This window comes from Phymastichus coffea, unplaced genomic scaffold (genome assembly GCF_024137745.1).
Source record: "Phymastichus coffea isolate CEN01 unplaced genomic scaffold, Cenicafe_Pcof_1.1 PCOF00076, whole genome shotgun sequence".
NCBI lineage: Eukaryota > Metazoa > Arthropoda > Insecta > Hymenoptera > Eulophidae > Phymastichus > Phymastichus coffea.
In genome coordinates, this window is record NW_026706887.1 from 435,785 (window position 1) to 496,099 (window position 60,315).

The 60,315-nt window shown below is 38.3% G+C and overlaps 6 protein-coding genes across 14 annotated transcripts; 4 read left to right on the forward strand and 2 right to left on the reverse strand.

Moving 5' to 3' along the window:
* Positions 1-7,675: 7,675 nt before the first annotated feature.
* Positions 7,676-10,534, forward strand: LOC131668332 (lipoamide acyltransferase component of branched-chain alpha-keto acid dehydrogenase complex, mitochondrial). The gene is made up of 5 exons (XM_058942409.1): positions 7,676-8,004; positions 8,843-9,033; positions 9,225-9,756; positions 9,830-10,225; positions 10,298-10,534. Exons 1-5 carry the CDS (start codon positions 7,963-7,965, stop codon positions 10,532-10,534), a joined length of 1,398 nt encoding a protein of 465 aa, XP_058798392.1. The 5' UTR covers positions 7,676-7,962.
* A 35-nt stretch (positions 10,535-10,569) lies between these two features.
* LOC131668331 (NADH dehydrogenase [ubiquinone] flavoprotein 1, mitochondrial) lies at positions 10,570-16,151 on the reverse strand. Its single transcript, XM_058942407.1, has 6 exons — positions 15,991-16,151; positions 15,762-15,829; positions 14,877-15,542; positions 14,577-14,809; positions 14,302-14,505; positions 10,570-11,138 (listed from the first exon to the last, which is right to left on the reverse strand). Exons 1-6 carry the CDS (start codon positions 16,037-16,039, stop codon positions 10,943-10,945), a joined length of 1,416 nt encoding a protein of 471 aa, XP_058798390.1. The 5' UTR covers positions 16,040-16,151; the 3' UTR covers positions 10,570-10,942.
* Positions 16,152-16,424: 273 nt separating this feature from the next.
* On the forward strand, positions 16,425-21,012 carry LOC131668330 (zinc finger CCCH domain-containing protein 14). Of its 3 annotated transcripts, none has more exons than XM_058942404.1 (7): positions 16,425-16,644; positions 16,843-18,411; positions 18,486-18,636; positions 18,709-18,866; positions 18,936-19,251; positions 19,337-19,469; positions 19,860-21,012. In XM_058942404.1, exons 1-7 carry the CDS (start codon positions 16,606-16,608, stop codon positions 20,116-20,118), a joined length of 2,625 nt encoding a protein of 874 aa, XP_058798387.1. In that variant the 5' UTR covers positions 16,425-16,605; the 3' UTR covers positions 20,119-21,012. The 3 variants fall into 3 exon arrangements, with proteins under 3 accessions (XP_058798387.1, XP_058798389.1, XP_058798388.1); XM_058942406.1 differs by having other exon boundaries at positions 18,724-18,866; XM_058942405.1 differs by having other exon boundaries at positions 18,492-18,636.
* Positions 21,013-21,972: 960 nt separating this feature from the next.
* Positions 21,973-25,942, forward strand: LOC131668333 (ras-related protein Rab-7a). Of its 7 annotated transcripts, XM_058942416.1 has the most exons (7): positions 22,230-22,452; positions 23,465-23,590; positions 23,668-23,855; positions 24,040-24,258; positions 24,369-24,506; positions 24,580-24,666; positions 25,404-25,942. In XM_058942416.1, exons 3-6 carry the CDS (start codon positions 23,676-23,678, stop codon positions 24,664-24,666), a joined length of 624 nt encoding a protein of 207 aa, XP_058798399.1. In that variant the 5' UTR covers positions 22,230-22,452; positions 23,465-23,590; positions 23,668-23,675; the 3' UTR covers positions 25,404-25,942. The 7 variants fall into 7 exon arrangements, with proteins under 7 accessions (XP_058798395.1, XP_058798399.1, XP_058798394.1 ...); XM_058942412.1 differs by lacking the exon at positions 22,230-22,452 and adding an exon at positions 21,973-22,213 and having other exon boundaries at positions 24,580-25,942; XM_058942411.1 differs by lacking the exon at positions 22,230-22,452 and adding an exon at positions 22,766-22,903 and having other exon boundaries at positions 24,580-25,942.
* A 125-nt stretch (positions 25,943-26,067) lies between these two features.
* Positions 26,068-35,540, reverse strand: LOC131668328 (general transcription factor 3C polypeptide 1). The gene is made up of 15 exons (XM_058942403.1): positions 35,206-35,540; positions 34,849-35,036; positions 32,757-34,784; positions 32,450-32,684; positions 31,042-31,808; positions 30,513-30,980; positions 30,065-30,436; positions 29,514-29,993; positions 28,434-29,438; positions 28,008-28,361; positions 27,814-27,918; positions 27,629-27,747; positions 27,363-27,555; positions 27,189-27,276; positions 26,068-27,115 (listed from the first exon to the last, which is right to left on the reverse strand). Exons 1-15 carry the CDS (start codon positions 35,288-35,290, stop codon positions 26,988-26,990), a joined length of 6,615 nt encoding a protein of 2,204 aa, XP_058798386.1. The 5' UTR covers positions 35,291-35,540; the 3' UTR covers positions 26,068-26,987.
* A 132-nt stretch (positions 35,541-35,672) lies between these two features.
* LOC131668272 (very long-chain specific acyl-CoA dehydrogenase, mitochondrial-like) lies at positions 35,673-40,245 on the forward strand. Its single transcript, XM_058942304.1, has 8 exons — positions 35,673-35,918; positions 36,426-36,633; positions 36,695-36,913; positions 37,028-37,456; positions 37,532-37,795; positions 37,870-38,223; positions 38,294-38,506; positions 38,591-40,245. The coding sequence occupies exons 1-8, from the start codon at positions 35,848-35,850 to the stop codon at positions 38,726-38,728; spliced, it is 1,896 nt and encodes a 631-aa protein (XP_058798287.1). The 5' UTR covers positions 35,673-35,847; the 3' UTR covers positions 38,729-40,245.
* The last annotated feature ends 20,070 nt before the right edge of the window (positions 40,246-60,315 follow it).

The window sequence follows — 60,315 nt, forward strand, 5'->3', positions numbered from 1 at the left end:
CAGTCCTTTTGCTGTTGGGCGCGCGCCAAGAGAGAATCACGCAGGTGGCCAAAGTACGTTACAGAGGCGTGCAGCCCCTTGACGGGGCGAGAGGGCCGCGCGGATCGATGACAGCAGCCGCGCCGATAGCTCTTTCCGGTTCCCCTTCCGTTGCCGTCCGCGGAGGCAGAAATAGGAGTCACAGCAGCACGCCGCGGACACTCTGGCAACGCCTCGTCCAAAGGTGGGCAGCAGTGGGGCGCCAATTTGCCAGTAACGAAAAACGGGCTGAAACGCGAGAGGCCGCCCGAGCGAGGAATTCGATAGATGCACTGTACACGGGCTATCAACAGGTGCGCCTACGCGAGCTCGGGAGCCGAGAGTGCGCCAGACAGAGATGAACGCCGAACGTCATTAACTCGCGGTGACTGCTGCTGCTGCTGCCGCTGTTGCTGCTGCTGCTGCCGCTGTTGTTGCTGCTGCTGTTGCTGCGGCTACGCTAGTCGCGAGGCAGAGATGACAAGCTAGGACGCACGGAGGGATGCCGATGGAGGCGAGCGGGCTACGTGTCTTTCGGAGCTGCTGCTCGTCGGTCGCTGGCCAACCTAGTTGCGAATACTTGCTTCTGAGCCGCTGCCTCGGCGAAGCGTCGGCGGCGTCGTCGTTGTCGTCGTCCTCGTCGTCCTCGTCGTCGTCCTCGTCCTCGTCGTCCTCGTCGTCCTCGTCGGCGCCGTGGCAGTCGTCGCTCGTGGTCGTCTGTTGAGCATCCTCCTCGTCGACGGCGACTTCGCTACTGACGTCAGTTCTCGCACGCACTTTCTCTCTCTCGCTCTCTCTCTCTCTCTCGCTCTCCCGTTCACTCTCGCTCTCTCTCGCTGGCAAGCTGGGCCTCCCGCTCTCCCTCTTCCTCCTTGATCCCGCGACTCAGCCTAGCACTCGGCCGCGGCGCTCCGCTTCAGGGCGCGAGCCTCGAGCAGTTGGCCAGCCGCACTGGCACTCTCGTTATCGTGCCCGTGACGTGGCCGTTGCGCGCTCGGCTCTCGCTGGCGTGGCCGCCCTCGCGGCTACTGCTGTTGCTGCTGCTGTGCTGCTGTCGCAGAGCCGACACCACCGCGAGGCACTTGCGTCGTTTCAATGCCGTCCGTGTACGTGGGCGCCACGGAACACGGGCCGAGCGACGAAGCTCGCTCACAGCCAACGACGAACTGTGCGCCGGTCGCGAGCGAGCGAACGGATGGCAGCTGCTGGCACGCGACGACGTCGACGTCGACGGCGGCTGTGCCGTTAGCCAGCAGCGCCAGCGCTAATAGTGCTGCTGCTGCTGCTGCTGCTGCTGCTGCTGCTGCTGAAAGTGGAGGTGGAGGCGGAGGTGGCGGCGCTGCTGCTGGCGGCGGCGGCGCGCCGCCGCGACAAGGAGAGGGTAGGTCGGCCGCTCACGGACGGCACGCACGGCTGTGGGTGGAGAGCGAGGAGCGGCGGCAGGAGGGAGGCGGCGGACGGCGGCGGCGGCGGCGGCAGCAGCTTGCAGCCACGTCGCGCTCTGACGTCGGCTCGTCGCGGCCACGCAGCAGTCGGGCGCCGCCGCCGGGCTCGTCCTCCCTGCCGCGACGACGCCCGGCTGCCCGCCGCGCGGCCACCATTCATCCGGCGCTGCGGGCCGCAGCCGGACTGGCGCAGGAAGCCGCCTTGCCCGCGTCCTCGCCAGAAGCTCGCTCCCACGCGCGTCGCCCTCCCCTCCCCGCCGCGGCCGCACTCGCTCGCGCGCGCTCTCTCTCTCCGCGACCCTGTCCGCTGCCGCTCGCCTCCCTCTCTCCACCGACTATCAACAACAAATACGCGCGCGCGTTTACTCGCGAAACCGCCTCCCCACTTGCACCTCGCGCTGCCTATCGACGCAACTCACTCCGCTGTTTTGTCAGCCGCGAGCACTCCTGAGCGTTGCTTCCTTCCCGGCTCTCGTCGAGTCACTCGTACTCGCTATCGACGTCATCCGTCGCACGTATGAGCGGACAGGCTTCGAACTAGCGGGCCCATCGGTCGATTTTCAAGTGGAATCCCATTACGTAACATGGCCACATGCGATTGCGATTGCACAGCGTCGTGTCGGAGCTGCGAGAGAACAAATCCCTCTTGATACTATTAGCGCTGCAGGCAGTGCAGGCAGCTCAGGAAAGCGCTCAAATCAATATCTAATTTATAGTAGAGTGCGATATTGTGGCGATGTTGTGGCGATACTATGGGAAAAAAAAATAGAACAGACGCGCATAAGGTGCCAACCGGAACACCGTAGCAACGTTTATAAACGCTATAAAAACAACCTATCGATATTTTTTTATTCGGGTATTTCGAGTATGCGGGTATTTCATCATCGATCTACTCACGGTTAGAGATGAAGCAAACAACAACAGAAGATTCCTGATTGGATATGCTCAGCGTTCGATAAAACTACGCAAGTTGCGTGTATAATTGGATTTGCTCGTATTTTAAGTGCCAGTGAAGATTTTATTAATAGGCCGATAGCATATAACTTGCCAATCATTTACTTACAATCATAGGAATGAACAAGTGTCGTCAACAGCAGACTAGAGATTGAATTGATTCGAGCCGAGCACTTCGTAACAAACAACAACAACGACAATGGGTACTGTTATCGACGCGATATATAAGTTAGCATTATCAGCAAGTGTATAGCGGTGCAACGAGCTACTAAGAACTTATGTAGAAGAGTGTTGACATCTCGGATATGATGGATTCGATTATACCCGGCGAACGTTCGCGCGCTTCCTTTTATAATTAAGTTGATTTTCTGAAAAAATGTCTACGAGATGAACCGTCGACATTCGCATACGTAAGCTTACGGAAAAGAGTATCTTTCTGCGTCAACGCGTAACGAGCTGCTTTTTCTAACTACAGCTATACCACGTATACGAGTAATAGAGAGACCTCAATTCCACAAAGAGAGCAAGAGTGTCGAGTTGAATCAATTGAATTAATTTTCGTAAAAATGTTACCTTTTACTTACCTCGAACGGCCGCTCGTTTATAACTGATCCCTCACTTTACTGTGAGCTGCCCCGCAACAATTCACACCACGAGACTCTCTACTTGCCAACTTTGCTATTTGGGCTAGCTGCGTCGGCAACTCTATATCCAGAGGCTGCAATTATCCCTCTTTCAACTTTTGGGACCCTTGCGCGGGACAGCTAGTCACTCATTGGCACGGTTTTGTCGGTTTTATTGTCGATTAGTTTTTCACCAGCAAGTGACAACAAGTCAGCATGTTTTCCGAAACCAGTAATGGCCAATCTTACGTTTGCTTAAAATTAATTAATCCTATGCAACAATATTTTTTTAAATGAGCAACATTGCATTAATTATTAATTTTGATTTTAAATATTTCACAAGATCTAATGGTCAACGATGGATAAACTAAAAAGTGCAACATCGCACATTTCTAACAATCAACGAAGACAGATCCACAAATCCACAACACCGGCAGCTTTCTCTTTGTTCTCGTACAGGGTTGCGCTAGCACTTCCCGCTCGTGTGCGGACAGTGTCCCGAGCGATGGGTGCTGTCTCGGGCTATACAGAAAAACCGAAAGAAAAGGCAAACAATGGTGCTTCGATTTTCTACTCTCCGGGGACAATATTTTGCGAACGGACCAGCCATAACTAAGTTTGTTCAACAACCGACAAGGAAATCCTGTAGCTGTACGACCAAAATATTTTCCAAGACAATAACCTCTCGAGCTCGCGCTTAATTGATTCGTCGATCCGAAAAATCTAGCCGCCCTCGCAAGGCTACATAGAAAGACAATTGCTACGACGGAATATTCAGGTGGTTTTCTTTTGGCCGAGTAGGAGTATGAAAAAGCGTCGGAGGCTCCACGAGACATAGATGTAGGTGGTGCGTGGCTCATACATGAATTGTGCGTGAAAGCGTCTGCACGCACGTGCAAACAAGTTGATCAATAATGAAGCAGTAAAAAGCAAAAGTCTATAAGCTGTGCCGGTATGCGCGTAACATTCGGTCAAGTAGACACGAATTAAATTAAGACGGAGGTGGGATGTTTTATGCACGAGGCTGAAAGTTGGCTTATTAATAAATAACAGTAGCCTTCGCAACGTCGCGGCTGCCGGTGAATCGTGCAAATGACCGTACGAGCGGCGACGCGCTATTGAATAGTCAGAGTGCGGAGAGCGTTGAAAATAGTCGGGGGCCTAATTTCGGAGGGCTTTTCAGCCGCCTAGCCGTGGGTGGGTGCGCGCGCGAGGACGGTGGACGCGTGCGTCGAGCGTGACGCAGAAGCCAGAGGGGCCGAGAGGGGCTTGCGGCGCGCCCGCGGGCCAACCGCGATGCAACGACCTGCGCACCCCGATAACGCGGCCGAGAAAGCAGCGGGCGCACAAAGCGCGCTTTGCGGACCAGATGAAAGTCGAAGCCCGCATGGCTAATGGACGCGCCGGGGCTGGCGCGGGGAGAAAGACGCGGCTGACAGGTGGAGCTGCTGGTGCGCGGCGAGTGTGCGCCGGCGCCGGTCGCGCCAGGATGAATGGAGGCGGCACGACGAGTCGGGCCGGGGCTCGCGCGCCGCCGCTGCCGCCGCCGCCGCCGCCGCCGCCGCTGAATGAACCGGGCAGCGCGAGCGAGCGAGGAGCAGGCCCCCAGGGATGGCCGGGGACTCGCTGCCGATCGATCCCGAGTCGAAAGCACTTCTCCTTGGACTGACGTAGACCGAGCCTACGCAGCTCGCCGCCGACTCGATCGATCGATCCCGCCCGTTCATCCGACGCGCGCCGCCGCCGCCGCCGCCGCCCCTTCCCCTTCCTGCCTGCCTTCCTGCCTGCCTTCCTTCCTTCGGCGCATCTCGCTGGCCGTAGCCCCCGCTGCAGGCACACAGCGGCAACCCGCGACCGTGAGCGCGCGGACGTGTTTGGCTCCTTGCTTTGTTGCGCACTCGCCGGCAGATTCGAGCGGATGCCAGCTCCTTCGACGTTTGCCCGGAATGCTCGCACTCGAACGTTCCGATCTCGCTCTCGGAAGACCAAAGGTTCTTGGCGTGCAAGTGCCGTCGCGTCAGGAGTTGCGGCTGGGCGATCGTCCGGAAAGCAAAATGCCGCGCGAGGGTAGCTTTGCAGGAGTCCAACAAGTTGCTCGTACGTGGCAGCTCGGCGGGGCCAACCGAGGCGGGCAGCCGTAGCGAACGACGGCATCTAGGGATCGCTGATAAAGCAACGCCTCATTAGGACTGCTACTCGTCGACGAGGGTGAGCACCAGCGCGCGAAGAACGAGCGCACAGCTAAGTAGCTCGAAACCGGAACTAGGCGACGACGTAATATATAATGTGGCTATCGATTGGCTATGAGCCATAACGGCGACGAAAGATTTCCCTCGTGAACAAGTAAATACGTGTAGGTCGGCCGGGCAGGCCGGGGCGTGGACTGCGCCACGCTTTGCTTTTAGCATCGATAGCGGCGCCCACGAACGAAGGCCATTTACGCTGCACCCGTTCGCGCGATTTGCGCTGGCAATGCACCAGCCGAGAGCTCACCGTCGTCGAATGTTCGAACGAGACGAACGCTGTGCTTTCATTGCCATCATACGGCAAATCATACGGCCGACTGGTCGATCTCGCTTCTTTCGGTTTGTGTCGGTTACACCCCCCGAGAACTGCCGCTCGATCGGTCGATCGTTGGATCGTGTACCGATGGAACGTCGGAGGATGTTGATCCGATTGTAGAGGCACCGAGCAGCAGGCAGCGAATAAGCGGTCGAGCAATCGAGCGTGACTGGAAAATAAGGAATGGTCGAAGAGCCGAGTCAGGCCAAGCGAAACAAGCTTAGGCGGTGGGGCAGAGGCACAGCGCTCGAAAGAAACGTGGCCAGACTGGAGGCTCGCGTTGCTTAAATTAGCGAAAGTGCAGCGAGAACCGGTTTAAATATAGAGCAAGTTTGCCGCAAGGGCATACATCGATTGTAATATAAAATTAAGCGTGCAATTATATGCGAAAATAGAACCATGGTCAGCAAACACAGCTGGGTACAATGAATGTAGGCACGGGTATGTCGAGTGTCCGGCGGACGGGTGCAAAGCGGCAACACTCGGACTCGAGCCGCGGGGCACTTCACAGTCTCGCGGGAGAAGGCGCGCTAGGGCGCGAGACCGTTTGCGGTCGGCGATGGGTTCGCCCGGGCCAGATCGGCACTGCGGAGTAAGGCTACAGACCCATCCTACGGGTCCTTGGCGAAGCCGCGGGTGCAGCTGTCCAGCCGCTTCGCGTATCGCCTCCGGCCCCTTGCGCCCCACCTTCTCGCCATCGCTCGATTATTCGCGCCCGCGGCTTCCTCTCCAACCCCGACCGACGTTCCCATCCCTGATCCCATCCAGCGCGCTCGTGCAAAGCGCGCTCTGCCTGCCTCGACTGCGAGCCGTCGATCGCTCGACGATTGTGCTTCTGTCGAGACGGCAATTGAGCTCTCGCGTCCGAAGCGCTTATCGGGTCATCGCGTCCAATCGTTCCGCCGATGTATTTTCGTTCCGCTGAGTCGCTCGCCCGTTCGCGGTGGAACTTGGGCGAATCCTGATTTCTCGGACAATGCGTCTCGGCTCGGCGCGGCGACGGGCTGACGATGGAAATAGCAGCAGAGCTTGCGGGGCGCTAACAGCTGTCTTTCTTTCTCTGGTGTTCGAGACAGCGATGCGTCGTCGTCTTTTCGCTCTCCCTCGTAAAGCACTTGTCCGTCGCGATCGATACAACTATTTTCGAACGGCAAAGCCAGCGCGAGTGCGCCCGAGGCACGAGAGGACGCGCAGACGGCGAGGATGGGGATCATCGACTCCGCGCGCGGCGCCAACCGACGCGGCTGTTGTCGCTTGACGTTCGCGCTACTCTGTTGCCAAAACGGAGATATGCGTCGGACTGCTTGGATGAAATGTGGACGCGCGTCTCGAATGCGCATTATTTTTAGTAATCGAGTTTGTAGGAGGTCGCTAGCTGGATCGATAGTAAAATAATGACGTCAGGCTCGACTAATGCCGTCAGTACGTGATATTGCCCTTCTTCTCTACATATACATGACGTCGATGCGCGAGCTAGATAACGCCGTCGAGCGATTGCCGAAGCTCATACAGCTGGTTATAGTTTATCCGCGTGCTGTCAAATTAAAACATTAAGACGGCGTGCGCACGGCCGGTCAATTGCCAACGGGATCGAGGCAGCTCGCTCTTTCTCTCTCTCTCTCTCTCTCTCTCTCTCTCTCTCTCTCTCTCTCTCTCTCTCTCTCTCTCTCTCTCTCTCTCTCTCTCTCTCTCTCTCTCTCTCTCTCTCTCTCTCTCTCTGCCGGCCAGCTTTGAAAGAGCTCCGCGAACCAAGGAGTAATGCGTGGCCACGTTGTGCAGGTCGATCGATAAAGTCTCCATCTCATCGTCGCACGTGAATTGCGCAAGCGAAACGAGATTATAGTTGGTTAGTGGGGCTTAAAAAGGGGAGCTGCGCATATTGGATTTGACGAGCCGGCCGCCGCCAGCGCATCGAGCTACAGCTCCTGTTGTCTTCGTCCCCTCGTTAGACGATTAATCGGCTCCCGGCAAAGCGACGCGCGCCCCGTGTGCATAGCTGCTCGCGGTCGGGCGGCAAAGCTCTTTTGCCGTCCGCGAGGCGCTTGGCTCGGTCCTCGCTCGAGCGGCGCAAGACAAGTTACAGTCGATCGGTCGGTCGATCGGTCGGTCGATCGCTCGCGCGGTTCCCTCTCTCACGCGACGCACATTATCAGCCGGAGCCCGGATCCGTTGACTCGCGTTACGCAATAGGCGCGCGACTCGCGACTCGCTACGAGCATACGTGTCCCGATAAGCCGTGCGCGCGCTCGCGAATAAACAAGCCAGGCGTTATTTGGACGAGCAACCGGCGCCTCTCGATCCCACAGCAGTTTGACATTGGATCAGCAAGCGGAATCCCGCTCGCGCCTCTCCTCGCTCCGATGGCACTTGCACGACGCTTAGCGGCCTCGCTCGCACGCTTGGTATGCTCTCGCTACACTTTATCTCTCGCGACTTGCCGACCACTGCCGTTCGGCTTGCTACCGCTGCTAACCGCGTTTTTTCCTCTCGATTTGCCTGCCACAGCTCGTTTTCCTGCTTCCTCCGCTGCTTTGCTCTCGGCTTTACTTTCGGTCAGCGGTCACAGCTGCGCGTCGTCCGCGCTCTGCCAATCGACGCTTGTCCACTTGTCCTTCGAAACTCGCCAGATTGAGCAAAGTCATGCGTGGCAACGCGCGCCTCCGCGCCTTTCACTCCAATCCCCACGCGCGACTCTGCAAGTCAAATTTTCGGATAACCATTTGTACGAGGCTCGTTCGACGATGACTCTTCCTTTCGTAACATCATCTTATCGACCTTACTCGATACCGCTTTCCCTACGTGCACCATTGCACTGGCACTCGTACAGGTCAAATCTGCAAACGGCCAACGTCTTAAAAAACAAGTTGTCAGCTCGACGTGGACGTCGGTCTGTTGCGTCGATCGAACAATATATATAGCGAAGAATTTTATCGTCCGCGGACTTGGTTCGTTAGTCCACGACCGCCTGTCAAACTTGGACGCGAGACGACTATCAGGTGAGCGCAAAAACGCCCTTGGCACGCACTTCTGCCCTTTGTACGTAGGTTTGTTCTCGCCGCTAGTTCGGCGCAGCTAACTGGCTCTCTCGGCAGCGCCAAGCTATCGGCATCGGGACCCGCGGATGGGCTCGAAAAACAGAACGCCAGCCGTGCGCCAGAGCCCTTGCAGGATATGCGCGAGGCCTATAAGCTGTCGTATAGCAACCGTTGGATGATGTGCGCGCGTGTGCTTGTGTGTCAGGCCGGCAGTTGCGGCGTTGGCGGCGTTGACGGCGTTGGCGGCGTTGGCGGCGTTGGAGGCGTTGGCGGCGGCGTCGTTTCCGTAAGCAGAGGCCGTTTCATCTCGCTGACGTCATTCCGGCAAGGGAGGCTCGTGGCATACAAACTTGCGGATATCGGCGAGGGGATACGCGAAGTCACCGTCAAGGAATGGTGAGGCTCCCCCTCTGGCTCAACCCTCTCTCCAAACCGACTTGTTCAAAAATAGCCGCAAGCTCACGGCTGCCCGGCTGCCTCGTTCTCCGTGGCGCCTGCTCGCGATCGATTAATTAAGCCCTCCCAGCAGGCATCGCTGCACTGGCGATTAGCGCCGATCGATCAATCATCCTATCGAATGGGCGCAGGTTTGTGAAGCCCGGTGACCGAGTGTCGCAGTTCGACAACATCTGCGAAGTACAGAGCGATAAGGCTTCTGTGACGATAACCAGCCGCTACGACGGCATCGTCAAGGCCCTCCACTACAAACTCGACGAGTCTTGCCTCGTGGGGGATGCTCTGGTCGACATCGAGCTCGAAGGTTCGTCCGAGGAGCCGTCCGAGGAGCCGTCCGAGGAGCCGTCCGAGGAGCCAGTTGCCGCGCCGACGACGCCCAAGCTCGAGTCGCCGGCTACGTCGACCGACAGCAAGGTGCTTACCACTCCCGCAGTCCGCAAGATCGCCAAAGAGAACGACGTCGATCTCGGACAAGTACCGGCCACGGGCAGGGACGGGCGCGTCCTCAAGGAGGACATCCTCGCCTATCTGGCCAACAGCCCTGCCTCGCGACATCAGCAGCAGCAGCAGCAGCAGTCACCGCCGCCGCCACTTCCAAATCTCCAGCCGACCTCTCAGAAGAAATACGCCAAGCACATGTGGAAGTCCATGACCCAGTCTCTGGTCAGTCGATTAATTCAGCGGCTTCGCGCAGCTTACTACAAGTTTCAGCAGATTCGCCGCGCTTTCTTTACAGACGATCCCGCACTTTGTGTACAGCGACGAATGCGATGTCTCCAAACTAGTCGCACTACGGACCGAAGTCAAGGAAGCCTTCCAACGCCAATCGCTCGGTTTATCTTACATGCCATTCTTCATCAAAGCCATATCTCGAGCTCTACTCGAATATCCCGAGCTAAACGCCTGGGTCAACGAGGAAACCGAGTCGCTGGACGTCAGGAAAGAGCACAATATTTCCCTTGCCATGGATACTCCAGGGGGATTGGTTGTGCCAAACATCAAGAACGTCCAACAGCTCAGTGTTGTCGATATTGCCAGAGAGCTCAATAGATTGCAAGCTCTTGGCCGCAATGCCTCCATTCCTCTCGCTGATCTCACAGCCGGTACCTTTTCGATATCCAACATTGGAATTGTGAGTCTCGATGTTTCTGGATTTCACTTGCGCGCTATTTCGCCAATCAAACTATTCGTCGTTTCATTTCAGGTCGGCGGTACCTACACAAAACCAGTCATATTATCGCCCCAAATCGTAATAGGAGCCGTCGGCAAAATTCAGAAGTTGCCAAGATTCGACGAGCACGATAACGTTATTGCCACAAATATATTGTCAGTTAGTTGGGCAGCAGATCACAGAGTTGTCGACGGTGTGACTATGGCTAAATTCTCCAATTTTTGGAAGCGTTATATCGAAAATCCATCTCTCTTACTTACAGGAATTTAACATGATCTAGTTATTTCTGAACATTTCTTAAGAAATAAGATTTATAGATTTTTTTATTTTATCTGCTGATGAACTTCAATTTTGTACAAAGCAATACATAAATTGATATTTTTCAATTTTTTAATACGTCGGTAGCTTTTGAAAAGAAAAAATATAATATAATATTTTTGTGAAACAAACGTTTACTAGTTGAGAACTATGTATGTAAAATGATTCTAAAGAAATCTCGTAAACAATCGTACAGATTTTAACAAATGATTCGAAAACAATATCCTTGAAAATAAGATCGAGAATTGAAAAGTGGTACAGGATCAATATACTCTAAAACAATTTTAACAGAACTATATATACAAGTGAAAATAAATAAACAACTTCATTCTTTGAAGAAATAATATTTATGTTTCCTAATTACTGAGAAACTGCTGCTCGTCCACCTTTGAAATTTTTAATCCTGGCTTCAATTTCTGGTCTAAAATGTCTGATGAGCCCTTGGACTGGCCATGCCGCACCATCAGCAAGGGCACAGATTGTGTGTAATTCTATTTGTTTAGTTAGTTCCCACAGCATGTCAATTTCCTGCACTTCTGCGTTACCTTGAACAAATCTAAAATTCAAAATATTAAAAAAAAGTTTGTCGAAAATTCATTTAAATTAGTTAAACTAATACGATATAGTAATACGATAAGCTATTGAAGGTACATTCAATTGTAAATAATTTATAAAATTATTAGATAAAAAATTCAACGGAAATTCATATTCTACATTGGAAGTCCATCGGGATACACATTTTCCAGACAAAATGGTTAGATATGAGCAAATCCTCAAAACACTTAAAATTCTAGTTACTCCATGATAATCGTGCTATATATAATAATAATAAGGGCGAATCAAAATTGGAACATTTGTTTTTGTAAGAAAAATAATGAACAATAATCTCCGCTAGTTTATTTGGGATCATCTATTATAGTTATGAAACTATAAATTGAAAATATCTAATTTTTTCAAAAATTTAAGTTGTAATTCGCTATAGACATTTATTTCTTATCATTGCAAAAAAAAGGCTTAGATAAATTACTTCAAAATTTGTTAAAGGGTACCTTTTAACACATATTATTAAAATAAATAAGTTTCAAGAATGTCTTTTGATCACAAAAAAAATACTAATAGAAGTATTACTCACTTTATAGAAAATCAAAAACTTCATAAATTTAATTTTTTTACAAAAAAAAGTTATATAAGAATTTATATATAAATGAATAGAACGTATTCTACTCTAGAAGATCAATCTAATGCAATTTTTTCATTTCTGTACCTTGCAAATACTCTGAGTAACAGACTTTTATAATCAGTATAGTCAATGAGTCCCTCATATTAAAAAAAGACGCTTTTTATTGGCACAACAAAAATACCTTTCCGATTGATTTAGAACTCAAAGCCTATTTATATTTATTCTTTTTATTTACGTTTTGAACGGTGCTTAAGTTGCATATTCATGGCGTCGACTAGTTGAACACAATTAGAAAAATTATAATAATCTAATATCAATATAATAATTTCCATATGTTTGCACTGATGCGTATACCTCACATTTTTATTTCAAAACAGATAGATTAAATTGTACGTGTATTGAAATATGTAAATAAACACTAAAAACATCGCGCGGAAAATTCAATGTCGTGGAAATTTTATTTTTTACAATTTAGTTTTACAATGGATAACGTCGGTGAAGAAGAGAAAAAGAAAATATTCATCAAGCTTTCATGTAATCATTTTCCACTCAAACCAATTAAATGGAATCGAGTCTATGCAAAATTGAAAAAGGTAACAAAAACAGAGAAAAGAGCTACCAAAAAAAGTACTTAGTTAAAAATATTCACATTTTGTATTAGAGTATTTGTAAATACTGTATTTTTAATAATAATTTGTTATATTATTTATAAAATTTGAAAAATAAATAAAGTTCAATAGTTGTTAAAAATGATTCATACATTTTCATTTCAATATCCTACAATCTTAACCTACTAGAAATGACTATTTTAAATTCAGATTTTTTATACTGTTTTACAAGAAGGTTTTTAAAAAAACATAAGCTCATATTTGTTACTGCTATTCAAATCACAGCTTTAAAAAATAAATAAAATAAAAATCTTTCTTTTCTTTTTTAATATTCTTTTTTAACAACAAATTTCATAAGTTTTGAGAATTTGTTCATATATGTGCATATGAAAATTGTGAAATATCACAATAGATTTCACTCAAAATTAATATGTAAAACAATATTAAGAAAAAACAAGAATCTTACCACAAAAATGTTAAAGAGAAAAAATTGTAAAAAAAAAACAAATTTTGTAGATTCTGATTTAGAACAAAACTTTTATAAATTTGAACACATATTTTTGTATTTTTTTCTATTTCTATTCTTGTTTTTTCCTATTTTTTCCTATTTTTCCTATTTAAAAAATTTAAATTTTCATATACATGAACACATTTGTATTAGATATCTAGGAGTGTGAAATTTATATTGCAACAATAAATGTAATTTATGAATAATTAATATAGATAATATATTGCAAAAATGGACATATATCGTTAATAAATTGTTTTAAGTATATAAGAAATCGTCATTTCAAATTAAGCAGGAATAATTTGATTACCGTTTGTGAAATTAATAGCGTCATTTTAAAATGTAATTCGAAAAGAGAAAAATTTAATAGAATAAAATGTAGATAAATACATTTTTATTTATTTTTTTTTTTTTCATTTGTAAAGTAAGAGCTTTGCGAGAAACGGAAACTAATTATTAGAATATTAAATTTGAAGAATGTTCACGGATATTCAAGGAAACAAGATAACATTCGACGTTGTAATATATTACTAATAGTATTAGATATAACACTGAGGTCTTGGAAAACTACTACTATTGACTAAAGTTATGATTGTACGATAACAGAATATTACCATACCACTAACAGATAATAGACAACGGAAAAAAAGCAATATAGAGCTCAAGGCGCGCTAAATAACGTTCGTAATATCAAAAAGTCTATCGAAACTGTTTGCAACACAATAGACAAAATAACTAAAAAAAACAATACCAAAATAAAAGTGACTAAAAGAGTCTGCTATTGAGAAACCTAAACAGCATCCAAACTGCATTGGGATGACCTACGAGAACATAATCTATTTAGGAAATAACAAAGCATTACTCTATTTTGATAGAGGCACAAAGGGAATACAAATTTTGAAAAACTTGGTATACCCACTAAAATTACCAACAAAATACAAAGACCTAATGATGTCATAGTTTTGACATCTTCTTACAAATGTAACTCAATTTTACAACACCAAACAATTTTCCCACACTAAAGAATAGCATGTGCAGTTGAACTTAGTTATTTAGCAAGACTTAACGACATAGAAAAGATCATTTATTCAAGCAATAAGAAAGCGACCACAGAGATTATACTATAGCTAGACAAATACTAATCAGATTCTGGTGAAAAAGATTATAACAGCATAATAACTAGTTGCTTGCTTGATATAGTAGTGCAAACTACTACTGTACAGGTAACACTGAACAAGGTTTAATTATTACGATTTTTGTTTTAGTTTTAAGTTTAAAATAATCCAGATCACCGGACAAGTAACTATTTTCTTTGCTGAATCACACATTTTTTGTAATGTATATGTATATTTATTACAATTATTTAATTTTTGAATATTACTCTGATAAATAAATAAAAATAAAATAAGGCCAAATCTTTTACCTCTGCATTATTTTGTACATCCAAGAAATACCCTCTCGGCAAGGAGTGCATTGACCACAGGATTCATGCTTGTAAAAACTAATGAGACGTGTAATAGCTTTAATGATGTCGGTTTGTTTGTTCATAACAATGACAGCTGCTGTTCCAAAAGAACTTTGAACTCGAACCAAGTCGTCGTAATCCATAAGAACAGTATCGCAAATACTAAAAAAAATAAAAGAAAGCTCTTGTAAATATTATGTTTTAATTTTTATTATTTAAATTCAACGCCTTACTGTTTTGGAATGACGGGTGTAGATGAACCACCAGGAATGATTCCCAATAGATTATCCCAGCCTCCTATCACACCACCAGCATGCCTTTCTATCAACTCTTTTAAAGGTATTGACATCTCCTCTTCCACTGTGCATGGATTGTTAACATGGCCTGAAATGTTGTAGAGCTTGGTTCCGCTATTTCGAGGTCTGCCAAGGGATGCAAACCAACTACCTCCTCTACGACAAATTGTCTAAAATACAAATATTTTTTTAATTTACATAAAATAATATTTTTCAAACACTCAAAATCAAGCTTACTGGAGCTACAGCAACAGTTTCGACATTAGTTACAGTTGTGGGACAACCAAAAAGACCAACATCCGCTGGGAAAGGTGGTTTTAGTCTTGGCTTTCCCTGTTTGCCTTCAATTGATTCAATTAAAGCAGTTTCTTCACCACAGATATAAGCACCAGCTCCTCTTTGTACAAATATGTCAAAGTCATAGCCTGAACCACAAGCATTCTTTCCAAGTAAGCCAGCTTGATAAGCCTCTGCAATGGCAACTTGAGTATTAGATGCTTCATTATAAAACTCTCCACGAATGTAGATGTATGCTGCACAAGCTCCCATAGCTTTTCCAGCAATAAGACAGCCCTCGATTAGTTTGTGTGGGTCATGGCGCAGAATTTCACGATCTTTACATGTTCCTGGCTCTCCCTCATCTCCATTAATAACAAGATACTTTGGTCTACCATCAGAAGGTTTATTCATGAAAGACCATTTCATTCCAGATGGGAAACCAGCTCCTCCTCTGCCACGAAGACCAGATACTTTAATTTCATTAATGATCCAGTCTGCACCTTTTTCCACTATTTCCTTTGTCTTATACCAATCTCCTCGTTTCATAGCCCCTTTCAACCTCCAATCATGACGCCCATACAAATTTGTGAAAATACGATCTTCATCTTTGAGTGGACCACATTTCTGAGACAAACATTTTTAAATATTTATAAATTATTGAAGAATTATAAACATGTAAATAATTTAAATATAATACTCAATAAATATAGCATATAATAATTGTGATAGAATAACTTAGCAATTTGAACTTGAATTATTTTGTTTTGTACATACGAATAGGTATCAATATAGCAGAACAGCTGACATACACTTAATACAAGTATAATGTATAAAAGTACTCACTTTTGCTTCGGGTGGAGCATCTGCATAGTTCCTTGATTGTTGATTATTTACAGCCTGCCCGAGGAGACCTGCAATAATTGGCAAAAGGTTATGTAACTTGCAACAATTTAGGTTTGTCTTCACGCACGGTGGAGGATTTGACAGAAATAATTCTCAATAGATCAAATATAATAAATAAATAGACTTTAAATAATTTACATTTCGGAATACAAATAAAAGCTTTGAGTACCTAATTGTCTCTTCGGGATGTGAAAATTGCGCACTATGACGCCCGCCATGTCAAACAGAACTGCACGAACTGCTGCGATTGCGCGACTATTGCACGACCAGATGTAACAAATAATTACGAGTGGATATAGTTATAAACTCGTAAAAACTGTAACAATTAATCAATGATATTCTAAGTCCAAACAATATATACTTTCAGTGAATAGAGGTATAATTTGTAACTTTTTGACCCACCGTTGATAAAATTTCTTTTTTACAAAAATTGAATAAATGATATATTTAATATTAATGTAAATGACAAAAAACACAAAAATCAAGACATTCATATTTCATCAATATTGATACAATAAGTTTTTTCACGTCAAAGTATTTCTTTTTGAATTTTAGGCTTTGGTTTGGTTTTCATAACAACGACATAGGTACCGTTTATCGTTTAGTGGATACAAACCATTATAAACATGGCGAAGCAGCCGAAAGAAGAACGATAACTTCTTGTTTTGAGAAATTTCCAAAAGATTTTTAAACAATGTGTTGGTGTGAAAGCTTCCAACGAAACAATAAAGATTAAAATAAAATTCATTTTTTTTTATAATTTGAAGAATACCAAGCTATCACAATGGATATCCGTGGTGTGGAAATCACAAATCAATTGAGGGTAAATAAAAATATAACTTTTCCTACTTTTCATCTGTTTGTTTTTTTGTTTACTCAATAAAATTCGTAATATCTATTTTCTCAAATAGATTTCTACATGCATCATGTGCATATCAATGAAGTGATTTCTGTTTTTTTTATTTATATGTAATAAAAAATAATCCTGAACAGAAATATTTTATTATTACTTTATTTCTAGAGTGCTATCAGGGCAAAATTACTTGAACTTGGAGTGCGTTATGATGAAGAACTACCTGATTATATTTTAGTTATGGTTGTGAACAAAAAATCTAGACAGCAAATGAATGAAGATTTGAATTTATTTTTAGAAGATAGTACAGAACCCTTTGTTGACTGGTTGCATGATCAAGTACTAAAAAAACTACAAAAAGTTACAGTTGCCAAGAAAAAAATTAATAAAGAAATTCCATCTGTAAATATTAAAAAAGAAGAAGAAAATAAAGTGAAGTTAGAAAATGACAAAAGCGATGTTGCAAATAAGACAGGACTCATAGCAAAGCAAGATAGAGATAGAGAATTTGAGGAACTTGTTGGAGACTTGGCATTTTTAAATGAAGAAGATCATTCAATAGAATCAGATATAAATAAAGATAAATCAAATAAGAAATCAAGTTCTATACATTCAAATGATTCAGAGAATAGTAAAACTCATTCTCAGAAACCAGAATTAGTAGCCTCTGATGAAATTCCAGTAAAATCTTTTAACATGGAAAACTCATCGACACCACCCAGAGAAGTGGAAAAAAGTAACATTTCACTTGAAAAAACAAATGATTATTTGCCGAATAAAAGAACATTAGATGTTTTAGGAAAAGATTCTCATGACGAAAATTTGCAAAGTTCTAAGCGTAAAAGATGTTCTAACCACTTTGACACTGAAGATGACAGAGGTAAATCCAGTGTAAACAAACCAAAAATAACTTCAATTGTATCACTTAAATCAAGACTTGGCGTCACTTCTCCATCAAAAAAACAAGATTTGCACAGCAAAAATGGCACAGGATCTAGAAATTCACCAAACAGACATACAGAAAGTAAAAGAAATGAAAATAACAATATGAATTATTCTTCTAATCGCAGTAGGAGTTCAGATAGAAGAAAACCAAATGAAGATTCAAGAAATGAAAGGCATAGAAGTGATAATTGGAGAAAAGATAAATCTAGTAGATCAACAAGTTTGCAAGATAATGGAAGATTCAGTGATAAATCATCAACAATAAAGTCTCGTCTTGGTAATAGTAACAGTCATAAACAGAGCAGATTATCTTTAAAATCTTCTAATTCTTCTAAAATAAGTAAACCTAAAATAAGTAGTATACGGAGTCGATTAGGAGTAAGAAATAAATCTCTTGAAAGAGAAAGTTTAGATTTAGTCTCAGATTCAATAAGAGCGACACATAATAATCAAAATTATCAAGAGGTAGATGATGATGCTGAATCTACAGTTAATACTTCTCTTAAATCTCAAATAATAGCTGTACCAAAGCCTAAATCACAAGATTCCACACAAAGATATTTATCAAAAATGCCAATCTCAAGTAAGAAGGAAGAAAGTGAAAGTAAAAACGAAGAAAATGATGATGATAGTGATCAATGTAAGGTTCCCAGTAAAGTGATTGTTACGCCTAGGCCTTTGCAGCCATTGCAAGCACTTCAAAAACGTGCTACAAAATCCTTGCTTTTAAAAGCAGTTGCAGAAGCCAATAAGTCAGTAGTCATGCAAAAAAAAGTTGATCCGTGTTTAAAAGTAAGTACAATTTCAATAATAAAATTTAAATGACGATAATAGTCTTTTATAAGGATTAATACATTATTTTTTAGGAACAGAAGCCAACAAGTAAAATTACAGTAAAGCGTGATCTTCGAGAAGGCAAAATACTTTCTGTACATTTGAATTCAAAAAAAAGAATGGTCATGGAAAAAATTCAAGTAGAGCTTGATAACAAACATTTGAAAAATTCTGGAAAATCTTGTAAGTATAATGAAAGTTGTAAATATTGTAAAGATTGTACTAAATTTAATAGTTTCAATAATACATATTTAGCTTCATCCAAAACAGTTACTGATGAAGATTTCAATGTAGTTAAATCATTATTCAATAGAAGTAATGACAGGCAAAGGTTTTTAGTTACCTTAAATGGATACAATAATAATATTTTTGAAAACCAAAATTCTGATGATGAAAAGCAAATTGACGAACAGGTAAAAGCATTAATTTTTTTCAATTAATTGTATAATTACATTTAATGATATTTACTTTCGTCTGCATAGATGAACGAAGACGATGAATTACCCACAATGAGTGAACCATATGAACCATACAATGAAGGTGAACATATAATAAATGATGAATCTTTTGAACAAAATGAAGAACAATATTATAATTATTATGAAAATGAGGAAAATCCGGAAAATCAATTCATTAATAAAAGAATTACAATTCAAGAAAATGATTCGTATCAAAATTTTAAGCCTGAAGAAAATTCTCAGAAAAAAAGGAAACTCAGTCCTATTGTATATAACAGATCTCGCTCAAACAGTCCTAATGATAAATCACTTATGTCATCTTTACTTGAATCAGTTTTACGTGAGTTTGATACACAATAAGTTTAAATGTTAGTATTTGCAACGTTATAGATGCTTTAATCTAATTTACGATTCATTTCTTAAAGATACTGATAAACGGCCAATGATAAGTTCTGTTATTACGACTCTACCAGATAAATCTGGTGAAAAATGTCGATACTGGCCAAATTGTACGTTAGGCATCAAATGTGCCTATTATCACCCGGAAGTTTCATGCAGGTAACATTATTATTCAGTATAATCTACAGTTTTAATGTTTGACTTAGTTCAAAGATCCGAGGTCACTCAGCTTTCGAGTTTTCAAATTGCTTTACATGTGAAATTTATAAAATTGTAGGAATAACCTTTCACAATGAATCTAGTTTTCGAGCTATTCAATTTTACCCATTAGTATCAAATCAAAATTACAATTATGTTTGCTTATTTTTGAAAATTCTTATAAACTTCGGAAGATTCAAAGTGGCTGAAAACACAAAATTTAGAGGAAAACTCAATAGTTCAATCTTTTAGCAATATTGTTCAAAATAATACAATTACAATAATTTAATAATCTATTATAAACAATATACACATTCAGTTGTTAATGAAAAATGTTTCATATTTTTGTAGTTCCTTTCCTGCTTGTAAATTTGGAGATAAGTGTGCTTACAAACATCCAAAGTGCAAATTCGGATCAGCCTGTACAAAACTAAACTGTATATTTTCACATCCTCCAATACAATGCAAATATCATCCGTACTGTATGAAACCAGGATGTCCATTTTCTCATCCGAAAATGTCGACTTCAAGCATATCTAGCATTTTGAGCCCATTAACTCCGGATTTGTCTTCTGTGAGAGCTAAATTTACGTGGAAAAAGAAAGACTAATAACTTGAGTATTAGGAATGGGTCATAAATAAATATATTCAATTTTTTGTTTTTTTTACTTATAGTAATGCTGTAAATTATACTACAAAATATACATTAAAATTTATCCTGATCCAATATTTACTTAAAAAGCTTTTATTCTGATTACTACAGTTTAATGTTACGTGTTATCGGTAGTAAATACACTTAAGCTTCTTTCACTGCTAACGTTACATATATTAAAAAATAAAACTTTTAAGTGAATAAAATGCTCGTGGTGAATTTTTCCATTTTAAGTTTTTAAAAACATCGACTTTTGGTTAGAGATTTTTTTATTCTGTAATAGCATATTTTATCTGAAAGAACTGTAAAAGTAGTTACTGAAACGAATGAATATAGACACTTGAGTATCTATATTCGTTATTAAAAATAATAATAAAAATTATAATTAAATTTAGCGATAGACAAATAATTAAATGTAATAAAATCTACATTTACATGGTTTTAAATTGTATATTTAGAATAAACAAGATAACGATTTTGATCTAATTTATTTTAGATCGTGTAAAAAATATTTATAATAAAATACATAATCAATTAATTTTGCATTTCATTATTAATCAAATTTTGTTCTTTTTCTCATAATTTGTTGTAAAATGTATATATATTCGTTTGATTCGCGAGTAAAAAAAACACTAAATATGCAGCTGTTATAATAATAGAATTTTTTGATCATTATGTTTATGATTATCCAAGAAAAATTATCTATACGATAAAGGTATTTTATTTTACAATTTAAAAAATTTTTTCACTTGACGTAAAATTCAATTCAGGCCCTCGTCACATATGCGCGTACGAGGGCGTACAAACGCGTACAAATCGCTAAAAATTTTGGTAGTGCCAACAACAGAAAATTACTTCTATTCCTCGCATGCCCCAAACGAACACACTTACTCCCGGAACAAACGTATCATAACGCTATATTATTGAAGGTTATGATACGTTTGTTCCGGGAGTAAGTGTGTTCGTTTAGAGCATGCGAGGAATAGAAGTAACTTTCTGTTGTTGGCACTATCAACATTTTTAGCGATTTGTACGCCCTCGTACGCCCTCGTCCGCGCGCATATGCGCATATGTGGCTCAGCGATTTCCTTAAGCGAATAAATTTTTAAACGATATTATTGGCTGGAATGGCAATTTAAAAGGACTGTGAAGGTAGCCCCCCCGATTGTAAGGGAAATTATTAAAATAATTTTGACAACGATATTAATTGCCCTAATTGTCCCTGATATCGGTGATAATTTCCCATTTTCAATTCGTCAAAGGAAAATGCGTGAAAATCACGATTTTCCTAGATACATGAACAGGCTCGTTTACTTTAATAATTATTGATGAATTTTTGTGTTTGATAGCTCAAAATTAAGATTTTAATAATTTTAATTTGTAAATTGTGCAACGAATAGGAAATGCGATTTGATGGACTGTCGAGGGAAATTAAAATCTTAAATTTTAAGCTATCAAACACAAAAATTCATCAATAATTATTAAAGTAAACGAGCCTGTTCATGTATCGAGGAAAATCGTGATTTTCACGCATTTTCCGTTGACGAATCGAAAATAGGAAATTATCACCGATATCAGGGACAATTAGGGCAATTAATACCGTTGTCAAAATTATTTCAATAATTTCCCTTACAATCGAGGGGGTTACCTTCACAGTCCTCAATTTAAATCACCGCGATTGATTGACTACGCGTTAGTGATCGATATATCGAATAGAACTTTCGTGCATAGTGTGTGTGCGTATATAATTTGTTTTGCGAGGGAAGGAGTAGAAGTAAGTCTGCGTCTTTGTTGCTCTTGTATGAATCATCAAATATATACAACGAACAGGTGACGAGTGTATCCTGCTGGAGAGAAAAAGAGATTCCAAGTCACGCATTATATACGTATCAGTGTATATTATATCCTGTGAATGCAACTCAAATGGTCTTGCTGACGTGTGCGTGTAGCCGTTGATGAGCGCCAAGTCTATACAGTTGATTGTGAACATATCGTCATATATAAAACGCCATTTTCTTTGTATATGCAGTGCGTGTAGTTCACAGAGTTGAGAGTGAGTGAGAGAGAGAGAGAGAGAGAGAGAGAGAGAGAGAGAAAGATAGAGAGAGGGAAAGAGAGAGAGCGAGAGCACCAGAGCGCGAAAGAGGAGAGGAGTCTGCTCTAAACAGAGCCTACCACTGTCGCCAGTGTGAGGAAGCGCAGCTGCAGCCTGTACTGCTCTAAATCTTTTCCTCTTTGTTGTTCGCCTATGTTGCCTGCTTTCGTTAAACATTAAACTCCTAGTGCATGCAAGTAAGTAAAAAGAGTTATTAATTATCGAGTAGATGCCTACGGCAACGTATAATAATTTATAACTGTTTCTACGCGACCTTTCGATTAAATTCTTCAATTTCTCTTGACATCGTCTGCCCTGTTTTGTTGTGTAGGTGAATGTACATTTGAAGGCAGACTTTCACACACAAGCACACACATTCCACCACTGCGTTCTCTCGTCTCTCTCTGTCTCTCTCTCCCTCTCTCTCTCCCTCTCTCTCTCTCTCTCTCTCTCTCTCTCTCTCTCTCTCTCTCTCTCTCTCTCTCTCTCTCTCTCTCTCTCTCTCTCGTCTCTATCTGTTTCTCTCTGTCTCTCACGCGCAATACTTGTGTGTCTGCCTGTGTCCTCTGTGTGTTTCTCAATTACGTCGTAATCGCGGTTTTTCGATCTTTGACCAGTCGCAGAGAAGTAAATACGTAAATACTAGGAGTATGTAGCGATTAAACATTACGTATTTCTGTTCGAGACTCCCGAGGGAAACGCATGCTTGTCGCGTCCATCAGTGTTCAAATTCGTGTTTAATATACAACAATCAGCAATTATATTTTATACACCGCGTTTCTCAACAAACGCTGCTAGATTTTAGATACACCAGATCGAATTTATTGGCAACTCTTTCACTCGTAACAAATCTTATTTTTCAAGCTACTTAATACGTCATAAGCGGATAGTAGGTATTTTTCCGTCTGCCATAGCAGTATGATTCAGTCGTTGCGTCGAAACAGTCAAGATTAAAGCTGCGGGAATAGTACAGTTTTACGATCCTTTTTACTTATGTTTATATGTATATAATTATCGTTTTGTGAAAACTGCTGTTGTATTTAATCTTTCCTTCTTTCGCCTCGCGATAACAATGTAATCGTGAATCAATTTCTCATGTGCAAATAATCACTTGATAATAAAACAAAGACAATCATGCTTACTAGCCAGAGTTAACAGTGTTGAATACAATGTTATTCAATGTTTGATTCATATTATTCTTATTCACAGATGAAGTAAAAACGGTATTGAGTATGAACAACTGATTGTCAAGCATTATCCAGAACAGTAGAATATACACATTTTCATTCCATACTTCCTCAATAAACTTAATCTTAAGCTTAACTTGTTATAAAGGTATGTAGAACTTGTGTTATCTATTTTTTGTAATTTTTGGAATATTTAATGCCTAATGAATGTTGCATTTTGAGCAGAATCAAAAATGGCATCTCGTAAGAAAGTTTTGTTGAAAGTTATTATTCTTGGTGATTCAGGAGTGGGAAAAACTTCATTAATGAATCAATATGTAAACAAAAAATTTAGTAACCAGTATAAAGCTACCATAGGAGCTGACTTCTTGACTAAAGAAGTGATGGTCGATGATAGGATAGTAACAATGCAGGTAAATGAGGATGAGTTATTAATTAGTATTATGCTGATAGTTAATCTTTTTATAGATAACATTAAGCTTTTATTCATTTTGGTGGCTATGACAAACATTTCAATTAATATTACTTAAAGTCATCATTGAACCTAATTGAATCTAACAAATTACTACAGTTTATTAAAATATTGCATTTATTTAGATTTGGGATACTGCTGGTCAAGAGAGATTCCAGTCATTAGGTGTTGCATTCTATAGAGGTGCCGATTGTTGTGTATTGGTTTTTGATGTTGCTGCACCAAGTACTTTCAAGTCATTGGATTCTTGGCGAGATGAATTTTTAATTCAAGCATCACCACGGGATCCTGATAATTTCCCATTTGTAGTTCTGGGAAATAAAGTAGATTTGGAAAACAGAGCTGTAAGTAAAATTCAGATATAAATTCTGTAAATGTCAGCAGATAATTTCAATTAATAAAGAAATAAATCATTATTATAATTAACGAAAATGAATTAATATTTTCCAATTAGATTTCTATTAAAAGAGCTCAGCAATGGTGTCAATCTAAAAACAATATACCATATTTTGAGACTAGTGCAAAAGAAGCAATTAATGTAGAACAAGCTTTTCAAACGATAGCCAAGAATGCATTAGCCCAAGAAAATGAAGTAAGTTTGAATATTCATATTCTAACATTGTACACAAAATTAATTAAACTTATTAACTTAAATAAACTCACAGGTCGAGCTATACAATGAGTTTCCTGACCAGATTAAATTGACAAGTGATCAAAGAAACAATGGAAAAGGAGACTCCTGTGCTTGCTAGGTACCAAATTCAAAATCTTTGAATGAATTCATAAATCTACAGATCAGATTATACATTTTGTAAGAATCTCTGTATTGGTGTGACAAAAACTGCAAGTTGGTGAAGTCTGAAGCATTTACCTTACTCTTCTTGAATACATTTTTATATTATATTACCAATCCTTTATTTGATCTTTATTTTTAATTGATATAGCAAATTTATTATAAAACACGAAACTGACGCAATGTCTTAGTATTTTAGGATTTTCTTTACATGCTTTATAGTTTATCCACAATTTTTTACATTGATTTATAAAGATGATTCATTTATTGATTTATAATGAAATGAATAAAATATTAATTTTACAAATATATACCTCTATTATTAAGTATAATCAAGTATTAAATTTTTACGTATATAGTAAGGTACGGTCAGTCTTGCCCTTGCAAAACTCGTTGTCACTGCCGCCGAAAACGAAGCGCGGTAAAGTGAGATTTTAATTGCATAACTTGCAAAAGTATCTAAGGATCCAAGGTATAAATCACTTCTATGAATACTATTAGAAATTCGTCATCACGTATAAAAGTGTTTTATAGAGCATGGCTCATAATGTACGCTGTATTATAATTAATTGCATAAAATTAATTTTCACTATCAATACACGATTACAACACGATTACTATTATTATAAATGTATTTACCATTCAACAGATACCATTTCATTTTGAGTAACGAATTTATAAATGTCGAATTTACAGTTATTCAATTATTGTTGCCGTTGAAAAACTGAAGAAATTCAATGATACCCAAGGCGTGTTTTATTTATTAATGTCAGATGTAAAAAGAGGAAACTATTCCGTTGAACGAGAATAAATTTTTATTATAGTATATAATAAGCAAACAAATCAATACATAGAATTTTCCCTTACCCCGATTATAATCGTTAATAAACATATATTTGTTGATGAAAATAAACAAAGTCTGAAATGTGAAACTCGTTACGAAAATTGTATAAAATATTTGTAAAATTATTTTACACGATGGTTTGCTCAATTATGTACAATAAGTTGAAATTATTCATTAAAAAAATGCAATGTTAATACAAATCAATAATTACATTTTAATCATACAAACATACAATTCTAAATGCTTCAGAGAATTACTGTAATATTGTTACTCTTGTACAAGTTTTACAAAAATGCTAAAAATTATGCATATTATGTCAAAAAGTAGTTACAGTGATATATAATTTTAATATTTGATAGAGAAATAAAGCCCAAAATTCAGTCGTAATCAATTTGTTAACGTTCTATTCATTTTCTGTGCACCTAAAATATTCAATATATATTTTTCATTCATTTATTTATTATCGTTATTAAAATTTATTTAAATAATAATTTTCCATTGTATTACTTACTTTATTAATTTTGTATTAAAATTAAACAAAATTGTATCTTGTAAGATATCTGTGTATGAAAATCATGATATCTCTGAACAAGTATTTGTAGTACACTGATTGTATAAAAACTTTTGAAATTAGACACAAGTTTCAACTTTTGGACTAATTTTCAATTCAAGATTGCTTTATTAAATAGTTTCTATTTCTCCATTCTATGCTTCAGTAATTTTCGGAAATCATTTTCCTGCTAAGTAATTTTTTTTTTGACTTAAAATAGAAAACGAAAGAGCTTCTGTAATCGAGATAATTTTTCTTATATCATGTTTTCGCATATCTCTGACGTGAATCAACCGTTTCGAATAGATTTGATCTCATTCAAAAGAGTTTGTTTTCGACTTGATTCCATTGCATTTATGGGTACATTAAATTAGTACTTTGGTTAGTATTTGGGAGTACTGTGCTTGATTACTGCATTACATGCGAATGTGGAAACACGGGAAGTCAATATTTTATCTAAAATTTTTAAAGATAGAAATGAAGATTGTAACTTTTAAATGTCTAAGACTTACAATTATTATAATGTGACTCCTTGTCTAAGCATTGACTTTAAGTAGGTTGCGTTCACTATTAACGTTCACTATTAATTACTTTTCATACAATTTTCAATCGAAAATCAATTAACTATTAGTTAGGTATACTTTTTTGCGCCTTTTATCGAAAATATTCATTTCTAATATTGCATTTTTTTATACAATTGGAGTTTGAAAGTTAAAGTGAAAAATCTTAAAGTCTACTCGTAGACAAGGCTTTATGTTGAATGTTGGAGTATATAAGTAACAAATAAGATAATGAGAATCAATAAATTACTTTATTAGAAAAATATGAAGTTTACGTAAAATTAAATAGTATAACACCAACGCACATATTTACAACGAATGTATGTTTACAAAGTGGATAAAAAATCCAAATTGTAAGATCTGTTACTCAAAAACATTCCGAATTTTAATGTTGATAGTATTGTAGGCTTAATAAAAACAGAATCGCTATCCGCAGTCAAATCAGGATTTCCAGCTAAAATATGAATCAAATATTAGAATACTAATTGAGAACAAGAAATATTATCAACTTTAAATAATTTACATACTCATATCAAGCTTAGCTGGTCGAGAAAATAAAGTTACTTTGGACATTTTTTGAACTGACATGATCACACAGCCAAGTCTAGTTAAAATCTAAAATAAAATGAAAATATTTTTATAATAATTATTTCTTGGAATATTTATGCTTGCAACTACTAATGAAGAATAAAAAACAATACCTCTATTAATTCTCTCGTATGATAAGGTTGTATAGCAGGTGTGAATCTATTTTGTACATTGGTAAGAGATGTACCAGGTTTTTCAAAGCAGTAACATAAAACTGCTCCAAGCATACGATCTAGAACTCGTCTATTTAAAACACCATCAATTCTTATCCAAGGCTTGATAACTACCTTTATTTCTTCAGCGGTGCTGAAAATTTTTTACGTTGAATAACCTTCCGTGATGACATAGTTACAAATTATATAAGTATATTTCTACTCACTTGAAATCCAACAATTTAGCTGCTCGATAAATATCTTTTGGTTTCAAAAGTACAGTTCTGTTTCGACGTAGCCTTTTCAGACTTGCCGCATTCCCATTGACATCGTTAACATTATCATTCTAAACGCAAAATATAATATTATAGTAAATTAAATAACAAGTTATAAATTGAAATGTGGAATTTACCTTAATTTCTTCAGAATTATTCATTTTAATCACGTCTGAATTGCTAATAGTAGTACTTGCTTCCATAATCTTATTATTATTTGTGTTTTCTGTGACATTTGTTTCCTAAAAAAGTATATACAAAAATTAATATCTGTAAATACTCTAGTTTGAATGACAATATGCTGTATAATATAAAGTTTAGTATTGCTTACAGAAGGTTTTTTAGAAGATTCAACAAAAATATTAGAAGCTTTGGTAGAAATTTCATTAGCATGAGACTTTGGAGTATTATAAAATAAATTTGCTGCTGTAGTGACTCTATTGTTTTCTTTTTCTTTGCCAAGTGTGCTTTCGTCGTTATCTAGAACGTAAACGCTGCCTCTTGGCAATGACTGATGAGATTCTTTTTCTAGGCGAAGTATTTTGTACGAATGAATAATCCAAGGATTTGTAAATTTTTGATATATGTAACGCACGGCAATTATTCCAGCACGTAAAACAATCCGTTTTTCCGATAAAAATACCAAAATATCGGCCAGGGTATTTTTGAGGTAATTGAAATTTGTCTAGAACATAATAAATAGCTTATTATTTGCAAAAGTCAATTTTATAGCATTATATAAATTACTTCAACTTGCCACTAATTCGTGCAGAGATGCGCCAAACTCTTCTTTGCTCTTTATGAATTTGCAAATGTTGTTTACTTCATTCCAGTCGAATTTTTCATTAGCTTTCATTTCTGTTTCGAAGTTCTGATAGGGAATGGGATTTTTAGGGAAAACCGCAAATTTCTTAATATCTTCCAATATTTTATCAGCTATTTCGATGTTAATAGGTAACAATGCTTTTGGCAAATTCATACCTTTATAAGTTGTTGTGGGGTTTTCAAGTCCTTCAGTTACCTTGAGAGATGAGAACAATTTAAATGAGTTGACAACAAAATATTCGTGAGCATGGTGGCTATCATGAAAAGTAAGATCGTGTAACTCTTCACGCATCCTCAACATGGCAATACGTGTTTGTCGTGTTCGTACATCTTGAACTTCAATGCGACTCTCAAGATCTTCCATAGCCTCCCAATTGGCAACATTTTTTACAAGTTCGTTTACTTTGATGTATGTACCTTTACTTTCAGAGCATGACAAATCTTCTTTATTAGAAATATAATCTAAAAACGATTGCATATGGTTAATAGATAAAGAATTTGTACTATTATTTTGCACTGTTGGTATGCCTAGATTAGTTTCTAAATCTTTATCAGCACAAGATTGCAAATCCAAAATATGATGCGTCCAAGACTGACTTTCAAACAAAAGGCTTTCGAGTTTTTGTTCATCATTACAGCAATTGATAACCATAGGTTCGCTCGTTAAAGCATTTTCTTCTGGAGAGCTGGTTTTTGGCGCTTCATTTTGTACAATATTTATCTCCTCTGTTCTGATTTTCATTTCAACTTCCGCTTGATCTTTCTCACGTCGCAAATTATCCTCGTCATTACTAACTTTTAGCCGTTTAGCTTTCAGATTTTGGTGATATTCTTCCGCCATTCGCTTTGTGGAACGAACTGCAACGAAATTTTGTTGTTCATCAACCATATCTGTCTGTCTGGCTTCATTCAATTCATTATTTTCATTTACCGTGCTCTAAAACATAAATGCAACTCGTATCACGACAACAGTCAGTCACATTAAAAATCATAATTTATACAAGCGTGTTACCTTTACATCATCGACAGACTCCGAATTAAGCCCATTTAAAATACTTTGATATCGAACTGCTATTCTTTGATAGACTTCGTCCTTTTCTGGCAAGCCTGGATCAAGCATGATAATTTGGTCAGGAATCTCGGTGTCAATGTCTATGTTATTGGCACCCAGAAAATCGTAGACTGCTGCTACCATACCCCCGAGACCTGGTTTCACTTCAACACCATTAATATCTTTGCTTTGCCTTTCAATATAATTTTCTAACAGCTGCATTAACATTTCATAAGATTCAGAAAATACTTCATAGGGCCATTTTGTCCGGAACTTGTAATAGTAAGCTGAACTTAGTTGATACTGAGAACTACTCATCGGCATGCAATTGCCAAACTTTTTGTAGGCAGACATATAACTTTTCTTCATAGTGACCATTTGATCGGCACGAATTTTCAGCATAGCACTTCTCAGTAGATACTCTGGATACTGCTGATATACCTACAAACAAATTTCGATTGTATAATGTAATTTGTTATGACATTTTGTCGAGGATACTTCGTGTAGCTTACTCGAAACAGTTGATAGGCCCAAGATCTCCGTTCTTTACCACAACACATGGAACTGTGAATGACAGAGTTGATTGTGGCTGTATGTATGTCAGTGATGTCCCTAACTTCTTTGGAAACTCCAGGAGATGAGATTGTTTTAGTAGGTAGCTTCAATTTGTGAAAGACGTTGAACTCTTGAATAGTTTTTGGAAGTATTATCGGCTCTCGGTGCTCCATATCCGATATGTTATAATATTTTTTAGCGATGTAGGTAACCAAATCTTTAAACACTTTTTCAATTTTCTTCTCGTACTCCATAACACTTTCACTTTCGCTTCTTAGCTTTTCATTTAGGCCACCAAATCGTTTGTTCACATGGTAATCTTGTTTAATCTGAAACATTAATGTAATTTATCACCAAAATATTGTTGGTGGTGGATGTTGTATGTGCAAGTGAATATAAACTCACCTCTTCAACTCCTAATAGAACACTGTTGACCGTTTTTGGCTGTTTCAGCATGTAAAGTAGTCTTCTCTGACATGCCCTTGACGTTTTATTGTACGATGTGAATGAATAGGAGCGCAAAACATCTCTTATCGCTGTAAAAGTAACTGGATTGCGTCTTGGATTTGGACAAAGATAGACCATCGCGACTTTGCATACCAGCAAAATGTTGTCCTCGTGTTGCTCCCAGTCAACTCGAAGCTTATCCATGCGTTGCAGAGCGCTAAAGTCTATTTCATCGTACTTAACGCGATTGCGTAGAGCTCGTTTTCGTGGCAAAACCTTACGAATCACCTTTGATGGTTTACTGGACTGTACAAAAGACAAGTTCAAAGGAACGTGACGCTTCGTCTTTGTCTTTTCTACAAATTTTGATGAATCTGTACCTGTTTTTCCTTGACCATGTTTTACTGGACTTGATCGTTTCTTTGTCTGTAAAAGAAAGCAGTATTTTTAACACGTTATATTTGAGAGCGAAATTATAATAAAGTACCTGAAGTACTTTGCGAGGATGAGAGGCACGATAGCGAATGCTTGCTTTAGTCAGATTGACCGTCTGCGTGGGCCAGTTTGGTTTTTTAGGCTTGCTTTGCTGAACGGCATTTATCCAATTCCAATTTCTTTTCAAATGAGAGAAAAAGGCGGAATCAATGCCGGCTGCACCTTTGCGATCTCCGGGCACGAAACCTATGTCGTCGACTATTGCTTCCGCGACAGTTTTTACTCTGGTAGCTTCAATCATTTCAGGCTTACGCGGGAGATCCTCCAAGAGGATGTCTTTGCCTTCTACTACATTGCGACCTCCCAAATCAGTGTTGATACACGTATTCCACATTTCGTACCAATAGCGTTCGACTTCAGCCATTGTGGAGAAACAAAATTTAATCACTGGATAAGGCTTGTCCTCAATTTTGTGATAACCAGCTGCGGATGATGTCGTGTCGAGAAGTTCAGTCTTACGATTGAGGTAAATAAAAACTTGATCTTTCTCCTTCAACATTTGTGGTCCAAACTGCACGAGACCCAAAAAACACAACCTCGTCACGAGTTCGTGAACACTAAACATGTACTTGCGCCTCAAAAATAATAAATTACGAATAGCTGACGGTATGTCTCTCATCAAAAAGTGTTTTTTCACTGGATGGTTGAGGTACTCTTGTAAACCCAGTACTTCGAAATTCACATTGTGAACTTTGACAAAAATAGACAAAGGCATTCGCAACAATATATCACGAATTAATGCCCATCCTTTTGGATAACCTGAAACAAGTTCATTTAAAACAAGATGTTTTCATTAAGGCCCCGGTCCCATAGGTACGTACGAATGCGGACGGATACGGACGCGAATCGCAACTCTAGTAACATCACTAAAAATATCTAGTTCGATTATTTAGTACCAACACTACCGGTAGTGAGCAAAAGTGACTGTTGTTTAAAACTGTAGCGCCGAACGTACCGCATTTAATGAACGCCTATCTAACCATTATATTATTGCAGTCTATAAGATGGCAAATGATAGAGAATTGATATACTTTCAACTACAATTAATTATTGGAATTAGGCCTTAATTTTATGGAAGTACTTGAATATATGAGAAGAAGAAAATATATATAAATGATATGTATTAATCATCCCAAAAACTTTTTTTACATTAGTATACTCATCAATAAGCAATATTCATGAAAATTTGAAAAGTAAATTGTAGACCTGACATTTGAACATTAAATGTGGTACGTTCGGCGCTACAGTTTTAAACAACAGTCACTTTTACTCACTACCGGTAGTGTTGGTACTAAATAATCGAACTAGATATTTTTAGTGATGTTACAACAGTTGCGATTCGCGTCCGTATCCGTCCGCATCCGTACGTACCTATGAGACCGGGGTCTAAAAGCTCATACCTCGATGTTTAGGTAGAGGTGGAATTAACATTTTCCAGTTAATTTCTTTGCTGTAAACATCAACATTTTTATCGGGTAAATCATCTGACGAGTATCCTTGTTGTCTGAGATGTTCAAAAAAATCACTTTTTGATTCTGGTTTTTCAGTATGATCGTAAATTAAATAATATAAAAATATATGCATTGCCTTCAAACGCACGAATTTCGGGCAGTATCCATATTTTTTCCCTAAACTCTGCAAAATATTCGAATAATAAATAAAAATCTTCAGAATATTATAAAATGAAACTAGATTAAACTGACTTACATCGTTTCTATAAATAATGTATTTGCCTTCTTCCGATTTTCTCGTACTTGATTCTGTGTTATCAACTGTGGATACTTTTTTTTCACCATCAATTAAATTTAATATATTTGTTTCCATCATACAAAATTTTAATTTGGCTTGTTCAATCGCCGACTGAATTACTGTATCGTCTTCGTTTACAGATGGATCACAGATAAAATTGACAACTTTTTCTTTTGTATGATTCTTATTTCTTAACACCAATTTGATGTACTTAATCAAATTATCTTCTGATAATTTTTGCAAGAGTCTGATGAGTGAATTTTTATCCATTCTAACATCAAGACCTTCTTTATCTTCTTCTTTGTTTATGTACTTCATTAATTTCTGCGTATCTTCAATTATCTTATGCTCTTTTACACTATCTAAGATTAAGTTTGCTCTGCGTATTAATCTATAAGAAACAGTTGATTGCAAATTATCAGAGTCTTGCACATCTTTCATAAATCCAACAACAGCGACTTTTGAGGATTTCTTCTTACATTCTGGTTTTTGAATAATCACATTTGTTTCTATCATTTTATAAAAATCACTTTCATGAATACCTTCAGTCTGCTGACTCTTAATTGTATTTGTACTATTATTCTCATTTAAAGGTAATTTTTCATTGCATTTGTAATTTATTCCTAATGTCTTTTTAATATTCGTTAATGATGTATACTTATATTTATTTCTAGTTTTTGTTATTTTATATTTCCGGAGTATGCTATTTGCCCTTGATAACAGATCTTGATTATTTTTATTAATTGCATTTTCATTTTTTGAATCAATATTTGCCAATAAAATATTTTCGTTAGATTCTAGACCATGCTGAATAACAACTTTTGTAACTTCACTTTCTTTGCCTCTGGTTATACTTGGTTTCCTTTTTTCTCCTACTACAGAGTCAATGTTTTTCTTTATTTTTATAATTTCGTTTTCTAGTTGTTTCTTTCTAAAATTTTGCGATTCAAATTTTTTTGATACAAATTTTTTGGTTCTTTGTCTACCAACATCATCTACATATGAAGATACAATTTTCGATTTGTCAAGATTCCGAAGTATTGCCCGACCTATTAATTTTGGGAATCCCATTTCTGTGGCAAGCTCGGACTGGCTAGCTCCTTTACTTTCTTTTGACTCAACAGCAGCATAAATCTGTTTCAAGAATGGTGTATATAACTTATGATTTCTAATATCTAGTTGACAAAAGTCACAGTCTTCTTTAGATTCTTCAGTACGCCAGATATCAGTTATTTCTGTATTTGGATCTGTTAATGTAACAAGCTTAATTATTCTTTCTTTGCTTGCATTAGCTTTCACATGCCATTCTTTGTCTGAATGATTTGGGTAATATGATCTATAAGGTACTTTCAAATCAGTTCTGAAAACTTTTTGCAACATTTGAATTTTGAAAAATTTTTTAATAGAATAATCCAAGTTTAGTTCAGTTTTAACTTCATTGTATTCAGCAGCATAATTTTCCTTTGATTTAAGAAAGTTGATAAGATGTTCAGCCCACATTATTACTTTAGGCTTTCTTACGTTGTAAAATCTAGTAAGGTGTATTAATGTTCCTATATTTTGACCATTATAAGCAGCACCTGTAGTACCTTGATAATAAACTTGCTTTCTAATCAATCCTTGCTCCAATAGAACTTTTCTCATGTAGAATAAGGTTTTGGCATCTTCTTTTATGTGAGCAGATTTTTTTATTGATATCTCTCCCATTTTTCTTGTTCTACCAATTCGTTCCAAAAGACAATAATGTGGTAGTGATAGCTGAATAATAGGACTCACTGTACTATCTATTAAAGCATTTTCTCTCAAATCTTGACTAGCAACAATAACTAATTTCTGTCCATATTTTTCAATAACCTCGCATAGAGTCAAATCTTTTACTATAGTAGATACATCTTTACGAGAATGATAAGTGGAGCAAGAGCCTTTAATACCAAGCTTAACATCCTCAACTGGACAATGAGGATAAATGTCTCGTTGATCATATCCCTGCAAGACAAAAAAAAATGATTGAAATTTTTTACTCTTTATTGCATAATAAAAATTTGCTTACTTTTTCTACTTCTGAGCTCATATACTCTAGCTCATAGCGATCAAATATTACCAAAGTCTCCCTGGCATTTTCTAATTCAAAAAATTTAAAGTCATGCAATTCTAAACAAATTATCCATATTTGTTGCATAAAAGCATTTTTTAATGGAAGAGTATCACCAAGTCTCATAGCTAATCGCTGCCATAATGCTGAAACAAAATTTTTTAAATAATATAAATAAATATTTAGAAAATGTTAACAAATGTGCTTATATTAGATTTCAGATAATCGATATATCAATAAAATATCAATAATCGATAAAAGTAAGTAAAAAATAAAAGTCAATATATGTCAATAAAAGCCAGTACAACTTAATACCTTCCAATGTTATTCCGTCCAAACCTTCTAAAGCAATCTCATCAATTAATATTTCAACTAAGCCAATAGATTTTGTCATGTTCATCTTTGCTAGAAAATGTAGCAATATTATCAATAATCAACACCTTTTTTTACAGTCCATACTAATTTAACGTATCTTTATTATGCGCCTATAATCTCTCGAAATTAAAAAGATGTGATTGTCAAAGGTTCCGATGTTGTACACAACACAAGCTATTCAGCTATATTAGCCAATTAGCTATAACCACACGGACCAGAGTAACGATGGTGAAGCTAGGTTGCCAACCCTAATGTTAATTTATGCTCCAAGCATCATGTCATTGCATGATGCTATAGAGTAACAAATGCGCATGAGCAAAAGATATTGGAGGGGCTCGTTTCGTTTATGGTATACGGCCAATACGAGACGAGATAGGCTTGCCATTGACAGCTATCTGCTTCGCGCTTCGTGTTCACGGCTATCAAAACACGTCATCAAAATATTCACAAGTATAGATATATATATATACATATTATTTCTATACTATATGGTAGAAATACTATTATATTAGTCCCACGCGCAAATAGTTGACGTAGTCAATCGTGAGTCGTATTTGACCTTTGCAAACATATTTCTGAAAAATGATTTGTGCGTCAAAAATTTTAGCTTTAGCTCCAAAATATCTTACTAAATTAGTTAATTCGAATGTCAGGTAAGTGTTTGTTTTTTTTACTATTTAATAGCTACAGGTCTCGAAAACTTCCACTACTTATTATTATGTATGTAATAGAACGTCGCATAATGTTAATGTAATATTTGATCTATTCAGAATATTATTGACCTAAATTCTTTATTAGATGAATGTAAATGACTTGCATATTTTCGTATTAATTTTGTATATATTTAATTACACTACAAGTATCAACATTGTAGTTTGAATGCATTATGTTCTTAACGTTACTAAAAATAACATTGCAAAAGTAACAGATTTTTTTGACCTTTGATCATGTGCTTTATTGGTGGACTTTGAACATGAACTAGTCATCTCATGTAACTCTTTGATAACTTTTTATGATATCAACTGATTTTCTTATTTATTGTACACTGTTGGTTTACTTTTATTATAAATACTTGTGAATTTTGGCAAGAAAAATAATTTTCAGTTAATTGTCAATATAGTATATAGACTTTTATTATTTAATTAACTTTTATATTACAGATGCTTTGCAACACAAGTAGCAACGAGAACAACTATAGAGAAATCAAAAGCTAACAAATCTATTAGCAAAGAATCACAATCATTTACTATGAACATATTTCGGGGTCAATTAGTATCTAATCAGGTATTTCCGTTCCCTGAATGTTTAAATGAAGAACAACAAGAAACATTAAAGATGATGATAGATCCAATTGAGAAATTTTTTGAGGTATAATGTTTTTATATAATATTCAAAGATCATGAAATTCAATTTTTTAATGATGTTTTAGGAAATTAATGACCCTGTCAAAAATGATGAAACTGCTTCAATTGACGAAAAAACAATGAAAGCCCTATGGGATCTAGGAGCCTTTGGCATTCAAGTTCCACAAGAACTAAGTGGACTTGGTCTTAATAACACCCAATATGGAAGATTAGTAGAAATAGTTGGACGCAATGATTTAGGAGTGGGTATAACATTAGGAGCTCATCAGAGTATAGGTTTCAAGGTACTTTATAAATATCATTGAATTCAATTCATTGATTAATTGTTCATGATCATCTGGTACAATGTATAATGATTGAAAATTTCCAGTTTTTGTACAATTAAATGAATATTTTAGGGTATTCTCTTATTTGGTACTCCAGAACAAAAAGCAAAATATCTTCCAAGAGTTTGTAATGGTGATATGGCTGCTTTTTGTCTTACTGAGCCAAGCTGTGGTTCTGATGCAGGCTCTGTGCGCAGTAGAGCTGTAAAATCTGCTGATGGTTCACATTATGTTCTCAATGGTAGTAAAATATGGATTTCAAATGGAGGAATGGCTGAAATAATGACGGTTTTTGCACAAGTACCAATGAAAGATTCAGTCACTGGAGAGACCAAAGATAAAGTCACCGCATTCATCGTAGAAAGAGCATTTGGTGGTGTTACTAGTGGACCACCAGAAAATAAAATGGGAATAAAATGCAGTAACACAACAGAAGTATATTATGAAGATGTAATAGTTCCTGCTGAGAATCTTTTGGGAGGAGAAGGACAAGGGTTCAAAGTAATGTTACAAGAATATTATTTTTATTATTTCAAATTTATTTTTGGTTTATGAACTAAATAATTTTAATATCAGGTAGCTATGCAAATTCTAAACAATGGAAGGTTTGGTATGGCAGCAGCTCTTTCTGGAACCATGCAATATTGTATTCAAAAAGCTGCAGAGCACGCTGTTCAACGAGTACAATTTGGGAAAACAATCGACAACTATGGAACTATTCAAGAAAAATTAGCTCGCATGGCAATGTTACAGTATATTACTCAATCAATGGCCTACATGATTTCAGGTATGATGGATATGGGTTATCAAGATTACCATCTAGAAGCAGCTATTTCAAAAGTAATTTATATAAATTTTGTATAAGATTTGACAGTTTTTTCAAGATTGATTTACATTTAATTTTAATTACATAGATTTTTGCATCCGAATCGGCTTGGTACGTTTGTGATGAAGCTATTCAAATTCTTGGAGGGATGGGGTACATGAAGGGCACAGGATTGGAGAAAGTGTTGCGGGACCTGAGAGTATTCAGGATATTTGAAGGAACGAACGATATCTTACGATTATTTGTTGCCTTAACAGGCATTCAGTATGCAGGTAGCCACTTAAAAGAATTGCAGATGGCGTTTAAAAATCCGACTGCTAACTTAGGTTTGATTGCTGAAGAAGTATCCAGAAGAGCTACCAGAGTTATTGGTTTGAATTCACCAAATTTGACTCCCTTAGTCCATCCTAAACTTGCTGATTCTGCTAATTTATGTGCCAAAGTACGTTATTAATAGCTAAAAGTTCTATATTATTGAACTTTATTTAATTCTCTATTTTATTTCCTGATAGAGCATTGAATCGTTTGGTTCAACAATTGAATCCATTCTGGTAAAGTACGGCAAAGGAATAGTTGATGAACAATTTATATTGAATAGACTGGCTCAAGCAGCTATAGATACGTTTACAATGGCTGCCGTTTTGAGTCGAGCAACTTTATCTGCTAGTAAGAATCTTCCATCGGCTAAACATGAAATGTTGATGGCCGAAGTCTGGTGTTCTGAGGTAATCGAAATTTTCGCTGTATAAAAGCAAAATATCGAAGTATATTGACCATTTTAATAACAAATTTTTTTTGTATATCTCTAGGCTTCCAGTCGTGTTGCATATAATTTGAAAACAGTTGGCGCTTCTAAAAATTTAGCTGTTTTTTCTAATCTAAGTAAAATATCAAGAAATGTTTGCGATGCTGGTGGAGTCGTACAAGTAAATCCTCTTGGATTTTAAAGATAGCTTATGGTATTTATGGTATTTCTTATTATATTTAAAGTTTTACTGCAACTATCATATTTGAGTAGAATATCGCATAGTTTGATAAATTCATATTGCAGAATTGTCAATTGTTTTAGCTAAAAATACATTGGGATTTTTATTTTATAACACTTTATAGTTTTATAACAATGATAAAAAGAATTCATGACTATTTTTGTAATGATATTTGAAGTGCCTTTGCAAATTTAATATTAATACTTGTGCTTGCAATAGGAAATGTATTATTGTACATACCATTCAATATCATTAATTCTTATACAAATTTTTATTTTTGTTGTATACTTGCGGAAAAAAAACGATTTTTAATTATAATGTTAGTCAGTTGATGCAAAAACAATGCAAATTACGTAAGTTGCTAGAGTATTGTCAAATGTATGTACATAAATATACCAATTTTTATATAAAATTTTTCAATTAAAACAAAAAGAAAAAACATTTCCATTAAAATTATTTACGTGACTTATTATTATCTACATTCAATATTTCAAATCTTCTTTGAAACCATTTTATTATTTCGAACAATATGAATTACACTTATACACGTATATATATAATGAAGCGAGGCTGGGAAGACATACAACACTACAATCTCTTTCCCGAACATCTAGTATATACGTGTGTGTGTATAGGTATGGTATTTTTCGACACTCCGTGCGCAAAGTGCGTCTTTCCCGCACGCTCGGCAGAAAACGTGCGTTGAAAATTGCACTTTCCACACGTCGTATCAAAAAATACGGTACGGCACATGTTCGGGAAAGAGTTTTTCGTCTCGTGTACCCTTCCACCCTCGCTTCGCTCGGGCGTAAAAGCCACACGAGACAAGAATCTACTTTCCCGCACTTGTATCGTAATGTACTATTTCGACACTCCGTGCGGAAAATGCGCTTTTCCCGTACGCTCGGCAAAAAACGTGCGTTGAAAATCGCACTTTTCACACGTCGTATCAAAAAATACGGTACGGCACATGTTCGGGAAATAGTTTCTCGTCTCGTGTACCTTTCCTCCCTCGCTTCGTTCGGGCGTAAACGCCACGCGAGGCAAGAATCTACTTTCCCGCACTTGTATCGTAATGTATGATTTGTGCATGGCGTGTTGATATAGTACGCACTGCGATAGAAATATGGGAATAGCATATTACGATACAAGTGCGGGAAAGTAGATTCTTGTCTCGGGTGGCGTTTACTTTATTATACTTAAACTTGTTCTTCAATAGTTTTTCATGATATATTGGATTCCTTGAACAATTTTATTCCAGCCTTTTTTGTTAAATATAATGCTGTAATCATAAGAACAATCAAATTCATAGCTACTTGCTTAAATTTTTTATCAAAAATAAATATACTTGAATAACAATAATTAATATTATTACAATTATTATAAATGGAAATTTTTATAAATTTTGGTGTTGAGCAAATAGATTTACACGTGTTATTGATAGTACAATTAAATTTGAAAATTATTCAATAGAACTTAAGAAGAATATTTGGAAGTCTCACCAAGTTTATTGTAATTTTTTGGATTACTTTTTTGGATTAATTATTAATCATTTATTAATAATACAATAAATTAATACCATGATTTATAGAATTAATAATAATTATTATAAAATTAAAAACCAGTTGAAAGTAGCAATTTTATTTTTAAGTCTTATATTAACATCAAACTGTATGATAAATGGGTTAAAATAGAAATAATAATTATTTTCGATAGTTACGGAATAAGTCTTTATAAACGTAATTTTATGTTAATTGTGTACGTATTTGATTTCCAAGATATATTTTAATAGAGTCCCATGTTCGAACCCCAGATAATACTACATATAATTTCTTGGGTCTGATAACATCCCTGTGCAGATAAGCTACGAGTACAAACATTCACTCATTAGCGTCTTTTCGTCATCGTAATTCAGAAATTTACTGTACGATGAATTTAATCGAAAAAAAAAATTGAATCGCTGTAATCTATGTTTTTAAGGTCGCTCTTTCGAATTGTGATGGTTAGAAGTCCCTAAAATGAGTTTTTTATGTGAAAATTACAAATTAAAAAAAAAATAGCACTGTTATTTATTTATTTTTTTTTTTTTTTCATTTTTTTTTTTCATTTTTTTCACCTTTTTCTTCACCTTTTAATACCGATAAATATCGCATCCATGGGCCCAAAACTAAACGTTATTGGCTTAAGATTAATAAAAAAAATTTATATTCATATGAAATGGTGTCCGAAACAATAAATTTTACATTTCATTTTCAGCAATTTTTTTCTATTGACTTGATTCTTTTATTTTATTTGTCCACGTTTTTTCTGGATGTGATTTCACTAGCACATTTTCAATCAAGGCAAGAAAAACATAATTTCATTAATCAAAAATTAAAGCTTTTCAAAGAAGTACTTCTATTTTTTATGAAGAAATTCAAGTTATCGACGACTTATATCCTGTTGCTGAAGAAATAACGAAAAGTTGATATAACAGTTTCAAAAATAAGAACTTAATACTCAACGAACTTCGATACAAATTTTATTTGGCTTCAGCTAAAACTGCCAAAAAAGAGTCGATATTGTCATCAGTACCACCAGCAAAAGCAGCATCGCAAAAACATTCGAAACGAGTCTATTATCAAATGTAACTATGGCTGGGAATAGGACGGACTCTAAATCCGAAAGTTTGGGGATGGGAAAAGACTAATTTTATTATTATTCCCACGTTAATAGACATAGGAACTGCTGTTGTATCAGAAGAGTTTCTAAAAAAATGTAAGTTACATTAGCGATAATTTATATTAATTTATTTACAAACTTATGTAGCGTTATCTTATAATTTTATTTATTTTCACAACTATTGTGCAGCTGTCAGGGTAATTGCATAAAAGGCCGGTGTGATTGTAAAAAGGTTGGTTTGAAATGCAATACATTTTGCAAAAATTGCAATGGTGAAACGTGCGGCAACGCATCAGAAAAAACAAGACATAGTGCTGAAGATCACGATATCGACGATGTTGATGAAGATATAAAAGAGAGATCAATATTCCATCAATCAAAAATAAATGAATTTCCAGATGCAGCCATGGACGATGAATATCAACGCGGCGATGAATGTACTGAACATTACGACGATGAAATGTTAGAAAATAATACACATAACTTCGATAATTAGCATATAATTTGTCTCTGATATGTATTGATAATTCTTTTAAAATTTTTTGTCATATTTTTGTATTTTCATTAAACAAAAACAGATTTACCATGATGTATCGTTTCTAAATAATGTTTTTTCTTTTAATTCGCAATAATCTATATATAGAAAAGCAGAACTGAATGTACAGTTATTTAAATATTAGTTATATAATTTAATTAATTTAAGAAATAATTAGATACTTTTCTTTACTATTTTCTTATTAAATATTTTAAAAATTTGTTAATTATGTGACGTGGGGAACAACGTTACGTAAAAAATGTTTTCCGGAATGGTTGGCGAAACCGTATTCCTAGATGAGTCGGGTGTTGGTCTAAACTTGCGTGTTTGAACCAGGGATTGACTTACGTTGCAAAATGAGAATGGGAACTTCTGGAAATTAACAGGGGTGATTCTTGTATTTTTAAAAATTAGAATCGAAGGGGAATCGATTCTACGCTAATAAAAAGGAAAAGGTAGCAAGCTAAACTCTACAGGTCGTCAGGCGTACAGTGTAGAGCGGAAGAAACGGCATTTTTCGCATAAGACTTCCTAACGCAGAAATTGTTCTCGTCGTCAAGCGCACCGAGAAACAAATTTTATGCTTTTGCTTTGAGGAAAAAGAAGCGGCGTCCTTCACGCAGATCTTCTCTAACGGGGAAATATATATACCGGGTGTTCCAGACCATCCGTACAGCCATTTTAAAATCGAAAGTTCGTGTTTTTGTGAAAAATGTTTCAGATGAAAGTTGTTTACGACAAAGGGGGCCATCTATCTGTATAATTAGTTTTGACCTTGAACATCGTTTTCAAGGTCATTTGAAGGTCGAATTGTTTTTTTTAAATGGGAACTCCTATTTTTGACACCGAATTCGGAAAGAGCGGGAAATTTTACGTCCAAAACGGTATTTTTAAATGTTTTTTCATGGCCTTGAGAAGGTCGATTAAGATCAAATGCTTGAAAAACTGCCTAAAAGCGTTTTTTTTAATTTTTAAGATATCGTAAAATGACCTCTATAAAATTTGTTCAGAACAGAGTGGGCCACCCAATGCACCAAAAACCTTTGACCTTTAACCTCATTTTGAAGGTCATTTCAAGGTCGAAGTGTTTTTTGTAATGGAAACCCCTCTTTTTGACCCCGGATTCGCACATAGCGCGAAACTCAACATAATTCCTTATTCAAACGTCGGATTTCGCGCTATGTGCGAATCCGGGGTCAAAAAGAGGGGTTTCCATTACAAAAACACTTCGACCTTGAAATGACCTTCAAAATGAGGTTAAAGGTCAAAGGTTTTTGGTGCATTGGGTGGCCCACTCTGTTCTGAACAAATTTTGTAGAGGTCATTTTTCGATATCTTAAAAATTAAAAAAACGCTTTTAGGCAGTTTTTCAAGCATTTGACCTTAAATCGACCTTCTCAAGGCCATGAAAAAAAATTTTTAAATACCGTTTTGGACGTAAAATTTCCCGCTCTTTCCGAATCCGGTGTCAAAAATAGGGGTTCCCATTTAAAAAAAAAACAATTCGACCTTCAAATGACCTTGAAAACGATGTTCACAAGGTCAAAACTAATTATACAGATAGATGGCCCCTTTTGTCGTAAACAACTTTCATCTGAAACATTTTTCACAAAAACACGAATTTTCAATTTTAAAATGGCTGTACGGATGGTCTGGAACACCCGGTAGAAGATAGAATGAAAGGAATAGCAACAAAAGAAAGATATATAAATTATTTATTTTGTTATAAATTTACTCTTTTTTTTATTTAGAGGTTTAATTAGGATATAACTTGGGAGTTATTGGCGAGGAGCGGTGCTAAAGTCGTACACTAAAAATTCTGTGTTGCTGGTCGAATTGAGAGCTGCAGACCGCCTTTCGGGGGAGCGGGTCTGCTTTTATACCCCAAGCGTACCGTAGGCGTGAGTATTCGCCTCAGAGGGAGTTATGTTTTTCGGTGTTTATATTATTTGGGGACGTTATTATTTTAATTTGAAAGCGTGCAAGGATTTATTAATCTAAATACAAAATAGCTTAGGTAAATCTCTTAGTGTTCTAATATAATGATTGGAACTCTTAATTGTATTTTATTTTATGAATTAATCGATTTCATACATTAAATAGTTTAATGAGAGTAAATGCAATCTTCATTTTCAATTATTAATTCCTTAAATTGCTAAAGGCTTACAATGTAAATCGATTAAATTATAATTTTCCTTAAATTTATCCATCTTTTAACAAATTAATTTGTAGTTATGTGTGATTCGCTAACTATAATTTGAACATGTTATGAGTGTTATTTTTTATTGTTTATTTAATTTCAATGAGTTTCCGTTGGATTTGACGGTTAAAATTCCTTTAATAATATTCAAGAATCATTGTTTCTTGAAGACGAATGAACTTAATTATTTATTTTAATTGATTTTCATGTAAAAAAAATGCGATCGTATAAAATAAAATTTAACTATAAAACCTATTTCCCTAATTTAAACGTGAATCATATATCATATTAAATTTTACTATTTTAATTTTTGGTTATAACAATTCGTCCTGTATAAAAGAGTTACTTAATCGGTGAAATATGAATTTTAATAACAAAAGATACATTATCAAATGTTAAATTTTAAGATGTATAGGAAAACGGAAAAATCAAAAGAGAAACATACCCTAAAGGTACGAGTTTACTTCTTTTTTTTTTTTTTTTGAACCATGCGGCCGGAACAGATTTAGGTGGGCTTTGCTATAAAAAGCGAGACGCTAGATGGTAAACACCTACAATCTACGTGGATGATTTATTTTTCTTCCGATATTTATCTACATTTTTGGATTGCAGTCTATTTGCATAGCTTCTCTCAACGATATAAATAGATCTTGGAAAGAGAGATTTTTAAGTGTTTTTTTTTCCTATTTTTAATGGTTTTTTTTTTGGAAATATGATTTACCACTTTGATGTTATAAATTACAACTAAAATAATATTGAATTTAACTTATGATTAATCGTCCGACGTTACAAATATATACAGGGTGAGTCATTTTAATTTCCCCAGTCTAATAACTTTTGAAACAAGCAAATTACGCAAAAATGTTTCAGACCAAAGTTGTAGGGGTTCAAGGAGGACATCTAGGGGTGACTTTGAAATTGACCTTGAGCTTGACCTTGACGGCTTTCTCAAGGTCAAGTCTATTTTTTTATTGGGAACCCCTATTTCTGACCTCGGAATCGGAAAGAGCGGGAAATTTTACATCCAGATAACATCTTTTAACATGGGTCAAAATAAACCCTTAAGGTCATGCTAAGGTCAAAACTATCCTGGAACAAGAATCGAACAATGTAAGCAAAATACGAAAAAATGACTCAGAAAAAAGTTGTAGGAGTTCAAGGGGGACGTCTAGGGGTGACTTTGAAATTGACCTTGAGCATGACCTTGACGGCTTTCTCAAGGTCAAGTCTATTTTTTATTGGGAACCCTTATTTCTGACCTCGGAATCGGAAAGAGCAGGAAATTTTACAGGATTTAAATTTTTTAAATTTTAAAATTTTTTAAATTTAATTTTTTTAAATTTTACGGGACTATTCTTGTTTCCGTTCCCTATCCTTTTTTATTTTTCACCGGACTGTATGATTATTATTAATAAATTTCAAATATTGGAAGTTGTTGCTAATAATTTGCTATTACAAGTCTATTAAATTAATGAAACTATTTCAGTATCAATCTGATGTTCTGCAAAGAAATAAGAGTAAAAGTTAAATACATAAGGATAAATTTCATGTTCAATGAAGAATCTATTACATTTGGAAGTCGTTTAGAAAGTAATCGCAATACGTTCAGTCGTGATTTCAATTTTGAAAAAGTTTTAAATATTACTTTTGTTTTAACCATGCTTGTGTTCATTGTATCACTATCATTATTTCTTCATATTTGAATAAGAGACCTTTCTTATTGCCATCGATCATATGAAATCTAATTTGGACAATATTGCCTCTGTTTTCAGTAATATTTAATTTGTATCATCTTTCTATGATCTTTGCCTTTGTTGATTTGTATTGAGGTTTTTTGAAAAAATCTTTTAAATATGGCTGATTTTACCCCAACAGAGATAGTTGATATGATTTGGATTTTAGGAGAATGTAGAGGTAATTACCGTGAAGCGTCAAGGTTGTATCGAATTCGATACCCACAAAGGCGCCATCCTGATCACCGTACCATTCATCGTCTTGAAGAAAGAGCTCGACAAGGGCATCTACGAAGAAGTCGACCAAGACATGAGTATGATGATAGAGATGCTAGGGTTTTGGTTGTCTTAGGATTGGTTCACCTAAATCCTCATATCAGCAACCGACAAATAGAGAGAGAAACAGGAATACCTCAGAGAACCGTTATTAGAATTTTAAGAAGTAATAGATATCATCCGTATCATATTACCTTAACGCAAGCATTAAACGCTAATGATATGAGAAACAGAGTAAATTTCTGTCGGTGGGCTCTACAGATGATTTTGCAGGATCCGAATTTTTTTGATTATGTCCTTTTTTCTGATGAAGCTACGTTTCATAGTACTGGCCAATTGAATCGTCACAACAGTCATTATTGGTCTGATCAGAATCCTCACTGGTACAGACCAGTCGATAATCAACATCGTTGGAGTGTAAATGTATGGTGTGGAATAGTTAATGGTCATCTCATCGGGCCATTCTTTTTTGAAGAAAACGTCAACGGCAATGCTATTTTAGAACTTTTAAGGGATCATCTCCCACTTTTACTTGAAGACGTAGATCTTGAGACTAGACGTCGAATGTGGATACAACTGGATGGTGCAGGACCGCATTTCGCTTTAATTGTACAAGAGTTTTTAAATAGAAATTTCCAACAAAGGTGGATTGGAAGAGGTGGTCCAGTTGCTTGGCCTGCACGATCACCGGACTTAACTTCCCCAGATTTCTTCCTTTGGGGATACTTAAAAAATACTGTGTTCGCCGAAGCGCCCACAACAAGGGAGAATATGATAGAAAGGATTAGAGTTGCATGTAGACAAATCTCTAGAGATATCTTACTGCGCACTATTGAAAGCTTCGAACAGAGGCTCAAGCAATGCATCGACGTAAATGGTAATAATTTCGAGCAAAACCGATAGGAAATAAGTTTATTCTAGTTTCATCACGAATTGTGAGCGGCAAGGGGACTCACATTAATAAAGCACCCCAAATCGTGAGAGGCAAGGGGATTCACGTTAATAAAGCACCCCGAATCGTGAGAGGCAAGGGGACTCACGTTAATAAAGCACCCCAGAGGGAACATAATCCTATTACGTCCACGTCGTTGTTCCTGGGTAGTGCTAAAGATAGGAAGTTTATGATCTTAAACATCAGCATCGTTAGTACATGGCCAGTCCCTTATTCTTTGGAAGTTTATTTAACAACGGTCATATGCGATAAAAGCTTCGCCTCGAAATGTAACAAAAATAAGAGAATTTTCAAGAATTTGACCTTTGCTTCACATTGAGAATAGAAGTACGACAAAGGTCTTCGATGCTCGTTAAACCTTTTGATGTTTGAAAGCGGCTTCAATTTCTTAAGTAAAAACTTAAATATTGTTTATGTTCTTATGAAAAAAAACTAAATAGATACTTGAACGTAACATTTCCCGCTCTTTCTGATCCTGAGATCAGAAATAGGGGTTTCCATTAAAAAAATAGAAATGACCTTGAGAAAACCGTCAAGGTCAAGCTCAAGGTCAATTTCAAAGTCACCCCTAGACGTCCCCCTTGAACTCCTACAACTTTTTTCTGAGTCATTTTTTCGTATTTTGCTTACATTGTTCGATTCTTGTTCCAGGATAGTTTTGACCTTAGCATGACCTTAAGGGTTTATTTTGACCCATGTTAAAAGATGTTATCTGGATGTAAAATTTCCCGCTCTTTCCGATTCCGAGGTCAGAAATAGGGGTTCCCAATAAAAAAATAGACTTGACCTTGAGAAAGCCGTCAAGGTCAAGCTCAAGGTCAATTTCAAAGTCACCCCTAGATGTCCCCCTTGAACCCCTACAACTTTGGTCTGAAACATTTTTGCGTAATTTGCTTGTTTCAAAAGTTATTAGACTGGGGAAATTAAAATGACTCACCCTGTATATTATAACATACTAAAAAAAACAATAACTAAATATAGAAAATACAAAACTTAATTTAATCTATCAATCGTGACACAAAAATCGGAAAAAAAAAACAGAGTAATAATACTAAAGAGGTTTAGAACTAATTTATAATGGCAAGATATACTAATACTAATATCGCAACCAACAACAAAACTTATACACCTAAGAACTATAATTAATAAATGAATTAAATAATTAAAAATAGCTAACAATAACGCAGGAGTTTAGTGCTAATCGCATTTTTAAATTGTCTCACGGAGCAGGACATTATAGCTGGTGGATTTTGAAGATCGTTTACAATCCTGCACGCCCGATCAATCACCGAAATGTGTCCCAAACCGCCTCTCCTCATGCAGACAGTGAAGGTCACATGACGCTCACGCATTCTCTCGAACGCTCAACATATCCGATCCTGCCCAAGAGATAATCCACGCCTACCAAGCCATGGCAGATCTTATAAAGGAATAATGCAGTTTGATATTCAATAACTGATGATATTGAGCCAATACTAAACGTCCTAGCCGCAGCAGAGTAGTCATGTGACAGGGGGTGCATCCCTGCGCCAAAACGATTTGAGAGGAAACGGATAAATCTATGTTGGACAGACTCAAGCTTAGCTCTATTATACCGCTGTTGTGGCGCCCATACAACTGCTGCATATGTCAGAATGGAACGCACGTGAGCATTATAGAGGACAACGAGTGTGTTCGAGTTACGATAGTCACGCGTGCCCCTGAGGACAGATGACAGTGCCCTAGATGCAGACAAGCAGATGCGACTTACGTGGCAACTGAATGTCAGCCTCTCATCAAATGTCACACCAAGATCCTTAACTACCGAGACACGCTCCAAAGCCACACCACAGATCGAGTAGTCGTATCGTGTCAGTTGCTTAGTGCGCCCATAGGACATGACCGCACATTTGGAGGCATTTATGCTCATGCCATTGTTCACACACCACGAATGGAACGAATCTATATCATCTTGCAGTGCACGATAGCCAATCGCCTCCGAGGTATTCCTAAAAATCTTCGCATCATCGGCGTAAAAAAGTATGGTCGAGTTCCTTATCGAAGCAAAACAATCATTCATAAACAGAATGAAGAACAGTGGACCCAAATGAGAGCCCTGAATCACACCTGATGAAGCGAGATATGGGGAAGAGCATACCCCATCTATCTGCACGCAGTACACGCGCCCAGCCAGATATGATGTGCACCAACGCAATAAAGCTCCAGCACAGCCAAAACACTCCAATTTACTTATCAAAAGCAAATGGCTAACTCGGTCAAATGCACTGGTCAGATCAGTGTAAACAACGTCCATCTGCTTCCCAGCATCCAGAACATCAACTACATTTTCCAGAAACACTGAGAGGTTAGACACTGTGGAGCGCTTGGGACAAAATCCATGCTGAGCGGGACTAATACCACGCAGCAGAAAAGACGAAATTCCAGCCGTCACAAGAGCATCGAAGAGCTTAGAGAAAACACACATCTTGGCAATCGGACGATAGTTTTTGATGTCAGCCTTATCACCCCTACCTTTGAACACTGGGATTGCACAAGATTTCCTCCAAGCCTCGGGAAACACACCCCGAGTAAGAGACTGATTTAATAATAAATAGAGCGGTTCAGTAAGCGCCAACCCGATCCGCGAGATGAAACCCGCTGGTAAGCCATCCGGTCCCGGCTTCATGGAGTCACCAATGCCGGTCAAGCCACGTTCAATATCCTGTATGCTGAGAGTTAATGCAGACAGAGAGCTGTCATCAACCCTAAAACTCGCAGGATCAACAGGCGAATCCGTCGACTGAAAAACCGATGAGAAGTGCCGTGCAAACAAGTCCACGATATGCTGAGTATCATCTGCCCTTTCATCAACAAGAAACATCGACGATGGATAAGAGGTGCCACCGTAATTTCTATTAATAAAGCGCCAAAATCTGCCAGGATCCGCGCAAAGGGAGTCCTCGGATGCACGCACATACTTACAAAAATCAGCTCGTTGCTTACTCTTGCACAACGAGCGTAATCGACGAAACTCAGACAGTGAACATACATCACCATACGCCTTATAGCAGGCATGAGCAGCCTTCTTCTTAATGATTAACTCCCTTAAGCCATGGGACATCCATGCCGGATAAGTGGATACCACCCTCCTCACTCTAGGAGTATGGCAACCAATCGCTTCAAACAATTTACCATAGAACACGCTCACATTGTAGTCCAATGGAGCTTGGTCATCCATCACTTCGCCCCACTCAACCGCACACAACGCATCCATAATGGCCACATGATCTGCCAACCTAAAGTTAAAGGATGGAGGTTGTGATTTCACAACTCCATCCCTTGCCGCACAGCGCTGGCCCACCTCGCGAACATACAGCAGATGAGAAGCATGGTGACCATCTGATGGAGATAATGGATCCAGCGGAGAAAGCACCTCGAAAATCCTATTCGTGAAGGCCAAATCTAGTGTATACTCATTCAATCCTTTCGTTGTTATCCATTGGGAGCACTGAAGAGACACCACGCAACACTGCAAACACTCCGCCGCCGCTCGAATCGATGAATTGACACGACGATCGTCCACAAAACCCAGTCCAGAGCCCCGTGACCATGTGCACAGCGGCAAATTGAAATCGCCCAGGATCGCAACAGGCATATCAGGAGACGATAGGCAGACGCCCTCCAGTGTCTGGCAGTATAGCTCCATGGATGAAACAAATGCGTGCCCAGATAATGAAGTGATTGGTGGCAAATACGCAACAGATAATAGCAGCTCGTGAGGGCAAATCAGTCGCAGGATCAAATACTCTAAATTAAATGAAGCAGAAGTTATTATTTTGAACGAGTATTGATCATTTAACCAGATAAGCAAACCGCCTCCTCGTGTTTTACCACTCCCAACGCTGTCTCGATCAAGACGAACCAAATTATATCCCGGTATCCTGAGAGCGGAATCGTGCACAGACGGGTCCATCCATGACTCTATGATGACAATCAAATCTGTCCTGGGAGAGCACATGAGAGCACCATGTATAAATGATTCCAATTTAGACTTAAGGCCACCGGCGTTTTGATATGTTGATTGTTTTTTTCGATTGTGAAAGTTTTGTACATCACGAATATGCACCAACAGGTCAGACAATCAATAAAGAATACTACGTTCAAATTTTGAAACGTTTGCGTGATGCAGTAAGAAGAAAATGGCCGCACTTTTGGGAAAGTGGTGACTGGCTTTTCCATCACGGTAATGCGTCATCGCATTCATCCAATCTTGTGCAGCAGTTTTTGAGCAAACACAATATCGCATTGCTTCGACAACCTCCATACAGTCCCGACATAGCCCCTTGTGACTTTTGGCTGTTTCCAAAATTAAAAAAACCACTCAAAGGACACCGATTCGATGACAAAACAACGGTTGAAAATAATGCGACGAGTGTACTTAAGGCTATCCCTAAAAGTGAGTTCCAGTACTGTTTTGAAAAGTGGAAACATCGATGGAACCGTGTTATTCAATCAAGTGGGGATTACTTTGAAGGATGCCAGATGATAAAGAATAACGCTAGCACGAAAATATAAAGGTAGGCCCGATACTTTCCGGACAGACCTCGTATACTTTTAAATTCACAGTTGTGTTAGCGCGTTCGTGACCTGTCTGTGTGATCAATAAAACCGAGATCACAACCTTTTTGAAGTTAACGTTCATCGGAAACAGTAGTTGCTAAATCAACAGTAGTTTTTTTCGTATAAAAAGAATGGTCCCATTGTACAGCGTACATGTTAGCAGATTCCACTATTTGTTTTATGTACATGTCACTATTGAATCCTCCGGAAATAATTAAGTTTCTAAAATAATTATTATACCAAATTTTTAAATCTTCAGTTGGTTCGTCACAAACGGGTGGAAAATTTTTTTTCTAAACTTTTCAGTCTTCCTAGGCGAGCCTGCATATTTCTTCCCTGGTTGATGAAACGTTTGTAACTTTTGCGTACATGTCTGTTCAGTTATTATTGTTTTGGTCTTTACGAAATGTCTAATCGCTACTAATCCTATATTATCACATGTTTACAGTGAGCTTCTTTAGTTTGACCAACAGGACATTCACAACAGCTGCCTTGCATTTCTGCATCTAAATTACTTAAGCATACATCAACTGAATATTGCGTATGTTTTTTTTATTTCATCTCTACAACAACCTTTTATATAATACATAGTACCTAAAAAAATATTTACATTTACTTTTGCAATCTTTCTATAGTTATCAATGTTCAGAACATACCTGTGATTGAGTATTTAATATATTTTAGAAATCCACTTTTGTGTTTTTGTGCTTTATCATCAGATGTCTCATATTTATTTAAAAATATTTTAAAATGGTTTTTAGTAAAGCTAGGATATGGGCTTGATGAATTGATATCCTTGTAATTGATAGGAGGTGGAGTTTCAATAACATCATCTTGTTTCACTTACTCAAATTCAAAATTATTATTTCTATCATAGAAAATCAATCTAAAAACAAAAACAATGACTGACGATAAAGTAAGCACATAAAATAGTCTACAATTTTATCTTACCTGTCAACTAACTCTGCTTTTCTTCCAATAACTTTTGCACCTTTATTTTTTAATATTTATTTTAGTTCTAGCACTTTTAAACCACCGTAATAGTATATTACGATACAAGTACGGGAAAGTAGATGCTTGTGTCGTGTGGCGTTTACGCCCGAGCGAAGCGAGGGTGGAAATGTACATGAGACGAGAAACTCTTTGCACGTTTTTTGCCGAGCGTGCGGGAAAACGCACTTTCCGCACGGAGTGTTGAAAAATTCTTTTCTATCATCCTGTTTATCCATTTTGAATTCAGTGCGATAATATCCCCCTTACTTTTACACAATCGGTATAAAACAACAGTAAAGGCAGCCATGACAGGACTGACATTGCTTGGCGCCATATTCCTTGAGCTTGATAGTGAAAGATCCTTTGGATACGTGAGACCGAGGCGGCCCTTTGCGCGGGACGGTCAAACGCTCCAATACGAAAATGCAGGAGATAAATAAAATGCAGTGCCAAATGAACTTGACAAACTTTATTATCCGTAACAGAAAATACGTATAACTCGGTGGCGAAAGGAAAAGAAGTGAGCACGTGTACAAAATTACGCAACGCCACGTGGCAAGACTTCCCGAGCACGATAGTCGGAGAGCGTTCCGGAGTCGGTGGCGCCCAGCAGGCGAGAGAGCGGGCAAGAGAGACGGTTCCACTTTTCGTGGAAAGATTCGGAGCTACCTCCTCTTGCCGCAGAAGATGACGTCAAAGGTCGCTAGCGAGCATCAACGCTCAAGCGGGAAGTTGACTCGCCTCTTGCTGTCGTTGTCGCCCGATTGGCGTTAGCACCGACCTCGTGCGGGACGCCACAGTCACTCCCTCCTCTGGACCGAACGCCGGTGGCGAGCGGTATCTAACGATTTTATGGAGGATGTTGGGCCCGTGTCTGGTCCTTGAGGCTTCTGGTATCGGCAGGGGTGAGGTGTCTTGCGGCGTAACTAAGGGCGGTGGCAGTGTTTCCTCATCTTCCCCTGGTAGCAAAGAGTGCAGTGCTGGTGGAGGCGTAGGCAGGTGGCTAAGGGGGCGTCTGAACGGGTGCAGGAACGAGCGTTGCTGCAGCTGGCTTAGGTGGAGCGATATCGGTGTCACTCAAGTACGCCGGCTTAAGCGCGTCAGTTGAGATGGATTTTTCGGTACCGTTTACGTCAATGACGTATACCTTATCGCTAATACGGCAAACGACACGGTACGGGCCTGTGTACGGAGGCTGCAGCGGTTTCCTGACGGCATCGATGCGCTGCAATACGTGAGAGCAGGTACGCAGATCCTTGAAGGTGAAAGGCCGGTGCACGGAGTGATCTGCCGCTGGTACGGGAACTAGGTCCCTCATTTTTGCGCGCAGCTGTCCGATAAAGGTCGTTGGATCCGCCGGTGGGCTGCTCGAAATAAAGAAGTCTCCTGGTAGACGGAGGGTTCGACCGAAGACCATCTTCGCCGGTGAGGCCTGCAGGTCCTCTTTGAAGGCATTGCGTAGGCCAAGAAGCACTAAAGGCAATGCGCCGGGCCAAGGTGCACAGGAGCATATCAGCGCCGCTTTGAAAGTTCGGTGAAATCTCTCGACCATTCCATTGGCCTGCGGATGATAGGGTGTGGTACGAATTCGTGACGAGCCTGAGATTTGCGTGAGCGCCGAGAACAGTGCGGACTCAAATTGTGTTCCCTGGTCCGAAGTGATGGTAGTGGGGCAGCCTTTACTCGCAATCCAATTTGCGACAAAGGCCTTGGCTATGGTCTCTGTTTTTATATCCTCAAGGGGAACAGCCTCGGGCCATCTAGTGAAACGATCAACTATCGTTAAACAATATCGAAATTTTTCCACCTGAGGTAGCATTATTAGATCCACATGCACATGGCTAAAACTGTCATCCCGCTTCTGGAACGAAGTGAGTTTGGCACGGTTGTGCCTCGAGACTTTGGCGCGCTGACAACGTTAACATTCTCTTGCCCAGTGAGTCACGTCTCTGCGAATGCCAGGCCAGACGAATCGCTCCGAGACTGCACGCACTGTCGCATGTACTCCGAGGTGAGCAAGACCATGTATGGCATCGAAGGCCGCCATGCGCAGTGACTTTGGCAGGAAAGGACGGATTGTGTCGGCGTGGATATTGCACGCCAGATCGGCGCCCTCGGTGTTGAGGCGCTGCAACTTAAGAGAGCTGTGCTCGTCGAGAAGCAGTAATTCATCGTCGTCAGTTTGAGCCTTAGCGATGGTTTTTTTTTATTTTGTAAATTCGTTTATTGTGTGGAATAAGTTACATGAGATTAATTTAGTACATACAAAACGAACCTTAAAACTAGTACATCAATGAAGGAAGTAGATCCTTTTATGACCTCATCGTAAGAGGCGCTACAAAGGAAGAGGTGACAGTGGTTTTGATTAAACAACGATTGACGTAGATGAGCATGGTAAAATACGGGGTTCCGTATTAAATAATACGATGAGTGCGGCTACAGATGTAAAAAAAAAATTGCCAGAGCAATTAAAAAAAAAACATTTAGCAGTGTCGTGTGAGGCCTAGAGACTTATAGGTAATGGTTAATATTAAAACTATATACATATATTCAAGTATCGTCCAAGACGTGGGGATGTTTCCGAAGGTGACAGGGGAGAACAATTTTTAGTTCTAGGTATATAAATGAGCTTCCATCTTTTGATTACTTTCGCCTCATTTCTAATCTTTTCTTTCGGATTCTTTTGCGCAATTCTGCTAATTGTCCTTGGATAACCACCAATACCTTTTTCTGTCAAGCCGACTTGGGTCAAATACATCTCTATTAGATAAATGTGTTGATTATTTGAGGGGGGCTGGTTGTATGCGCTAAATTTAATTGATTTTTTATTTTGGTGTGTGCCGCTTTAATGGTATATGATAGGAATATTTCTCACGTCTTGGATATAGCCCTGTTCGTCTAAGATAACAAATGATTCGGGGGGAAGCCATCCAGTGAGTTTACATGATTCAATATATACAGGATCTACGTTGGCGATGTTAGAGATTATCGGGTTACAGTCGACAGTTTTGACGTTGGCAAAATATTCACGCGTTAGTCGTAGAATGAAGTTATCTATACGATGGATATTCGCTTCATTATACAGATTATGGTTGCTGATAAAATGACGGTAGTTAGAGTGACTTAACCGGTGCTTACGTAAGCAGGTGCGTAAACACTGTCTCTCAAACACACGGATTTTTTCCATGGAGCTAGCGGCTAAGTTAAACCAAAGGGGGCAGCCGTAGGTGAGTATAGGTCGGACAAGAAAACAATAACAGATTATTTTTACTTTAGCACTAAGGTATTTGTTGAAGAAAAGTTTTGAGTTAGCATAAAAAGCTTTGCGGGCTTTGGCAAGCATGTATAGAGGATGTTTGGATAAACGAAGTAAATTGTCAATGTAAAAACCGAGGTACTTCTCTTCTGTTTTATAGGGGATGAAATCTGGCTTATTATGTGTATTGTGTATTTTGATTTGGAAATTAGAGTGGTTTTCTCTTTCTCTTTTACTAAGTTTTTCGATGGGTTGGCGGATGACGATTGTTTCACATTTGTTAGCATTGATTTTTAATTTCCAGGTTTTGTAGTGCTCCTTGATTTTATTAACAAGTGATTCGAGTGTCGCTTCCGAAGTTAGATGTGATTTGCCTGCTAGATAGGCTATAAAGTCGTCGGTAAAGGCGAGTGAATGGGAGGAATTTCCAGTGTTTAAGCCGAAATCGTTAATGATGTCGACGGTATATATGAAGAATAATAAGGGGGCATTAACAATGCCTTGCAGCAGGCCTTCTTCAACTATAAAGAGTAGTGAGGAGGATAGGCGGGAGCCAGCGACCACGAACGTTCTGTCTTCTATATAATTATACCATATAATTCTAATGATGTGTTTTGGAAAGCTTTTGACTATCAGTTTGTAAAATAGGCCTTTGAGCTAGATTGAATCGAAGGCTTTTTCGAGATCAATGAGGCAGGCAGCAACTTGCAAATGATTGTTGAGATATGTACATAAATCTGTTAGTAGTTTGTTCATGGCGTGAAGCGTCGAGTGGCTGCGTCTGAATCCGAATTGTTGTGGGAGGATTATTTGGTTAGAGTTACAACATTTTGTGAGTGACTGGTTGATGAGAACTTTAAAAATTTTACTAATATTGGGGAGGAGATATATTGGTCGATAGCTTGAAGGTAGAAGGGGGTCCTTATCTTTGTTGAGTACGGGAATAAGTTTGGCGCTTTTCCAACAGTTGGGATAGTAATTGTTATTGACCATATTGTTAAAAATGACTGTGTAGAAAGCTATAAATTCATTGGAGAGATTTTTGAAAACTATATTTGGGATATTATCAATGCCTGATGACGTTTTGTTCTTAATATTTTTGACAACCAATTGGACTTCCTTCATAGAGGAAAAGACTTTTGAGTCATCTTGACTAATAAATTTAGGGTTTAGTGCAGTGTTATTATCAGAAAAGATGATTATGGTCGTCCCGTTTCTTTTTCTGTCATTGATTTCGTTTGTTAGATCGTTGTATGAGTCGTTGATTAATTTTGAAAGGGGGGAATTATCTTAACCAGATTTACAAGCATTTACTTTCTCGAAATGCCAACTTAGGGCATCGAGCACTGGCTGCTCGCCGGAGACCATGCGAAAGTCATTAACTAGTGGTAAATCGTTGGGGTTTATGTTTAGTTTAGAGAAGCAATCGGCATTATCTTTGTGGACTTTAATTTGAGTGGGGAAATCTAAAGATTTATGTCGGAACATAGAATTGATTTGAGGAAAAAAGGTATCGGAATTTTTATGACTAATTAACTTGGCTTTTTTGGCCCAAAAACGATTGCAGGAAATGGAGAATTCTTTACTGAGCTCATAAGTAATGCTGTTGATTTGTTCTTTGAGGCGTGCTGTGCAGTTTTTGACATCAGGTATGTTAGGGTTGAGTTGTTTTTTAATTAAATTTAGATTAGAGATAAACTTGTTCTTTTTCTTTAGCATGTTCGTGATTTTTTTATTTACATATTTTGTTACGCTATTAGATGGCTTGAATACTGGCACGGTCTCATATATTGTTTGGGTGATTGCAAGTTGGATTTGTGATATATATGAATCGATTTCTTGGTTTGAAAGGTTCACGTTTATGGGAATATCAATTTTTTTCAAATTTAGCTGTTTTCGGAATTTATCCCAGTTAGTGTTTTTGTAATTTTTCGAAAATTTGAAATCATTCACTATGTCTATGTTGCAATTAACCGAACTTAGGTTGACTCCCATGAGAATTGCATTGTGATCACTTGTATACGGGAGCGTATGTAGTCGAGAGCCGTCTAGCTTTGAGAACTCAAGTCGGGTGTCTGCTACGCACATATCAAGATAGGAGTTTGCATTGCGATAAGTGGGAGCATTGGGTGTATACAGTCTAGCTCTATATGCTAACGCACTAGTTTGGATCCAATTAAAAATATAGCGACCGCGGTCGTTACAGGTGGTATCGCCCCAGGAGGTGTGTTGAGCGTTGAGGTTTTCGGCAAGGAGGAAGAAGTTATTTGGGTCTGTGATGGATTTTTGGGAGAGAATATGTTCGAGTTCTGATATGAACGATTTTCTGTTGTGGCCAGCTGCGTATGCACTGATAATGATAAGTGACGCGCCGCCTGAGCCATTTACCTTGAGCGCAGTAGTTTCGAGAGAATTCTTGTTGAGTGAGTGGGTGAAGTGAAGTACCTCATGTTTAATACCGTTTCTGATGAGAGTACATGTGCCATGTACATGTGGTATGTCCTCGTCAGCCATGGGAAGCTGAAAGTAAGCTTCCTGAAGATCAATGACGGAAAATACCGTGCAGCCGTTGCAATCCTCAAGCAGATCCTCGATGACGGGCAGCGGGTAGCGATCTGGCAGCGTGATGGAGTTGAGCCAACGGAAGTCGCCTGTGGCCCTAAACCCTCCTGTAGCTTTCGCCACTAGGTGTAGGAGACTTGCCCAGGGACTCGAAGAAGGACATATAACTCGCTGCCTCAGTAATCGGTCGATGGTGTCCTTCGCTGCTGCAAGGTGTTCACCCGACAGGCGACGCGGTCGCTCGGACACCGGTGCGCCTGTTGTGATGATGCGGTGCGTGACCAATGTACCTTGAAGGGAAGCTCCCTTCTCTGAGGGTTCAGCTAAATCCGCGAACTCCTTGAACAGCTTATCGTAGGCCATGCGGTACCACAAGTTGGCGGAGTCAGTTACGGCGGCAACGCCGTGGATAAGGGCCTTACGCAGCTGAGTAACCGATTTCTTGGAGGTGGAAGGGTCGACAAGACGTCGACGGCGCACGTCCACCAGGAGGTCCGTACTATCCAAAAAGTCGGCACCTAAAATCGGCGTGGGAACATCGGCGATGACGAAGGTCCATCGAAATTCGCGCTGAAGGCCCAGGGAGACCGTGAGCATGCGGCGGCCGTAGTGGTGATCGGTGATCCGTTGGCAGCAACGAGCTGCAATCGGTTTCTGAAGAACTGGCCGGCAACAAGGCATCGCTGGAGTAGCGAGACCACGGAATCGGAGTCTACCAGTATGGAGCACGCCAGTGAGATCTCGTAGACGTGAAGGCGGTTGTCCGAAGACGACGAGGTCGCGCTGCCGTGTACCGCCGTGACAGACGGCAGCGCTTCTATAGTTTGTCGAACGGTTGGCTGGTTAGATGCAGGGTGGCCGACAGCGCTCAGCAGCTCCTTGGAACCTCTGGTGACAGTAACACCAGTTCGGGTTCGATATGATGGCAGCACCGGATGAGGAAGCGGCGCGAGATGTCGAGCGATCAGACGACCTGGCTCTCGAGCACCCGCCTCGAGAGGGGAGCCGCTCAAGAATCATCGCTCATGGCTATTTTTATGAAAAAAATTAAAATAACCCGAAAAAAATTGGAAAAAATATTACCCTACATAAAATACAAAAATAAAGTTAATCTAGTCAAGCTTTTTTTCAAACTACCCCCTTAAAGTTGAAAAACCATCCCTAAAAAATTGTTTTCAATACATTACAGGTGGTGTTGATAATTTAGTGTAAAATACGTTAAGCATCATTTATACTGTACAAACACAACTATCTCGTGCAGTTTCGACCACAAGGGTTGCAACCCCTAATTTCTGTCATCGAAATTTTTACCTTCTTTGTACCTATTTTTGAAGAAAAGTTCATAATGAGCTTAAAAAAATTAGAAAAAATATTACCATGGATAGAATAAGAAAAAAAAATTTACTTCTCATTTTTAAAACCACCCCTAATGTTGAAAAACCTCCCCCAAAAAATTGTTTCCAATACATTACAGGTCCTGTTGATAATTTACTGTAAAATACGTTGCTCATCACTTATAATGTACAAACACATTTATCTCGTGCAGTTTCGACCACGAGGGTTGTAACCCCTAATTTATGTCATCGAAATTTTTACCTTCTCCATTCCTATTTTTGAAAAAAAGTTCATAATGAGCTTAAAAAAATTGGAAAAAATATTACCGTGGATAGAATAAGAATAAAAAATTTACCTGTTCAAACTTATTTTCAAAACCACCCTCAATGTTGAAAAACCATCCTAAAAAAAGTTTCTGACATATCGTTGCAATCTCTTCTAAATCA

Coding starts and splice junctions, on each gene's coding strand:
- LOC131668332 (XM_058942409.1), top strand. CDS start 7,963: ATGGCACTTGCACGACGCTTAGCGGCCTCGCTCGCACGCTTG. Junction 9,034..9,224: donor GAAGTCACCGTCAAGGAATG/GTGAGGCTCCCC, acceptor GAATGGGCGCAG/GTTTGTGAAGCCCGGTGACC. Junction 9,757..9,829: donor AGTCCATGACCCAGTCTCTG/GTCAGTCGATTA, acceptor CTTTCTTTACAG/ACGATCCCGCACTTTGTGTA.
- LOC131668330 (XM_058942404.1), top strand. CDS start 16,606: ATGGATATCCGTGGTGTGGAAATCACAAATCAATTGAGG. Junction 18,637..18,708: donor GAAAAATTCTGGAAAATCTT/GTAAGTATAATG, acceptor ATACATATTTAG/CTTCATCCAAAACAGTTACT. Junction 19,470..19,859: donor CACCCGGAAGTTTCATGCAG/GTAACATTATTA, acceptor ATATTTTTGTAG/TTCCTTTCCTGCTTGTAAAT.
- LOC131668272 (XM_058942304.1), top strand. CDS start 35,848: ATGATTTGTGCGTCAAAAATTTTAGCTTTAGCTCCAAAATATCTTACT. Junction 36,914..37,027: donor ATCAGAGTATAGGTTTCAAG/GTACTTTATAAA, acceptor TGAATATTTTAG/GGTATTCTCTTATTTGGTAC. Junction 38,224..38,293: donor CTGCTAATTTATGTGCCAAA/GTACGTTATTAA, acceptor ATTTCCTGATAG/AGCATTGAATCGTTTGGTTC.
- LOC131668333 (XM_058942412.1), top strand. CDS start 23,676: ATGGCATCTCGTAAGAAAGTTTTGTTGAAAGTTATTATTCTTGGTGAT. Junction 23,856..24,039: donor ATAGGATAGTAACAATGCAG/GTAAATGAGGAT, acceptor GCATTTATTTAG/ATTTGGGATACTGCTGGTCA. Junction 24,259..24,368: donor TAGATTTGGAAAACAGAGCT/GTAAGTAAAATT, acceptor TTTTCCAATTAG/ATTTCTATTAAAAGAGCTCA.
- LOC131668328 (XM_058942403.1), bottom strand. CDS start 35,290: ATGAACATGACAAAATCTATTGGCTTAGTTGAAATATTAATTGATGAG. Junction 30,437..30,512: donor TTCTATTAGGAGTTGAAGAG/GTGAGTTTATAT, acceptor TTAATGTTTCAG/ATTAAACAAGATTACCATGT. Junction 27,277..27,362: donor ATACGAGAGAATTAATAGAG/GTATTGTTTTTT, acceptor ATTTTATTTTAG/ATTTTAACTAGACTTGGCTG.
- LOC131668331 (XM_058942407.1), bottom strand. CDS start 16,039: ATGGCGGGCGTCATAGTGCGCAATTTTCACATCCCGAAGAGACAATTA. Junction 14,810..14,876: donor AAACTGTTGCTGTAGCTCCA/GTAAGCTTGATT, acceptor TTTGTATTTTAG/ACAATTTGTCGTAGAGGAGG. Junction 14,506..14,576: donor ACACCCGTCATTCCAAAACA/GTAAGGCGTTGA, acceptor TATTTTTTTTAG/TATTTGCGATACTGTTCTTA.